Source organism: Andrographis paniculata, unplaced genomic scaffold (assembly GCF_009805555.1).
Source record: "Andrographis paniculata isolate CXL003 unplaced genomic scaffold, ASM980555v1 Contig53END, whole genome shotgun sequence".
In the NCBI taxonomy this organism is placed as follows: Eukaryota; Viridiplantae; Streptophyta; class Magnoliopsida; order Lamiales; family Acanthaceae; genus Andrographis; species Andrographis paniculata.
In genome coordinates, this window is record NW_026137588.1 from 3,572,332 (window position 1) to 3,644,420 (window position 72,089).

Consider the following 72,089-nt stretch of genomic DNA (forward strand, 5'->3'; position numbering starts at 1 on the left):
TACTACATTATGTTAAACACTTAGCATTACTAAAATGTAGGGGCAATGTTCAATGAAGATTCTTCTGCTACTTTGAAAAATTATTTTGGCAGGGTGATGAGGCATAAGCCTCATAGGGAATATTTAGGGGGAGAACATGATTATTTTGATTTTATTGATATGGATAAATTAAGTGTGTTGGCAATGTGGGGATATGCAGAGGAATTGTGATATAAAGAAGCGAATAGTGTTAGATTTTGGTTGAAGTACGGTAACAACTTTGATAGACAATGCAAGTGTTTGAAAAATGATAAAGATATATTGTGGATGACAAAACATATTCCAGATAATTATGAATTCGAAATATACTTAGAACATCTGGATATCAGGCTTAGCCAAGATCCTCAATCCAATCTAATTAGTGGAATAGAAGATTTAGGTGGTGAAGTTCCTCGGGCTAGTGATTGTGTAGAAGGTGAAATCAAAGAAAATGATCTGATTTTGATGACTCGGATAATGAAGTTGAGTTAGAGGGTGGGGTACTCGGGGTTGACATTGAAGGTAGGATGAAAGGAAAATCTATTGTGGATGATTCCACAGTTGCTGAAGACGTTTTGAACACTTTACAAAAAGAGGATGGTGAGGCAGATGTCATGGGTACTGATAGTGAGTTAAATAGTGGGATGGAAAGTGATGGAATGAAAATGAGGGGACAAACCAGTTTAAAATATATAATTGAAACACTGGTGGTGAAAATCCAGAGCTGAAATTGGGGTTGTTGTTTAAGTCGAGGGCCGAGGCTAAGTTTGGCATTGAAAGCCATTTCTTTAAGAGGGAAATGGGTGTGAAATTTCCAAAGATTGACAAGAGTAGGTTAAGAGCCATATGCAAGAAACAAGGGTGTGAGTGGTTCGTGCTCGTGTCCAAGGTGCAGGTGATGAAGCATGGCAGTTGCGTAGCATGAATGAAGTTCATAGCAAATGTGGATGGACTTATGACAACACAAGTATTAAGTCTTCCTGGATTGGGAAGACATTTATGAAAAAGTTGAAGGAGAATCCGAAGTTGGATCTTGGTGCTTTTAAGGATGAAATATATAGAATATTGAGGTGTAAGGTCTCGATGTCGAAGGCATATAGAGCTAGGAGGAAAGCTTTAGACTTGTTGCATGGGTCTAATGTGGAGCAATATGGCTTGTTGTGGGATTACTGTAATGAGATTGGGAGATGTAATCCATGCACTTCTTTGTCTGTGAAACTTATAGACGATGAAGAGTCTGGATTACAACAGTTTCAAAGGATATATGTTTGCTTTTCTGCATGCAAGAGAGGCTTTCTTGAAGGCTGTAGGCCGGTGGTAGGTATCAATGGCTGTTGGCTTAAGGATAGCTTTGGAGGACAGTTGTTAAGTGTTGTAGGTATTGATACGAACAACAATATTTTTCCTATAGCATACGTTGTGGTTGAGGTTGAGAACAAAGATAGTTGGTTGTGGTTCTTAGAGCGGTTGAAGAGGGATTTGGATATTGAAGATGGACATAATTGAATGTTCATGAGTGATAAGCAGAAGGACTGATTCCTGCTTTCGAATCCATTCTGCCCCGGGCTGAGAATCGGTTCTGTGTGAGACATTTACATACAAACATGAAGCGTGATGGGTATACAGGCATTGCAGTGAAGAGGCTGTTATGGGCAGCAGCTAAAGCTACCACAATTCCGGAGTTCAAACGAAGGATGGAGGAAATGAAAAAGGCTTCTGAAGATGTGTTTAATTGGTTAGCAAATAAGAGTCCAGATCATTGGTCTAGGTCACACTTTAGTGTGTATCCTAGATGCGACATGCTTCTTAACCATACATGTGAGTCTTTCAATAGTTTTATTATGGAAGTGAGAGATAAGCCAATTATTTCCATGTTAGAGAAGATAAGAAACTTGTTGATGGTGATGATGCAATTGAATCAGGAGAAAGCTGAAAAATTGGACGATCCACTTTGTCAGAAAATAATGAAGAAAATGATGGAAGAGGCTTCTGAATTCATTCCAATGAGAAGTGATGATTGAAATTTTCAGATTACTGGATCTTTTGACCAACATACAGTTAATGTGAGGGATAGAACATGTAATTGCAGAAAATGGGACTTAACAGGCATCCCATGTAAACATGCAGTATCTGCAATTTGGTGTAGAGGAGAAGATCCATTGGCTTATGTCCACAAATGCTATTTTTTGTCTACATACAAAATTCATATGCTTATCCAATCTTACCTTTGAGTGGACCTGATTTATAGGAAAAAACAGTCAACGAAGCACCTCTCCCACCAGTTGAAAAAGTGTTGGAACACCAGTAACCATGCGACGCAGAGAACCCAATGAATCCCCTCCAAAATTAAAAAATCCATATAGACTCAAGGGTGCACCTAGAAAAATTAGGTGCAAAACGTGTCAGAGTTTTGGGCACAACTCTATAACTTGCCCAAAACGAGCTTCTATTAATGAGCGACTGGAAAATGCTCTGAATGAGGATTTGGGAGGAGATGTCCAGAACACAAAGTGCTTTGACGCATCCTCGCAGCCTTCTATTAGGGAGTCGAATAATCTCACAATGGTATGCTTTGTAAAACTTCAATTCAATTCCATTTCACTTGATAACCGTCCTTTTTGGTTTCAATGTTTACAAGATATTGGTGATGCTCCATCAACAACAAGATCATGCACTAGGCCAAGGAAGAAAAAAACACCAACTCAGGTAACTGTATGGTCTGCTTATATGTACTTTCATTTCACAAGTTCACTGGCTAGTCTGTTGTTTGTGTTTCTAGGCTACCATTACTGCTCATTCAAAAGCAAAAATCCGCATCAGTCCAAGAAAAAAAATGGCTTCAATTAAAGTACAATAACATTTCTTGGGAATGTTACATACAATTTTTATTACAACTCTGGTACTAAATGAATCCACTTTATTTGTAGATGTCTTCGACGTCCAACACCATTCATACATCTGTTATTTGGTAAAGGAGGAAACACATTCATTACCTTATCCAGCCTTCAATCGTGTGTTTCCAATACAGTAGATGGTGGCAGGACGACAGTCGTGGCACCAATCGAAGCACACATCTAGCCAACATAAAAAAATAAGGGTAGGAGGTGCCTCAAATGATAAAAAGAGAGCCAATCCAAGAAAGCAAGATAAACCCACCAAAAAGAAGAAGTAGAAACTTCATGCGCCTAATAAAATTTCACTGCCCTTAATTTGCATTTGATCTTGTGAATCAATATGTTTGAAAACTCTTGGGAATTATGTTTTGATGGGGAACGTCATGGATTGTTGATATTTCAATATGATATGCAATTTGAAATATTTAGGGATTTAGGTATTGGCATTTGTTTATGTGATGTACTCTTAAGTAAATTTTATTTTTTCTTGGCAATGCACACAGGTTCATCAATTGTTGCCTAATTGTGGTTGTTCATTTTACGTTTTTGCATAGGTTGATTCATGCACTAAGTTGTATAATTACACACCATTGACATTCCATACAAACGAACACAGGTCCCCCTATACACAAGCTGCTCCAATTTGTAATCGCATTCCATACAAACGAATTGATCATGATCAAACTTAAAGATGCGAAATATATTACTACAACATTTCTTCATACAATAACAAGCAATGCTCCTTCCAACACGAGAATCCAAACCTGAGTTTCAAGCAAAAAATATTACAACAACACAATAGACCGACACAATACATCAACATTTCAACTTACGATATAACAACAACAATCCAACACCTGGATCACGCAACACATTATCACTAATATTACCCTTTTACGATAGCCAATTTCGGAGGTGAGGTGGTGTTGATTATCACCATAAAGCCGAATATCAGAAAAATGAGCGCAATACCCCCATATTAAGTAATATTAAATTGTTATGTTGTTTAACATAGCCAACGTGCACCGATGGATGTTTGTTGTTCTGGCGTTTCATCCTTTTAACTTCTTCTTCCAATGTATTTAGCTTCTTTATCAATTGGTTTTCTTGCACTTCAACTTCAACAACATCGTCATCCACGTCGATGATGTTCTTTCGCTTCTGAATATTTTCGAGCCGATGAATTTTAGACACCAATGCATTGATCACTTCCTTATATCTATCCGTGGGTTCCTCATCCCACCATTCAAACATACCACAGTAATTTCCACATTTCTACAAAATTAAAATAAATTAAATATTTTCATAATGAAGAAAAAAAATAATAATAATTTCTTTTAAAAAAAACACAAATGAAATTACCACATAGTTAGGACAAGCCCTGTATCGCCTACCCGGATTGCTTGTGCTCCATGAGGTAAGCAATGGGATCTCATATCCACATCTACACACCAACTTTGGAATATCCTCGATTGGGGACTCTACAATCCGCGGATTTCTTGAGAAACTGGTTCGGGATGAAAATGTCGAGCTCATTCTCTGAAATCCGGCAAGAATTGGAGGAATGATCTACTGAACTCTACCTTCAATCTAGCTCGTTTAAGGATGGCGATGCTCGAAGGACCTAGGGCTTCTCGCGACTGGACTGAGAAATTGGGGAATGAGATCGGTCTGGAGAAGATATGGAGTTGTTTGAACAAAATCGGGATTGAACCGAATCGGGATTGAACAGAACCGGTTCGGTGGAGAACCGGGTCTAATAAGAACCGGTTCGGTCTAACGCAGGGTCACGTGGGTGGCACGTGATTACTCCGTCAACGGCGTTCTTCAATTACTCTTAATATTCTTCTAATTAGTGTTTAGACTAGATTTTGCGCAGATTAGTAAAAAAGAGGGACATTTTTTACGAAATTAATGTTATAGGGACACAAATTGAAAAGACGGCTAAATATAGGGACAGAAATTGCGAATACCCCCAAAAATATATATAATATGAATACTATTTTGTAGATAATAAAATTTTATATAATACATATACATAGAAAAATTATTATTTATTTATAATTAACTTAAAACTAATTCTATAATAAAATGAGAAATTTTAAATATAGATAAAAATATTTGTTTATTGATGAGAGATAGAAATAAAAAAGTTTTGAATAGGTCTTAAGTAAATTTAATTTAATTGATTTATTTATGTTAAATGTGTTTAAAATTAATAAATTTACTTGAAATGAAAATGAAGTTGTAGTCTAATGCTGAAGCCTCGACCGTTGGCGGGTCAAACATTTTCAACTAAAATTTTATTTTGTTTAGTATAATTGGTTTTGTGTTTTAGTTTGAATGGATATTTTTATGTGAGGTATCGAAAAATATATAAGTAATATAAAAATAATAAATAAGTAAAATATATTAATTTTTTTAAGAAATATGTTAAAAATATTTTAGTTAAAATAACACACCAATGTTTCCTTTTTTTTTTTCTAGAAAAAAACAGAAAAACGAAAAATTATATTTTTATTTTTTCACTATAAAAAATTACACATCATATTAAACTCATAACGAATATATATATATATATAAACTTTGTTTTTAGTACGACGAATAATATTATTTTGTTAATCATAAATTAAATACCAATATTTACTCCCTTCGGTTCATGTCAAATGACCTTTAGGGTTTTTAGTAAATTAAGAAATAATACTCCCTTCGTTCCACTTAATTTGTTCATTTTTTTCTTTATATCCATACGTCTACCTAAAATTTCGTGCCTAAACTAAATTAGACAATTTAAGTGGGATGGAGGGAGTAGTATTTTATTTATTAGTGGAAGTGTGTAAGAGATTTTGACATTTTTATCGTTTGACTTTATATGTAAAGTAATTTTATGTGTAATAGTATTCCTGTAATTTATGTAAAAGCTAATGATATATTGATATTAATGTATGATTATTTTTTTTTAAATAGGAAATTGATACTTTAAAATGATATGGACGAAAGTGATAAAAATAATACTTTAAAACGAGACGGATGAATTATATTGTAATAAATATAAAATATTTTTATCCAACAAAATATTTTTAGCGTACTTCTTATTAATATTATAAAAATATATAATATTATATAAACGCATACAATATAATTGTTGAGCACAAAAAAATGATGGATAGGTTTTTAGGGAATGGGCCTACCAAGATTAGGCTAAAATTTATTCGAAACGTCTAGTGGGCTTTTTGAAAGTCCAAGTATGACTGCAATAACCGGGTCGGATGAGCTTAGGGTCAGATGTTAAGGTCAAAACCTGGTCGGGTTAATCCCAAAGGTCGGACGGATGATGAGATTGGACCTGGTCGGGACCAAATAGTTCGGATATTGAAGTCGGACCTAGTCAGGACAAATTCCAAGGATCGGTGTAAGAAAGTCGGACGGATGATGAGATTGGACCTGGTCGGGACTAAATAGTTCGGATAGTGAAGTCGGACCTGGTAGGGACTAAATAGTTCGGATAGTGAAGTCGGGACAAATTCCAAGGGTCGGGTGTAAGAAGGTCGGACATTGAAGTCGGACCAAGTTCAAAGGTCAGGTAGTAAAAGTAGCTATCCTGCAGATCAAGTGAAAAAGCAGTCTCTGATAGTGGAGGGTAGTTTCAACTGGCGAGCGGTTTTCAAAGGTCGGACGTGGTAGGACGATTCTCATACGTGTCGATAGAAGAGAACTTTTTGGGGGAATTAACAGCGGTTACGGTAACCGACCGGATAACGGTTCGAACCGTATCTTCAAAGGATTATTTAAGGATTCCGTACTGTACAGAGGAAGGATCTTCAATCGATATCAAATTCAAGAAAATTGCTTTTGGGGATCACCACTTTATTTTCCAGTCTTTATTGTTATTTTTCCTTATTTTATTTTATGTATTCTACAGTGTTTAGAGATCTCTAATCTCAGACACTCATCTATCAAATTCGGGGATATTTCTCTATTTTCGAATTTTACTTTTTATTGTTAAAAAAACGCATCAACAATTTGGCGACCACAGTAGGAGAAAGGCAAGATTACTGATTCTACGTCAACGGAGAGTTTCATACGATTGAGATCCGGCCGAATCGTCGGAAGGATCCACATGGCAGGTTCACAGCCTCAATCATCTTCGGCGCCAGTGGGCGAAACGGTTTCACCACCTGTCATGCCAAATACAGGAGAAATGCCACAAACACCTGCTGACTGGGTTTCTTATGTTCAGCAATTGAACAACCAGCATAATTTGGCCATGCAGAATATGTTGCGCGAGCAACAAATGTTGCGGGAGCAACAAAATCTTATGCAAAATACGTTAAATCAGGCGTTATCAAGGGTTACTTTGCAACCCATCCAGACGCCACCAGAACTATCACCATCCAGGTTACAGGCAAATTTTGCGGGGCCTTCATATGTGGACAGCACTTTTCCAAGTGTTACTGCCCCAAGGGTTGACAGAGGGAAGACTCCTCTTACATACCCGAATAATATTCCGTTGGGTGTTAGGACCGAGCCTACCGACTTCAGAGGGGAAAGATTGGGAGGCCAGGCTCACAATCCCATTCAGGTGTTGGATCATGTCCTACCCAGAGTAGACCCAGAGGACATTGCTCAGGTTTTGAGGGTACATTTTGGAATGAACCCCCAGACGATCAACAGACCTGCGTACCAGAGGCCATTTCCAGAAAGAATCATCAACGAGCATCCGCTTCCAAGGAATTATAGACCACCAGATTTTCATTCATTTTCTGGAGAAGATGGGGCTTCAACTATTGAGCATGTGGGACATTTTACGGCTCAATTAGGGGAAGTAGGCAATAATTCTTTCTATAAATTACAATTGTTCGGGTTATCACTTACAAGGACCGCTTTTTCATGGTTTGCAAATTTGCCACCCAGGCAGTTGCAAACCTGGGAGAGTCTGGAGGCAGCATTTCATGCAAGATTTTTTAATCCTCTCCTGAAAGCCTCACTCACAGATCTTTTGAAGATCCGACAGATGCCAGAAGAGACCGCGTATCAGTTTATTGAACGGATACGACTCATGAGAGGCAGATGCCCGACAATCATCGAGGAAAGTGAAATGACCAATTTGGTGGTCAGGAACATGCATTCCAGACTTCGGGAGGCATTGACAGCCCATGATGTTCAAGACTTGGCTAGTCTGGCCTCCAAAGCAGGGAGATTGGAGTCTTTGTTTAGAGAAAAAGATCACAACTTTCGTCGGAACAGGGTACAGCAAATGGCTAGTGTTGATACAGATATTTATTCGCCAGATGAAGGAAATATTCTTGAAGAGATGGCAACTGAAATTGTGAATGGCAAACCGTACGTATGTTCGAAACTAAGCCATTGCTAGGAACAGAGGAGAGGGAGCAGCCGACCTTCGATGTATCCAAGGCCGACGAGATCTTCGATATTCTATTGGCGGATGGGCAGATTCACATTCCTAAAGGGCAAAGTTTGGCAACGAAGGATGAAATAAAGGGAAGGCCATATTGTAAGTGGCATAATTCCTTTACCCATTACACTAATCAATGCACACATTTCCGAAAGGAAATACAAAAGGCTATCAAAGCAGGGAGATTCAAATATGTAACAATGGGAGTAGAGCATCAGCCCTTCCCAAAAGTAACTACTGCAATGATCTCTTTGCGGTCTTCACAAGTTGTGCAAAGCGATGATGAAGAAGACACCAGACGAAAAGAACGCAAGCCTAAAGAACGGGAATCCAATCAGGAAGTGAAATTCAAAGTTTGTGAAACTAGAGTGGCAGAGAAATGGGATAGAGAAGATGGGTCGTTCAAAGTAGAATTGAAAGATAAAGTCGTAGTACGGGACCGACCAACACGCAAACCACATCCAGTCCAAGAGAAATGGAGCCGAAACAGAAAGCCTCTGCCAATAGACATAGACCCTCGATTTCCAGGTATGAATTGCACACAAATTCGTAATGCTAAACGCAGGTATGCAGCGCGGCATGGAAAGCGAACATATAAGGGTAAGGAGAAGAATGAATCATCACCCAAAAGGAAGGACTTGAATGACGAACCAGAGGAGCAAGGGCAGAATAACAAGCCTATCAAGAAGGCCAGATGTTTTCGATGTCAATTTTGCAAACGGATCAATATTGATCCTGAAATAGAAAGTGCAGAGGAAGAGACCCCAAAGATTATTTTCGGATCATTTGCCCCAGAAGAGACAAAAGTTTTGCGCAGCAAGATAGTAAAACTTGATAAAGCAGGATTCGAAGTCAGGATGACGGATATGCGATGGTTCGTCGAAGAAGAACCCATTTGGGCAAAGTTCGAGGAGGATGAAGAACCAGAATGGGCAACAATGGTTGGCAGACCCCCACCTATGGTTTTTCCACCTATTCCAGAAGGAGCAATCCCGCATTTAAAACCACTCTATGTTAACGCTCACATATGTGGTAAGCCGGTTAACAAGGTTTTTATCGATAATGGAGTTGTTTTCAATGTCATGCCTCTCAAAAATTTAAGAAAATTGGGCAAAGAGGTTGGTGATTTGTCTCCAGTAGACATCGAGATGACGAGCTTCACAGGACAACCGACCAAACCAGAAGGGATGATGGTGGCACCCATTGAGGTCGGACCAAAGGTGATTTCGACCGTATTTTTTGTGGTGGATGCCAATACTACCTACTCAATTTTATTGGGGCGAGACTGGATTCACGCTTCCAAGTGTGTGCCTTCTTCTCTTCATCAACAAATTATGTTTTGGGAAGGAGATCAGATTTTCACCATGGAAGCCAGTACAAATCCGTTCGGCTCTACAGAAGGAGTGGAAGAATCGGTTCTTTATACGGAGTACGTACCACCGATTTCACAGACAACTATGGTAGATGAGTATCCCTGGAAGGGCTGTAAGCTCACTACGCAGGGTTGTATTTTTCATTAGAAACAATCTTCTGTTTTATGGCTCTGTTGTTAGCCAAAATAAACTTTTACTTGAAGTTTAATTTATGGAAGAAATAAATAAATGTGATAAACTGATTAGACAATTCTATTTAAACCAATTAATGGTTAGATTACATAATAATAAAATTTCCAACAATAATGTTGGCGAAGGGAAGGTTTTCCCTGGCCTGACCTCCTGGAAAAGACAGAAACTTCTCTGTCAAGTCAGGATCCTCTCATTGAATATAATGTGGGAACCAAACAGATACCCAAGATGGTCAGGGTAAGTGGTTTACTAACAAAAAATCAACAGGAGCGAATGGTAGCGTTAATTCGAGATCATAAGGACTGTCTGGTATGGGATTATTCCGAAATGCCCGGATTGGCGCGCAGTTTAATAGAACATAGGTTGCCTATTAAAAATGGGTTTAAGCCTTACAAGCAACCACCAAGGAAAGTGAGGCCAGAATTGATGCCCCAGATCAAAGAAGAAATTGAGAAGCTACTAAAGGTTGGTTTCATTCGTCCATGTCGATATGCGGAATGGTTAGCCAATATCGTTCAGGTAACCAAGAAAAATGGAAAGATCCGAATTTGCATCGACTTCAGAGATCTCAATCTCGCCACTCCAAAAGATGAATATGTCATGCCTATAGCAGACATGTTGATCGATTCTGCGGCGGGACACCGGATTTTGAGTTTAATGGATGGATACGCAGGGTATAACCAAATTTCATTAGCAGAAGAAGATATACCCAAAACTGCATTTAGGTGCCCATGAGCGTTGGGAATTTATGAATGGACAGTTATGCCATTCGGTTTAAAGAATGCATGAGCGACTTACCAACGAGCTATAAACACTATCTTTCATGATCTTATTAGGCGGTCAATTGAGGTATATATTGATGATGTGATCATTAAGTCTACCGACTTTGATTCACATTTGGTTGATTTAAAAAATGCTTTTATTCGGATGAAGCAGTACAACCTGAAAATGAACCCAACGAAATGTGCCTTTGGAGTTTCGGCAGGGAATTTCTTGGGATTTTTAGTACATGAAAAAGGGATAGAGATTGACACGAACAAAGCCAAAGATGTTCTAACAATGCGGTCGCCTCAGTCGGTCAAAGAAGTACAAAGTTTTTTGGGAAAGGTGAATTACCTAAGGCGTTTTATATCAAACACCGCAGGGAAATTAAAACCTATCACAAAATTATTACGGAATAAGGCCACCGATTTTTCTTGGGGTCGGGAGCAACATAAGGCATTGGAAGAAATCAAGGAGGCATTGATTAATCCGCCTGTGTTGGTTCCTCCAAGAGGCGACCGACCTCTTCGGTTATATTTGGCGAACAGTTTTGATGTGGTAAGCAGTCTTTTGGTGCAAGAATGGGAAGATGGTAAGGAAAGAGCCATTTATTATTTAAGTAAAACTTTAGCAGGACCTGAGTTGAATTACAGTATGCCCGAAAAAATGTGTTATTCTTTAGTCTTTGCTTGCACTCGGTTGGAACATTATATTCTGCCAAGAGAAACCGAAGTGGTTTCTAAAATGGATTTGGTCAGACTAATGTTGCACAGACCAACCATGCAAGGTAGATTTGGTTTCTAAGTTAGGTGATTTAGTAATAGGCAATAAACACGGATCTGTGTTTGCTTGTTAGACTTAGGAATTAATAGGAATTAATAATATACAAGTTAAGTCTGAAGCAATTTACATGATATTTGAATTACATGGAGAGAAAGGGCCCGTAAAGCAGTTTTAAGGTCGGTCCATTTTAATTCTGACTTGATGGCCCGTCATCGTTGGTAAGCTTCTTGATGTCTCTGGACGAGTCTCATTTGTAGCTGTTTGAAGTTGCTCGCAAAGACTGTTTTGGTTAAGGCAATGTGTTTCAACTAGACTGCTTCCTTCCTGTATGCTGTCATCTAGAGCTTCCAATCGTTCTTGAAGTCATCGAAGTTCTTCAGTCTTTTGGGAGATTTCCGTAGCTAATGTATGTCTTTCCTGTCGGAGCTCGTTCAGTCGGGCCCTAGCCATGTTGAGGTCTTGGTCGGCCTTCCTCAAATCTGCTTCAATGTTGGTAGGATCTGCAATCAGCCGAGATGAAGTCGCCTCAGATGATGGGGGTCGGATAAGAGGAAATTCAGCTTGAAGTTCGGTGATCCTAGCCATCATCTGATCGAGAACAGGTGAAGCTCCTGACTCCAAGGCGGGTTGAACCAATAGGGTTATTGCGACTTGGACTAGTGCCGAAAGGTCAGCCAGTTCTAAGTCAGCAAAATCCAAATTGGCGCAGCGTTCCACAATGGTTCTAACGGGAGTCGGGAGGTTTATTCGGGTCAAAATGTTCATCTCCTGGGTAGCCTAAAACAGGATGAGATTAGCAAGCTAAGAGACATGGTAAAATTCTTGAGAGATAAGGTTGGAAGTTTACTTGATTCAGGGCAGCCGTAGCCTCAAAAGGGGCCATGAGTTGGAAAATTGAGGGGTTGACTGGACAAATAGTTGGACCAGCAACTGATTCATCCCCTGGTGGAAGATGATGGGCAGCTGCTAATTCCATACCCTGAACAAAAGACAAAAAATTTCAGCACCGTTGGATGGGCGAAAATTAAATCAAAAATGGATAAGAAAGGGTACCAACCAGACCCAGCGGGGCAAAATTGACGGAGGCTTCACCCGACTTTGAAGAGGAAATTTCCTCTACATCGTGGGGTGGTAGGTCTGGTTGGACTGGTTCGGGAGCAGCAAGAGAAACCTCATCAACTTGTTGAACAAGTGGATCGGGTAAAGCCACGACCTGGTCAGGTCCGGGCAATACCATATTTTCAATGGGTGCCTGGTCGGAATAGGTTTTAGGTATCAAGAGTTTTATCAAAAGGACAACATTGAAAAAGGGTTTAGCGCTTACTTGTTATGGTTCTGCAATTTGGTCGGGGAGGACAACAGGTTGGTCGGGCATCACCGCGACCATATCCGACGCTGGGGGAGGAAGTAGCCTTCCCATCGATTCTTCTGGTCGGTGTGCCTACAGTGAAAGATTTGAAGTTTTTGTTTAAAATTAATATTTGTTTGTCTATGTCAAAAATCATTTTTACCTCTGATTGTCTGGGAGTTGGTTGTGTGGTGGTCGGGACCACATGTAGTTGTTCTGTGGTCCGGACCACAGATGGTTGTTCTTTGGTCGGGACGGCAGTTGATCGGGATGAGGATAAATTGATGGGAAGTTGTGCCTCGGGTGATTGATGATCGGTCGGTTGAGATATGGTCGGACCAGTGGTCGGTGGCAGTGAAGGATCTTCTGAAACAGATATATTGAAGTTAAAAAGGGACCGTACGAAAATGACATAGTAAAAGGAACAAAGCTTACCAAATTGTTGCCTTAAATACTTTGGCATCCCACTGGTGTCTATTGGCAGAGATGCCAAGTATTCCTCGATGGCCTGCCTGTCGATGGCAAGACTGGTCTTTGTTTTTTGCCTTTTTGCTCCCGACCCACCTGCAACAGGTACTTGCCTTTTTCTTCCTCTGGCTGCTAGTCGGGGAGAGCCAAGAGCCAGGGCTGGGGGCGGAGCAAGTTTCCCGACCAGTTGGTCAGTCGAAGGGGCAAGTAAAGACCAGGTGGCCGACCACCAGGCGGGGAAAGTTTCAGTTGTCGAGGTTTTTGGGCAGAAAGGTAAGTATGAATTAGAGGTAATATAGCTGGTGAGTTGAGAAATATAGGTCGGGATGAGTTCGGGAATTACCAGTCCCTCGGGGCTTTGAAATATGAGGTGGGGACTGGCTAATGGTCCTGGTATGCCTTGACAGCAACCAAATTGCCTCGACAAAAATTGAGGTTGGTAATTGTAAGTATAAAATGATCTACGATTTTTCTTATCCGACCTCCTACTAGAAAAAAAAGATCGGGGTTTCATCGCGGCGTCCCAGGAAAAAGTGTAGATCGGATGAGGAATAGGATCTGGGCGAGTTAAAGGATGAGTTGGGTCAGGATAAAGGAAGAAAAGATCAGTCAAATATTGCATTAAGGTTGTGTATACAAAAAAACGGGAATTGTTCCGATCTTCAGTCAAAATTTGGGTTATTATAGAATCAGAGGATTTTAGACAAGAAGAATTCGGGGTTAATCTGGCTAAGGCATAGCCAATAGACCTGTAAGGATTGGGAGAAATTGGGAGGCGACCAAAAAATGCAGAAGGGAAGTATAGACGGAGCCACAATTCCAGGAACCAAAATGGTCCTAAGGCTGCAGTGTCTGCCTTTTTAGTATCCGTAAGACGGGAACTTACTCGAGTTAAACCTTCAAAGAGGTTGGCTAAAAATAAGGTGCCTAATGAAGTAAAGTGGCCGCAGGCCAAATGGATGGCTAGGTCAATGTGAGTAGAAAGAACAAGTTTCGAAGGGGAAAGAATGATATATCTGTGAAAAAAGAAGAAAGAAATTTAAGCTCGAATATCCAAACTTTGGACATACAAAAGAAATTAAAAGGAAAAGATTTACCTGCAGAGCCAAAAGAGGAGGAAAGCAGTGTGTTCCAACTCGGAAACAGGGGTATCCTCCTTACCCTGATATTTGTTAACAAAGTGTGTCCATCCTCTTTCTCTTTCAGGAAGCTTGGCCAGGGCCCAACCTTGATGGTTGGGGGGAAGTTCTTGATTTCCGAGAGAGACTAGAGGGGTCCTCGCCTGTGATCGGCAAATGCGCGATCACTGCTACATCCATTAAGGTCGGTCCCATAGGATCTGAAGGGAAAAAGGCACCTGTTTGCGAATGCCAAAAGGCTGCCATGGCCATCAAGACTTTATTGTGTAGATAGAGGGGTTGGGTTGAAAGGAGGATAGCTTTATCGATCCCTTGGGTTTTCCATTGGTTTTCAAAATGGGGAAGGAGCCTTGCGTACCATTTCCGATAAGCATCTTTTGGATCAGTCAAGTGAGTCTTGATACTGTCCAGAAGGCGCTCTGGTTTGAACGCTTCATTGTTGACGATAATAGGAGAAACTTGCACAATAACAGAGCTCATACGCTCAGCATCTGCAGTGGTAGTGCAGTAAGGGCGTATTGTAGGAGTAAGAACCTTGGAAGTCACAAGGGGTACTGACGGTTCGGTTCCGTCGAAAGGAAGTGCAGGAACGTATTGGTTAGCCATTTACGCGAGGATGAGAAAGATAGAAAGGAAGTAAAATCAAAGGAGGAAGCTATATGGAGAACAGAAGGGGTTTTCAGAATTGTGAATGCGTGAGTTTGAGAAGATGAAGGTAGGGTTTAACATAAACCCTTTGGTTTGACGCAGCACAGTGTGATGATCACACTCTATAACCCTAAAACGTCACGTCTTCCGTAGTTCGAGGAGTGACGTTTCGGCGGGAGGAGGCAAGTTGTTGAGCACAAAAAAATGATGGATAGGTTTTTAGGGAATGGGCCTGCCAAGATTAGGTTAAAATTTATTCGAAACGTCTAGTAGGCTTTTTGAAAGTCCAAGTATGACTGCAATAACCGGGTCGGATGAGCTTAGGGTCAGATGTTAAGGTCAAAACCTGGTCGGGTTAATCCCAAAGGTCGGACGGATGATGAGATTGGACTTGGTCGGGACCAAATAGTTCGGATATTGAAGTCGGACCTAGTCAGGACAAATTCCAAGGGTCGGTGTAAGAAAGTCGGACGGATGATGAGATTGGACCTGGTCGGGACTAAATAGTTCGGATAGTGAAGTCGGACCTAGTCGGGACAAATTCCAAGGGTCGGGTGTAAGAAGGTCGGACATTGAAGTCGGACCAAGTTCAAAGGTCAGGTAGTAAAAGTAGCTATATTGCAGATCAAGTGAAAAAGCAGTCTCTGATAGTGGAGGGTAGTTTCAACTGGCGAGCGGTTTTCAAAGGTCGGACGTGGTAGGACGGTTCTCATACGTGTCGATAGAAGAGAAATTTTTGGGGGAATTAACAGCGGTTATGGTAACCGACCGGATAGCGGTTCGAACCGTATCTTCAAAGGGTTATTTAAGGATTCCGTACTGTACAGAGGAAGGATCTTCAATCGACATCAAATTCAAGAAAATTGCTTTTGGGGATCACCACTTTATTTTCCAGTCTTTATTGTTATTTTTCCTTATTTTATTTTATGTATTCTACAGTGTTTAGAGATCTCTAATCTCAGACACTCATCTATCAAATTCGGGGATATTTCTCTATTTTTGAATTTTACTTTTTATTGTTAAAAAAATGCATCAAAAATAATATAAAAATGCATTAATATTACATTAAATACAAATAAGATACGAGCACATTACTCCGATCAAAAAAAAAAAAAAAAGAAAGATACGAGTACATTATTTTATGAGATATATATTATAACTTTTAGTAATATTATTTGAAAATCATACTCCCTCTGTTCCACATAGTTTGTCCTTATTTTCTATTTTCGTTCGCCCTACATATTTTAAAATTTAAAATTTAAAATTTTTCTAATCTTAATTAAACTATTTAGTTATCTTAATTTTAATCTATAATTATTTTTACTAAATAATAATTATTTTTACTAATACACTTCTTAATTACTTATAAATTATATATTACCTAAATTTTCGTATCTACAGTAATGCGTCACATCTTATCTAGGACGGAAGGAGTATAAAATAAAGTTGTGATAACACAAATTTTTATTTTTAAACTATTATTAATATCATTCATTAGATTAATGATATATTAATCCAATTATTGGTGCAAATTCAATATTGTGTTAAATATAAAAAATAAAAACACCAACGCTATTTGATTATTTTTTTATTTATCTCATCTATATTATATTTATGTCAACATTTAAATTACTGCATTTTATCAGCCGATATAGTAAATTATATTCAACTCACTACCTTTAATAACATTTTTATATAAGATTATATTTTAATTTTTAAATGTTAACTTATATAAATTTTAATAATACGAAGTATATAATTTGCTATTTTAAAAAGGGAGAGTTGGATTAAAATTCATGTTAGAAAAATTCACTTTAAATTAAATTCCTATCAAAAATTAATTAGACTGCAATCCCTACTTTATGAATTAGGTTTGTTATAGTTCCTTAAATTTTTTTTTTCTCCAACGACTGTTGTATACGCAATAGGGACTCGAAATAGGTCGATCAATACTTTCAATATTTTAATATATACCTACATTACTTCCCGCTCTACCCCCATTATAACTTTGTATACTTCTACTTAAATATCCCGTACTTTTTTCGCCAATTAAAAAAAAAAAAAAACAAATAGACAATTACCCACGATTTATTAGGGGTTGAAGTAGGAAACATCTCATAACTTCCCTTATCCCTATTTAAACCCTACATCTTCCATCGTCAGGTGAACCCTGATGCCCTCCAACCCTCAGCGATCAAGTAGCGACCAATCGGTGTAAAAATGGTGAAAAAAAAATAGCTGACCCACTCTCATCCCTAAGAACAAGATTGAAGAAGTAAGTGTCTGGTCGAACCTTTTTTGATTGTTTATTTTGTTAACATTAGTATTTTATATCGTAGTTTGTTCGATTATTTGAGGTGTAAGCTTCATCCCGTATTTGTATGTATCCGTTCAATGTTGAGGAATCTTCGGTGATCGATGTAGTTGTGTTAGTTAACTGGGTTTGAAATCATTCGTATATTTGCCTACATAGACCGGCTTAGGTGTTTTATTTTGGCACCAATTTTGGATGATTTTATTTATTTAATTTGTAATTTTTGTTAATTTTGTAGATGTATATTTTGTTTAGTTACCTAGAGTTGCATATTTTAATTTTTTTTGTTTGATTATTTGGTAATTAGTAATATTTGTGGGTTGGCAAATGTGGTATTGTTGGACACCCTGAGTTGTATTTTTTAGGTTAGTTTTCTAAGTAATATACTTTAAGGGAACTAATGTATACTCAAAATGTTTTGTTACACACTCCTGATATATATTGATAAAATTTTAAATAAATTCGAGATTTGGGTAATGTAGACTGATGATATTTATTTACATACCGGAGAAGGAATATAAATTGGTTATCAGTAGATTCGGAGTACTATTTTTCCACAACGAGGCAGAGAAACTGAAGAAACACATGTTGGATGAACATATTAGAACCATTAAAATGACTTCGTTCAGTCATTTTCTGGATATCCCGAAGATGAGGATGTCGTGGCACCGCCTTCTTTTATTGGTTAATAACTTCAGCCCGGAGTCCACGCCATTCAACATTCGAACTGACATTGAGCTGCCCTTTGAAGTGGAGGAATATTCTATAGTCTTGGGAATACATTTGACAGAAGTTTACATCACGGACAACGCATCAGCAGATGATGAATGCTTTGTTAGGATATTTGGGGGTAAACCACGTTCTCTGGCTTGTGCCTAGGTGTTGCAGAAGCAGCAGGAAGCTCTAGCGCAGGGACTGGAGCCTTTATTTGTTGCTGATGTGACGCTTCTCTTTATTTTGCTTATTTTTGCAAATATTTTATTTGTACCACAAGTTATTCTGTACTTTTGTTTTTTGTTACCGTATGTGGATGACCTTACTGCAATTGATGACTATGCCTGGTGACGAAGCAATAAGATTAATTGGGTCTGCCTGAAATTTAACAATCACACCCATATTTGTATATGGAATTCATGATTATGTTTTTTTTATTCGAAATTATCTCGGTTGTTGGAATTAAATTTCTTAATGATTATGTAAATGGTTAGAATAATGCATGTAGTTTTAGCAAATCGAATTACTATGATCGAATTCCAGCGATATACTTTAAATAGCAATTTATATACTTGCATAATACTCGTAAAAACACCCTCAATAAAAATATATGCGCTCATACATGCTGTCAATGTACCCATAACATAAAGCTTGCATTTTTTTATGGTTGTTCGACAACCCAATTTTCAATGATGCATACTGCACTGAGATGAAAATTTAATATCCTTTACCATCCAACTACCTGAAGACAAGTTGGACGAGGCAGTGGACACAAAAGATAAGTATAAATAACTTTACAATGTCTACTACAATGTCATTGAATGTGTTGCATACCTTGTTGAATACATGCGTATAGTGGTTAAACTTTTTGTTAGGGTATCACACATGATAATATGAGATATGCTTTCACCGAGTTCCTTATTCCCCTCTTTTAGAGGATTGATTGTTGTTGTAAGAAATCAATTACATTTACGGATACCTGGTACTTTACACCTAATACCTTATCTATAAATATGCATACCTCTATTGTCAGTTTTTATGCCCGGTATGCACATTTATGTACCTACATACACTATACTTATATCGTAATTCACTAGTTATGTACCTATAATATAATATCAAATGCTCAGAGTTCACATACTTATGCCCGGGGAACCCCTACTTAAGAAACTTATAATTTTGGTTATCATATACCCACTTGTTAATGGTAAATAGGGATGCATTCAACATAACAGTATTCTCACCCATTGTTAGAGAGTATTAAAATGCAAATAGTAAACATTTACAAAAATTCAACGAAAAAAATACTATTACACATATGCAATAAATGTCTAAATATCTACTTGTGGATGGTAAACGAAGTCATAAAGAAATTTGTTAAAATATTTTTCATTACTAGGATACACTGTAATTGCTACGAGATTATTAAACAGTTTATGCAACATGAATTTGTAAAATTACTTTAAAATATGAGTTATAATATACTACTAGAACTTCCATTGTGTTTTCCATCAATATAACAAAAACTTATCTTTTAAAATATTTTGACTCATCACATAGTAATCTAAACCATAAGAACTCATTTAGAAAATTCTCCGCCATCGTAGGAACTCAACTAAATTCAAATATACCTACTACTTAACAGATAATAGCTTTCAAATGTATATATATACTTATAAACCCAGTGTTAATACCTGAGTACATACAATATATTTATATTTTGTTTCGTTTTTCACATACCCATATACATATTTCAAATATTCTGGATACACATACGTATGCCTGTGTAACCTCAACTCGAGAAACCGATTGTTTTAAGAACCATATAATTACTCGTGATATTTTTATCGGGGTGAATTATAAAGGATAGTATTGTCACCCATTCCTGAAGAGTATCTAAAGGAAAAACATACACATTTACAAAAATATAGTGGAGAACATTTTCACACATATACATTAACTATCCATTCTCACTTGTGGATGATAAACAAATTGAAAAAGGGAGTCTTGGTCTGCACTCCCTGTCAGATATAATAAGTTTTATTTCAGTCCTATTAAAAATAAATTGGTCTACACTCCCTCTTTACTTATTTTGATTTAATATTGGTCCTTACTTTATGTTTATTCTTCAATATGTTCCGTATAAATTTTATATACCCTTAAAGTATATTCAAACTAGCGGGAAGACCCTTGCTACGCACGGTGCCATTTATAGAATTTTTTTATTAATTTTATATTTATTTTTAAATTTTTTAATAAGTTTAAGAATCATAATATTTTACTATAATAAAATAGTAATAATAAAATAAATAATAATGAAATAATTTTTTTTAATAATATTATTTAAAATAAATTTAAAAAATTCAAATGAATATCTAATAATAAAAATTATGATTTGCTTTATATATTTGGAATAAAATATGTAATATAAATTAAGTTGTGTAAAAACAAAATTATACTTACTACAATATAATTATATATAATACCATAATTGTAAATGAATATAAAATATAAATATTATATCATTGATAATTACTAAAAAAAAATATTATATTTTTTTATTATAACTTGAGAACTGTATTTTTTTTTCTTGTGATAATATTAGTGTTTCTAAAGTAAAAATTAATATACTATATAATTTAAAAAATAAAATATGTATTTAAATATTTTAAATACTACTATCTTTTTTAATAAAATATATAATATGAATTCAATTTGGTAGAAAATAAAATTTTATATTTTAATACAATGAAAATGAAAAAAATATTTAAACTATCAATTTATAATTTGCAAAAAAAATTGGATAATCTATTGTAATATAAAATATATATATAATTATTCATATACATAATAAAAAAAAGTATCTTTTACAATGGTAAAATCAATCTCCTAATAATATAAAAATTTAATTACAATATCACTGCAACAAAATCTGTACTGTTAACATAAAAAAAATAATAATAAAAATAAAAATACAAATTAATTTATAATTGAATCTTTGTACTTTTTCTTTCCGTTTATGTGTTTTTTCTTCTTCTCGGTATTTTTCCTTTCAATTTGATGATAATGGATTATTTTTGTCGAATAATTTTTAGCATCCAAACAGAATCTTAACTACAATGAGTACAACATTGTGAAAAAAAAAAAGGGAAATAAATAAAAAATCTAAACAAAATTTAGAAGAATAATCAAACAAACAAAAAGTTCCAATCTATCACTCAGAACGGAAAAAAAGTAGCAACAAATCATTCGGCAAACAACTTTGATCACTACAAGAAAAAATCATTTTTGTAACAAAATTTTTTTTGTCTCTAAATTTACTTTTTCCGTTACTAATGACATTAGAGACGGAATTATGAATGAAATTACGATAGCTACGTGAACATTAGGGACGGAATTCCGTTACAAATATATTATTTTTTTTAGTGGATATTTAGACAGTCTCTTCGGATCCCAACTTTTTATTTGTTCTTTTTTTTTTTACCATGATGATCCTGTAAATAAATCAAAGAAGACAATATTAGATGTAGTGTGTAAGTGCATAAAATATAAAATAATAAATTTCAATCTACCTATAATCACATTTTAACACTTTAACTGTGGAAGCAAAAGATGAACGGCGATAACATGTATATATAGAAAAAAAAATTAGTTTTCCTCCGCTGACATTGAAAAGTTTAGAAGACAGCCTTTTCAAATCTCAACTTTATGCCGGCAAAAAAATGCAACAAAACAAACAATTTAGAAAATAAGAAAGAAAAATCTAAAAATTATTCAGTTGAAATTGACGGATATCTTCTTCGACTGCAATAAATATAACACCTTGAAAGAAAACATTAGACAATAGAAATAAGACCGACCGAACCCTCCAGCAAACAACTTCCATATTTAGAAGGCGGATGTTAAGGCAGTATTTTGAGATCCTAACTTTATGGTTGCGCACAAAAAAAAAATGAAAATAAATAATTTAGAAAAAAACCAAAAAAATCTAAAAATTATGAAAAAATATGTATATAAAAAATATTATCAATAAAGAAGAATAGCAAAACAACTCAATATTATCAATAAAAAAATATTATCAATAAAAAAAATTATCAAAAATGATAATAAATTTCAATATTTCAATATTTTTATTCTCATTACCCTTCCCGTCTTCTCTTCTTTCTTCTGCCACCAACAGATGAATGGTGTTGAACGGATTGTATATCTATATATATATATATATATATCTATATAAAAAAAATCAATTTTTATCCACTAACATTGAAACCACCATACCACTATTTCAAAACCGTCATTCACACCCTCTATCATTTATGTTGATAATAAATTCTAAATCTAAGAATAAAAATTAAAAATTTGTAATTAAAAAAACCAAAAAACTCTCAAAATTCTGAGATTGCAGAATTACGGAATTTTACAAAAAAGTGGGGTCCAGTTTTGAGCTCTTTTCTATATATATATATATATATGATATATGATGCTTCAAACATTATTTTATATACTTATACCGCATCTCACTCTACCTATAGTATGTTCTGCTCTACCAAGTTATTTTACAGATATACCTCTATTTATTTAATGTTTTGTGTATTTTAAAGTACTAATAATTATAATTATAAGCATTTATAAATGTGATTATTTATATTTAATTTTTTTGTATTAATAGTTAAAAAAATCATCTTATTTATCGATTAAAATCAACTCGCATAATTTTTTAAAAATATTAGTTCCTCTGTCCACTATAATTATATCACATTTCTTTATTTGGTTGTCCGTTAAACTTATATATAATAGATGAATTTATTCCCTCATAATTTTATTATCTTCACTTTAACAAATAACAACCAATTTGCTATTACTTTTTATGAACCAAATTTGAATATAATATATTTATTAATATGAATTTTAAAATTAATAATATAAATATATTTGGTTTGGTTAATCGAACAAAAAAATGTTAAAAGCTGAAATTAAATCGAATCGAACAAATATAAGTATGCAGTATTTGTATTCGAATTGAATTTGCTCAATTAACCGAAAATTTAGTTCGATTCAGTTCGGTTAAAAAGTTTAATGGTTCGATTCAGTTCGATTAAAAAGTTTAATGGTTCGATTCAGTTCAGTTGAAAAGTTTAATGGTTTGATTCAATTCGGTTAAAAAGTTTAATGGTTCGGTTCAGATATTTTTGTCATCCCTACTTATAACATCATATTTTTATCAATTCTTTAATAATTTTTTTACATAATAATTTTATTTTACTTTTTATCTACTTTAATTTTATATAAAATGTTATTATTTTTTAATTTTCATATCCAAGTGAAAATGCATAATTAGCTCAAACGAAGAGAGTATTTAATAAATCTAATGTGTAGAAAATATATAATTTTAATATTTAAATCAATTAAAAATTCTCAATAATTTTTCAATATTTAAATTATATTAAAATTAGTAATAATTATATAAATTATTTAATATTTATATTAAATTTATTATATATATATTTTTAAGAAATTATATATATATATATATAAAAAATTAGAACAATATTGATCAGTGACCATAAAAATGGCAACGATGACATTCTCTTATTTGGAGTATGAAAAACATAAATATAAAATATTTCTTTGAAATTATTTTATTAATTCAAAAAATATTTGTATGTAGTATTTAATTTAATATTAAATATTTTAAAATATAATATCATAATATCTAATTTAATTATCATATAATATTTTTAAATATATATATTTAAAATACATAATCGTATTTTTTATAATTATAGAAAATATTTATAGATAAAAAAATATATAAAATAGAAAGTGAGTATAGCGAATACTACATCTGCATACAAACCTTTTCACCGGAGCTAATAGATTAAGTGTTCTCACGGGATTCCTTAATTGCCTCCACCGTCAGAGATTGACTGAAATAGACCACACTTAAGATACTCGCTACTACACAGATAATACATACGTAACCATCATGCATACTTTGAATGTGGTGTTTGTACCCGGAGCACATACTATATACTTACATCAAATACTGACATACTCGGGTGCAGATCGTACGTACCTATAATAAGGTGTCATATGCGTTCATAATGAGTACATATGCCCGGGAAACTCTTACTTGAGAAATCGATTGTTTTTTGTATCAAATACCCCATTGTTAGTAGTAATCGATGATAAATTCAACATAATAGTATTCTTATTTATTCCTAAAGAGTATTAAACTGCAAAGAGTACATATTTACAAAAATTCAATGGAGAAGCTTTTAGACGTTAGAATGTATTAGACTAAATGTTCTATCTGTGGTTATCATTGTGCAAGAAGTTTTTAGCCATTAGAATGTATTAGCTAAATGCTCACAATATACTTTCAGTATGTATACCAACTTAATATTCATACTCATGCATATATGTTCAACTTAAAATATATACGCTCAGATGTGCTATCAATGTAGTCATGCAATGTTGTTTTGATCGATTATGGTTTTTACACATACCTATCATTCATCTGATACACATTGTTTTAAAGTGGAATTATTATTCATTCGCCTTAACAATTTAATGCAAAATCTAAAATGCAGGAGGGATGATACATATGACACATAAGAAAATTACGAATAGTGTTACATACATTATGCTCTTGCCATTGAAAAGTGTGGCATGAGTTGCTAAATGTAAATGTATTATGAACAAACCTTTCCAGCGGGGCTAATAGAAGAAATGTTCTCACCGAGTCTATTAACTACCTTCTCTAATAGGGGATTGACTGAAATCGACCACACTTAAGGATACCCGTTACTTCATAGATAATACCTAAGCAAACATCATTCATACCTTGAACGTCGGTGTTTGTACCCGGAGCACGTATTTACATACCTGCATCAAATACCGGCATACACTGACGCAGATCTTACGTACTTATAATAATAGTTTCATATGCTTCAGTAAAATGTACATATGCCCTAGTAACCTATGCTTGGAAAACCGACTATTTTCGGTTCGAAATATTCACTTGCTATCGGTAATCATGGATGAATTTATCATATAATAATGTTCCCGCGACTCCCTGAATTGTAACGGATAGGTAAACAACAATAGTAACATTTGTGGGGGAACACCATCATACATATTCAATAAATATTCAATATTTACATATGAATGTTAAAAAGTCATAAACAAATTAGCTAAAATATTTTTCATTATTAGGCTACATGAGTGATGCTACAAAATTAATTAAAATTGATGTAACTTAAATTCACTCTCACGAGTAACACAAGACAAATGTTAGTACTTACTTGAAAGAACTAGTTGTAATATACTACTAAGACTTTGAGTGCTTTCAACATAATAGAACAAATACTTCTCTTTCTTAAATATTTTGACTCATAACATAGTAATCCAAATTGTCGGACACTCACAGACTCAAGTAACAAGTCAAAAGCATTTTAAAAATAATAACTCAGTTGAATAGACAAGAACTCCAGCGCAGGTCTGATGTACCCCCTATTTATTTTAATGTACCAATGTTTACCGAATTATGTACTCAAGCTCCATTTTCATGTAAATAAAGAATGCAACCTTATGACATAGGTGGATAATTGTGTACTTACATACTTTAAATTCACAATGTGAATGTACTCAAGGACCTAGAGTAAACTTGATAGATTCCAAGAAGAACAAAAAAAATCATAATCTTCTATGTATGAATCTAACGGATGCAACATAAAATAACATTCACTTTATGTCATATGGTAAAATAATTAATTTAAGTTTATTGCAATTTTGATGTGAGTAATACGCTATGTACTCTCCTAAATAGATAAATTTACTAATCTACAATTCATATACTTCTCTTATGTTTCTAAAAATCTTTGTCGTCAACAAATCATATATAAGAACTCATTATCACATACTCGTAATTTTTGTTCATCTACCGCATTACATCAAATTTACAAAGGAACTTCAATGCAACAATGCTCTTACTGCAGACATTAACTTCCTGTATAAAACTAAAAATAAATTAAATAAAAAAACATTACTTGTTTTGTGTATGTATTTCATCGGTGAGTTTCAACTCCAATCAAGACATTAAATTGATTTGGTGAAAACGGAATCAACAACAACTCTAATCCAACAATCAATTATGGCGATTACAGACAACAATGAATTAAAAATGACTTCATTCGGCAAATTCGAGCGGCAACAACTACGGTACCTTCCGAATAAATACAAGAAAAATGCAAAAAACATAATTTTGTCTTCTTCTAATGCAACCAAAAACATTGTTTTTTTTTTTTTTTCAAGAAGACAATATCTCATATGTAAATACACATGTAACCATTGGATACAAGAAGAAGAGTTATATTCATCTTGTTAAGGTAAGAATTGGGACAACGAAGGATGAATCAGAAATAGAAGCAATTTATGCCCTCAAGCCAACGGCAGGAACAAAAACCCCAACTTAAAGAATCTGAAGGGTGAGAGGCCAAGGGGCCCATTGATGGTAGGCCAATCCGCTCGGTAAAATCTACTGCTCGTCGTCGAAGTTCGGTGGTGGCGTTCGACTGAAAAATGTTTGTGGCAGCAGCGGCAATGTTGTCGGGATCAGAGTAATTGCATCCATTCACAAAGGCAACCAACAACTTGACGGGAAAGAAGAAAAATATTTTCTGCGCTAAAGAAATTAGCTTCCAAAAAGAATGAGAAAGAATTAGCTTCCAGAAAGAATGAGAAAGAATGTTGGGTTCAGTAAATGATATAAAAAGAAAAATTAGAGATAGGGAGTTAACTGCACATATATATCAAAAAGTAGGTAGTGCAGAGTTAAATTTTTTTAATAGGGACTGAAACCCAATACATTTATGGGTATAGGAAGTTTTCTCCAATTCTCCGATTGAAAAATTAGTTGGTTAAAATATTAATTGCTATTAGGCTATCTGAGTGTTGCTACGAAATTTGATTTATCGATGCAACATGAACTTCTTCACACAAAGCAACACAAGGAAAATGTATTTCTTACTTGAAAAAGCGAGTTGTAATCTACTACTTGGACTTTGAGTGTTTTCTATGTATTAGGTCAATTAATCCTATTCAAAATTATTGAGACCATAAAATATAGCAAAACGACATGTCAGACACTCGTAGACTCAAGTAAAAAACGTTCAATAGCACTTTATAAAATAATAAGTCGGTTGAATAACTAAGTACTTCATCACGCCTCTTATATGCCTCATTTTTATTTTAATGTACCATTTTTTCCTAACATGTGTACCTGGACTCCGTTTTTAGATGTTTATAGAATTTAGCCTTACGACAAATGTGGGTAATCCTAGACCTACATCTTTTAGCTTAATACTCGTATGATGGAATTTATCGAGCAATGTGACTTGTACCTATGTTACCATTCAATAAATCTCTGTCGTCAACAATTAATTTATAATTGACCATAGTCGAATCCTGTACTTTCAGTTCACAAACCACAGTGCAACGAATTTACAAATAAGTTTCAATACAATTTTGGTTCTTATTATTGTATAGTTACATATAATATTACATTACACCCAACATGCCAAAAGTAATTACAAAGTAAATGATTGATGTACATCTTTTCAAAATTAAAAATTACAACTTTAAAAGATCTATAATACCCGGTCATTGCAACTACGTCGGTTGTGTTCGAATCTCAAATTACAGGTGTGTTGCAAATTGCAAATACGTATGGCAAATGTACAATCGAGAATATGATAGGATGTATAAATACACCAAACACATTTCTTGTCGATGCACAACGCAATAATTTATGTTGAATCAATCAAAGACAAAAAAAAGGTATGTACCAATTCATAGTTCCTGCATGATAAAGAAAAAAATTACCACAATACAATATTTAAATGATATTATCACAACATAAAAAAGAAAAAATTACCACGGCATAATATTTTACAACCGAACTATCTCGCCCCTGCATAACAAAGAAAAAATTACAAAGAAATATCCTCACAATTATTCAGAGTTCCAGTTCTAAATGGTAATAATATTTCTTTTATTAAAAAGATAAAAATGGTAGGTACTCATCCTACTTTACAAAGTATTTACAAATAGTGTAAAGTTAACTATCATGTTTTAATAGTACAACTGTATTTATTTACTACAGAAAATTAAATAATGCAGTAAAATATCGTAAGCTACAAATACTTAGGCCATGGATCATGGTACACCTACTTAAACAGATCATATCCAAACAAATAGGATATAATAATGATCATGATAAAATATTGTACGTTATACTAGTATTTGTTAAGAAAACAAAGAATTCAGATTTCTATTGATATAATAATCATGCCCGAATATATATATATATATATATATAAAGACACATTACATCAAAGCATTCGGATTATGATAGATTTATGTAAAGATTCTGGATTAGGGTTTCCTTTTCTAAAGTAATTTCATGAACCTTAATGAATCCCGCAAATAGAAATATACTACTTTGTTTCGAAAACAATCAATAAAAAATTTTCCAAATAAAATTATATTGCTTCATGTTGATTTTTGGTAAATTGCCACAATATACACATAAAAATCAGATCTATATTCAAAAGGAGAAGCAAACTGATCTTTAAAGTTGACAAGTAAACTATTACTTGATAAAGTTGACATTTACTATTAAAAACATAATATTTCCAATAAGCTTTACCCAACACAAGTTTGCCCCAACACAAGTTTGAAGCCTATCATTTATACTTTATTCCATGTACTACATACAATCAAATAATTTAACCTACACTGTACCTACAAAATATGAACTTCTATAAATCGATTGTTACCATGTGCCCAAACCTTCAAAATAAATAAATAAAACATAAAAGCAATTCCAACAAAACTTCAATCCCAACTTCTAAAAAAATTTCATTCAATATTTAGGAAACAATTGAATGCTTGAAAACTAATTATTTCACGTCTAAAACAAAATTTATCCATTTGAAATAGAGTTACTATTGTGAATTTATTCCCAAATCAATGACTTTTATCAAACAAATCTCATAAAACACGAATAAAAATATTAACGAAAGTGAATTTGAAATAAAATCCAAATTAATAATGTTGAAACAAAACTAAAGTTAACATAATTCTAAAGTTAAAAAGACATTAGGCGAGTCCGAAATCAAGAGCACAAGATATCCAAACAAACAATGCTCTTATATTGAAAAAATAAAACAAATCTTTCTTCTTTGAAGGATTCACGCACAGGACAAGATCATATTACAAAACTTGTTCGATATTCCACGAAATTCATCAACTGAAAACTTCAAGATCGATTTATCCAATGACGGATAGTGATGGTGGCTTCGAGCAGCAACTATTCTCCAACGATGAACAACATACCACAACGTCTTCTTTCACCAATGACGGAACGGTTGGGCTTCCTTCTCGAACAGCTCCGACAGAACAATGTCGACTTCGATCTACCTCTGAATGAGTATAAATTCACAACATATACTAATCTTTAAAAACCCTAACATCCGTCGCTTCTTGTTAAAGACGTTCCGTAGCCAGCGTGATGGCAACGACAATTTCGGAAGGGACAGATGCGTGTTCGAGATCGGCAACTGGAGATTAAGTATTGAAGATCAACAAATAATGGGTGTGCCGATGGTTGCTTCAATCTTTCAGTCACCAATTTCTTTACTTTCGATTTTGCGCGGAAAAAAAAAAGGGAATGAAAAAACAACGAAATGGAAAAAGGGGGGAGTGCACAGTAAATGTTTTGAAATGAGGACTGAATTGTAAGATATTTGTGCATATAGGGTTTTATATCCGCGTTTTAAAAATAAAATATGAAAAGACAGAATAAAAACAATAATTATCTAAAATGTAATAGATAAAGCGAGATAATTGATTAATAAATTTTAAATATATTTATAAATAATTTTTGTTAAATTTAAATTTTAAAATTTCAAAAGTTTTTGTAATAGTATTTAATTATTTTTATTGAAGATAACCAATTCTTACAAAATATAATAAATATATAATAATTTTAATTTTATTAAAAATAATAATTAAATTATAACAAAATTTTAAAAACAATGATTAAAATAATAAAAAAAATCGAATGTAACGAATGCTTATATCAGACATACACCATCAATGGACTGCATCATTTGATGAATTTCCAAAGTATCTCTACACAACTCTAATTTTAACACTAAAATAATATTGTGCACTGTAAAGTACCATTTTGAAATTTTGTAATAGATTAAAAAATAATATTCTCTCTATCCAATTTAAAAATTACATTTGTTTTTTTTTTTTATATTGATATTTGAATGCTAATTATCGTATCAAAATGTATTGCAAATTAAGAAAAAATTACACACTTCTATTAGTATTTTATAATACAAATATAATGATATATAAAAAATTATACAAATATAAAGATATTTTTAATGTTAACATAATAACGAAAAGGTAAATATAAATTTATTAAATGGATTGAATGAGTAATATTTTATTAATAAATAAAAACATGTAAAAAATTTTGATATTTTATTTTTATGACTTTTATCTTTTCACTTTAAGTATAAATAAATTATATCTAATATGAAAATTATAAGTACTTTTATTAAAATAAAAAATAGATATTTTTTAATATAAAAAAATATAGTAAAAAATATACTTAAAATGAAAATAAAGAGAACATATTTTATTGTTTTTCTTAGTGTTTGTACCCTGCCAAACAAACCCATTTTTGCCTGACGGAAGGAGTACCTAAGATTTGTCGATGCAATGTTAAAATTCAGTCCTTAATTTTTATAACAGCCATCTTTCTGTGGTGATCTAGCCAGGGCGTCCGTCCCCGACTTTTCTAGGCCTTTGAACAAAATTAAGTGATAGGCCTTATAAACAAATATTTTTTTTTTCAAAGTTCTATTCAGTAAGGATGGACTGTGGAACCTAATTTGTGATACATATTTGACTATTATAAAATTTTACAATATTTTGACTATATAAAACCAATAACTCAATAATATTTATTACAAATGCTAAATGCCACGAATATAAGATTAGAAAAAAAATTGTTAGAGTTTATTAGAATTAGAATTATAAAAGAAAAATATGATATAAATTTTAAAATAAATCTTAATATATCTAATAATAATTATAGACTTTATAAATATTTTTACTGGAATTCTAAAGTCGATGAAGATGAGATTATAGATAAATTCTTATTAAAATAATTTTAGAATTAAAATTAGATTAAATTTTAATATACTCCCTCCGTCCCAAAAGATTTGTTTTGTTTTTCCATTTTCGTCCGTCCCAAAACAATTGTCTTGTTTCCTTATTTAATTTAGTAACCGTAGTCCCCATTTTATAATAAAATTATTTCTACTTTTCTATACTATCCCTAATTATTACTCTAACATACTCTTCAAAATATTTCAAAGGCATTTTAGTCATTTACATTCTACTTTATACCCGCTTTCAATTAAATACTATTATTCCTTAATTCCCGTGTCAACTCTCAATAAGAGAGGTCTTTTGGGACAGAGGGAGTATCTAATAATAGCTAAAATTAAAAATCAATTGCTAAGGTTGCTCCTACTAAGAGCAGACTCTAGATCTAGCCCTAACAAGTTTCCTTAATTACCAAATCCGAGAGGTTTTGCATAAATACAATAAATAAGGGGATTGTAGCTCAAGTAGTCCTCTATAGGGTTGAGTTCCATCCCATTGAGTAGAAGTAGTGTGCGGGAAAAAACATAACAATACATAAATAACAATAATAATAATAATAAATAATCAAGCTCAACCCTTGGCTCCCATGTTTTATAAGTATTATCTTTCTTACAAACAGCTCCAAGGAACAATTAATGTAGTATGTAATCTCCATTTTCCTTACCTTGAATGCAAATTTGTTCTACCAAGCTAGAAGGTGATTTTGCCATTTTATCTAGAGTCCCAACCATCAATTGGATGTTCCCATAAAGTCTACATGCATTTCTGCACCTACAATGGCAAAAATATTGTCCATCCTGTAAAAATGAAATGGAATGGAGCATCCGTAAGAACTTTGCATCTTAATGTGGTATTTTGTTTGCTATTCATATAGTTCCGGCGCAATGCAGCTTAAACATATGCAATGTAGTAGGCAGAGCTTCACAATCAAAGTACATTGGAAATATTTGAAAGGGTAATTTTACCTGCTTCGATCAATGTTCACCTCTACCATCCACGTTGCAATGTAAACCTGCAGACCACATAGAATAAGTAAACTAAGAATGAAGTTGTTTCATAGATGCCATGTAAGCTCTTAACAACTTACTAACACATACAAATAAAATTATTTGAAAGGTGAACAAAGCATTTTTATATATGCTAAAGCCCAGCCTAATTACTGAAACCTAACCATAGATAATACTTCAGTTGTATGGAGTAAATGGTAACAAGATTAGGTTTGTCTTCAGCAAATATTTCTTCCAAATGTCATGCATTGAAATACTCACTGGTGTATTCATAGATATTATTCATAACAACAGAAATACATATATGCACATTAAGCAACTGAAATAAAACTACAGGGATGATGAAATGTCCATGTTTAGTGGCAAAGATGGATGTCGGTTGCATATTGATATCATTTAGGTTTTAATTAAATCCATATACCTGTAAACCATTGCTATCTGGCACCTTTTTAGATTGCACAAGCGTACCAGAGTTGCCATTTCTGAGGCACGGAACTACTGGTTCAGAAGTTACCTTGGAGTACAGGTTAAGTATACTTAGATCATTAAGTTCTCCATCATAGAATTCATCATACCACTGCAATCCAGTGTAATCATCAACTTTATCAGAGGAGATGGACGACAATTCCAGAACAAGCAACCGCTGCAGCAGGTTATTTGAAACGACAAGTTAAGAACATAAAATCTAAAGGGAATTAACAGAATATAATTCTAAGTGAATGATATGACCTTCAAATTTAATTCTGACGTAAACATCCGAACAATTTCCCATGCTAGTTCTTCTGGAACATTTGAAATAAATAGACTTGTCATAAGGGATAAATAGGAAATAATCTGAGCAAGACTCCCCAACATGCTAAATATTTCAAGGTAGTGTTTCCATTAGTGTTGAAAGATATTTGTGGATGAAAAAACTTATCGAGGGAGGATTAACTAACAAAAGATATTAGAAAAATGCCAACTACAGAACACAGTAGTTTCTGTGTATATTGATATCTCAGACATTAAATATAAAGTATCTAGCATTGGGGAAAGAAAGCAATGGCAAAATAAACAGAAGGGCCGGCGATCAAGAAGTGAAAAAATAGAAAATCAAAATATAGGCACAATTTGTTGGAATCGAAGTTTTCTAACTTTTGTTGTTGATTGTGCTTCTCATGCACAAGACATTAAGATTAGTTACATTTGTTATAACCAGTTACACTATAACTGGAACATAGGAGGAAAGATATCATTTTAATTTTGATAACATATGTTTAACAAGTAATTTATTAGCAGCACAATTGTAGCCTTTTTAAGCAATCATAAATTTCCTTTTAACAGTTTTACTCCTGTGAAAAAGTAATTTCATAGATGTCAGCATTGAAAGAAAAAGTGCAAATGTTTTTGTATCATGATTAGTAAGACCAACAACAATATAGAGATCACTGTCAATACTTAAATCTCTGGTGCAAGAAAATTACTATACACATACCAAAGGAAGCAATGGTGTGGAACACAAAAACAGGAATTCCTCCACAATCTCCACTGTCGCCATCATCCTCCAAGGATAATGAGAATTGAGTTAACTGACTATTGCTCGTTTTTCTGAGATAGCACCTCATAGATTTACAAACATCGACCATACGAGTCACAACAACAACCTGTAAATTGAGTCTCCATTAAATGCGGATACATGCCACTCTTCCAACTAATAAAGGAACCGGTTAAGGAAAGCAACCTATAATAAATTCATTTTCAAAGAACAAGATTTAAGGTAGATCACATACATACACAGTGTGGCATGACTATCTGGTACATGACATTGAATGATAGGTAATGGTACTTTCCTTATACCTAGCTGATGCATTCACGTCATATGATCCATTTGGGGAATTAGAACTACTTAATCTTCCAAACTGTTTTTGAAATTCATTATTAATGTTTAAGAACTAATGCGTTTTGAACTATTTCCAACTTATGCTTTTGACTCAAACCTTATTTATTTAAATGATTAACTAGTGCGCTTTAATTTTAAATCCCTATTTAGTTGTTTGTATTTATTGTTTTAGCCTTAGCGCCATAACGTAGGACTCGTTGGTTGATGGACAAGCCTTCTGGTGTGGCGTGGCAGTGACACTCCGGTTTGATCCGGCCGGGGTGTTACAACAGCTACAAGTTATCATAACATAGAATGTACTTATTCCACAAGTAATGATGCAGAAATTTATTCACTAAACATTTCGTATTTGACCAATCATGACTAAAATTTCATTATAGGATCAATATTTTCTATCTTGCTGTACTAATTAGATATAAGAATGAAAAACTTTTGACATAACACATAGTGTGTGTAGCAGAAAAACAATCATATTGTTTCAACCGAAGAAACACAATAAAAATTTATATGCTTGTACCATGTCTCTGTAAGATGACAAGAGATTCCCCTTATGATGTTCCTGAGGAGAGAAATAAAATATTTAAAACATAAATGCAGACATAGAATGCTGATAGAACAAGTCTTTCGTCTTAGCCTAACTCCTCTTTCATACAACAGTATATATAATTTTCAGAAAAGCACTACCTTTTCTGATGTTCACTCCCAACAAAGTAAAATCCCATTGTACATTTAGTTAATTTTAATAACAAACAAAGGGCTACAAAAGCAAACAAATGGTTATTGCTGCAAATGGCATCTAATGTGGCACAAAATCCTTATGGAGCCCTGGTGGTGGACGGTGCACAATACACTTTTAAAAATGTAAACATTAAGCAGGAGAAAGTGTAGAATGTTGGAGGACTTTGGAAATCGATAACATTCATTGATGAAATGGTGAGGGGTATTAAGATGGAACAATGGAAATGAAGCATGCAATGAGCTGATGTAGACTAGCATAGTAAATAAAGAAGTGTGATGTCAAATTAAATGATACAATCCTGAAAAGGGAAAATAGAGGAAAGGGTAATATTGTTTATCAACTGTCTTAATCTTAAACTCTTCCTTTTTGATTGCATGTTCTCGATGTTATGTAATGACACTACATTAGGGTGATTCAGGCAATAACTTCGAGATGTACAGTCACTATTAATAACGATGTGATGATCACCTGCTGCTTGAACAATTTGGAGCATGCTTTCTTTCGAATATTAGGCAGGTCACTCAAAGCACCAAAATCCGTACTGTCCATATACCTGTATACAATCCAACAGCAAAATTCGATCAAACAATATGTGGAAATTATGACAAATAGCAAATGAAAAAAGTAATATTAGTCTATGATTGATCACACGTTAAGCCCTAAGAAAGGTTTTAAAGTCCATCACATTTAAGCCAAGCCCAAATTAGCTGCTGATGATCTCATCCCCAATGTAACTTTTAAATTTCTAAACCAGTGAAAGTGGGAAACACCAATAGAACTCAATAGCGCCAAATCCAAGCTACAATATTTACACAGAATCTCAATTCACCACTTCCCAATGATGCTTGTAACAATGTCTGCTTACTACATAACCTCCAATCAAAGCATAATTATACAAGTGTACATCACGCTGCCAAATTTGTACCTTCTATGACTTTCGATTAAATACAAGCATTAGAATTCACCAAAAATATCATTCCAGAAACTCATCCGAATAGAAATCCATCATGGAAAACTTACTTCTGTGAGAGATAGGCGTTAACGATTGCGGTGGCATAAGAACGGCCGGCGGAAGCGGCGGAATTCCAGTCCTGACGGAGAGAATTGAGCTTTGACCACTGATTCCTTAGATTCTTTTGAGCAGCAGGTCGCCAAAGACGCGCCGCTGATGACGACGGCGGGGCCGGCGGCGTATAGCTCTGGCTTTGTCCGCGGGATTCATTAGGGGGAGGAGTCGTGGGTTCCATTCTCTAGCAACTGCGTCGTTGTCGTTGGTTTAGATATTTTGTTTATTGCTGTTTACTTTTGCAGGTGGATGCTGGCGTGCTCTGTATTTGAAGATGAACCATTAACTCACCGCACCAAATCGACTCTCTATCTTCTTCTTCTACTCTTCAAGGCGGGAAGATATCACAATGACTACTTGGAAGAAGAAGAAGAAGAAGGATAAGAAAGAGGGGAAGGAGAAGAAGAAACAGAAAAAAACAAAGAAAACAAGGAAAAACCAGAAAAGGTAGGGGATGAGGATGGAGATGGGGACGGGGACGGGGACGGGGACGGCGGAATGGTTTGGGAGTAGGGTTTATTAATTTATTTATTTATAATTAATAATTTTTTAATTTAAAATATTATTTTTATCATTGTGAAAATATTTACTTTTTATTTTAATAAAGATTATATATATTAATACCAAAATAATATTTAAATTTTATCTAAATTACTAATATATTATTACATATACGATTATTTTTTTAAAAAAAAATCAAAATATTTTACACATTTTCATTAATCAATAATCAATAAAATTGTATTATGATAAATTATATAAACATTCCTTGTGTTTTGGTAGAAATGAATGAGTGTGTTTACTTTTTAGGTTTTACTTCTAATTTTACTATTTCAATTTCTTTTCTAATTAAAAATATCAAATCAAACACTAAATTTTTATTTATTTTATTACAGTAAAATCTAATTTTACATTCAAAATATCACAACTATTTCAATTCAAAATTTTATTATTCAAAATAAAAATCCAAAAATAAAACCTCACAAGTAAACATACTATATGTTTTATTTATTATGTAAAACATCATTTTGTTAATGTAAAATTTACACGCAATATTCTCCTTGTCAAAAAATGATATTTGGTTCTAAATAAATAGCTAAATTACGCAGATTTTATATTAATAAAAAATGTAAAATATCTTAAATAATTTTTTTAATAAAATAAATAAATAAATGATCAATTATTTGTTTTTATAGTTTTTGTAAAAATCAAATTACAATCTGTCCAAAAAATTTTAAAATGAAGAATCGGTCAATTATTTTATTTATTTATTTCATTTAAAAACTTATTTAAGATATTTTTTATTTGTATAAATTTGCGTAGGTCTTTATTTAGAACCAAATATTATTTTTATTTACATTAACACAAGAGAATTTCCTTCAATAAGTAAAACATATGATGTTTATGTAGGAACACGCCGGTGAGGGCTGTTCATTCCCACGGATCGTTGTTGGATGCCAACGCGTACATACATGGTATTAAACGATCCTAAGCATGCTCCTATAAGAATGAACTAGAGATGTACCCTTTTTGGAACCACCAACAGCAATCACGAACAGGTTGATTCCGCTAGAGACCTTCCAGACTGTTCCCAAACCCCGCTCGAACACCGGATGGGCGGCGATCTATCAAACGGAGGGAGACGAATTTTGCTCTTCGTGAAACCCTAGAGCTGACGGCTTGCACCTGTGGTTTTCGCCTCTTTTTAAAAAAAAACGTCACTAGGGTTTGACAAAGACCGCATATTAATAAGTCTCCCAACAGGTAATTGGGCCAGACCGGGGATCTTTAGAAGGTGTTGGGCTCGGGCTCCCTTATAGATCCAAATCTCTATATTCAGCCCTGAATATAATTCGAATCATAAAATATTAATTCATTCCATTAAAGAATTAATATTGCACTCCCAGCCCAACCCAAATTGAATCTGGGCTTCTATTAAACTTAATTAATTCCCCATGTTTAAGATGTTCCACATCCATTAATTAATTAAATCTTCTGACAATTTAATTAATTAATATCTTTTAATTCCTTAAGTAATACCACTCAAAACTTATTATTGTACGGATTAAATCCACCTGCAGGGTTTATACAATAATCCTTATTGAGTTCCTTAAGGGGATGTCATCAACCTGGATGTCCAGGACATGGTGCCTTAATGATAATAAATTAATTACTATGCGAATAATGTAGTTGCCCAAAATACGAAGCATGTTGAATCACTAAGGATTCTCACTTATGGTAAATTAAAGCAACGAACATTTATTCCATATATTTAATTTATTTCATCTAAGGTTAAGAATTAACAGAGTTACCGAGATCTTGGTTCTTCAATGTCAGAATAGAAGAACATATCTCAACTGTGATCCTTTCAATGTGACGCAGCACATTAGTGTAAACTAATAGTCAAGACAAACTAATTCCAAGTTTACACTACAACTTAAACCGATGGTTTTGTCCATAACCATCTCAGTTGTGAAACCCATTTATATTTAATAAAGAACTGACAACAAGATCTTCTGTGTGATCTCCACACACCATGTTGTCTACAATATTAAATAAGTGGACATGCTAATATATATAAAACATAAATAAAAGCAACACAATGTGAAATAACAATTTATTTATTCCAGTTAATAAGGAAATTGAATAATACAAAAGCGTACTAAAAGTTTGCTTTACAGTATAATCCAACAATTTATGCATTTTTATGAAAGTATAAGAGGATATTATATAATTTATCCTATTATTTTTTGCAGTGGAACGGATAGAGTATTATATTTCTTTAATCTCACTCTAATGTATGCATTGGAATATGTTATAGTAGATTGAGAAATAATACTCTTGTCCCTTAATAATTTATTCATTTTTCTATTTTGGTCCGTCTCATAACAAAGTATTCATTTCTTCTTTTTTTTCTTAGTAATTGTATTATCTACCTAACATTACAAATACCCTTTCAATTTACAATATATTACACAAATATCATTACTTTTATATCATACAATACTAATAGGATTAATTTAGTCTTTTTAGCTTTATTTTTACTTGATTCCAATATAATACTAATATTCCTAAAACTCCATATAAAAAGAAAATGGATATATAGATATGGGATAGAGAGAGTATTATTTTGTAGCGATGATCCGATAGTTAAGGGTGGACTTTTTGACCATATCATAAATTTAAACATGTGACTCGTCGAGTAGCGATAAGAAAAATAATGCTACTATTATTTTAATTATAAAATTTAAATCATATTAAAGTATATTATTATTTTAATATATATAAAAAAACAAATAATATGATACATATCGCTTATTTATTTGCATTTAATTTTATAAATTTATTTTTCTTTGTAAAAAAATTGTTTATATTTAATTCTAAATTTCATTATTGTTTAATACTAGTATAACAATCAGTCTGCTCAGTCTGTTAGTTCAAATGAAGAAAGGGAGAAAGAGATATTTTAATGGAAAGGAGGACGGACGAAATGAGGAAAGAAAATATTATAATTGTAAATATTTTGTTTGGTTCATACAGAGAGGAAGAAAAAGAAAGGAGGAGAAAGAAAATAATATATTTGTGTTTGGTTAACACAAAGAAAAGAAAGGAAAATGAAATAATTTTACTATTTTTGTCCTTATATTATATAAATAAATAGAAATAAAATATTTAATAAAATTTAATTAATTTATTCAAAAGAATGACACAAAATTTATTTGTCTAATATAATAAACAAAATAGTATTTGAAGAACCAGTATACTTAATGACCAATTTACATATTTTGGGTGGAAATTGAATAACAGTTTGAAATTGGCCTAGATTATTCATAAAAGCCAATTATATATATATATATAAACCCACATGTTGTTTTAATTCTACATTATTTACTCAAATTTCAAGTTTTTTTCACCTGAATTGCACATTAAACTAAATCAAATCATTTAAATTGAATTAATTAAAACATTTTTATTATAAATATAACTATATACTACATTCGTCTTATTATACCTTTTAAATATTTTATTAAAATTTTTATAATAATTTAAATTTAAATATTTATTTATTTTATTAAAATATTAAATAAAATCTTTTTTCAATTTAAATTTACTTTCATTTTAAATATCTCATTATTCTTTTTACCATTTTAGAACATCGGTCCCAAAGAAATTTACAAACAAGTAACTCCAACTTTTTTTTATCTTTCACGTCATTTTTTCTATGCGTACATTATTGGAAATATTATTTCTATTTTATACTCCCGACAAAAAAATTCGATCTTATTTTATTTTTTCCACATCATTATGTGTATCTCATTTTCTACTCAAAATATTTTTTTTAATTTATATTTAATCAATAATAAAATTAATATTTTGCCATAATTACACTACAAGAAAAAATCATTTTTGTAACAAAATTTTTTTGTCTCTAAATCTACTTTTTCCGTTACTATTACATCAGAGACATAATTAGGAATGGAATTACGTTAGCTACGTGAACTTTAGGGACGGAATTCCGTTACAAATATATTATTTTTTTTAGTGTTAGTTTTCTAAAATAATATTCAATATTTCTATATTATTTATTAGTTAGTTTCATTTAATTTAATTTTTGATTAATTTTTATTATTGAAATATTTTTTTTAATATTGTATTTTTATTATTTATTTTATTATTTATTAATTAGTAAAATAAAATATAGAAATAATAATTAATATATTCAAAACTAACAATATATTATAAATACAATAAAATATTTAAAACTAAAATAAAAAAATAAATAAATAAATAAGTTATTATTTATCTAATTAAACTTTTATCATATATGCTCAATCAAATATATTTTGAATTGTTGATTTGCTCCAAAAACCCCTAATACTCAACAACATCAACAAATACTCAAATTCATGAAAATAATATGTAGCAATCCCCAATTTATGGAATTCATTACAAATTAACATAACAAAGCCCCCGTTAATTCTGATACGACAGAGGGATCAAGTTGTGATCCATTCGGAGGACCATTAGCTCAAGATCCATTTGATATGTAACATATTAAAAATATATGTATAAAATAAAATATATATATATATAAATATAAGATATACATATAAATATATATTATCTATACATCTTATTCAAACTTAAAATAATATATTCTAGATCTAGAAAATAAAAAATCATATCCTAGATCTAGCTTTGCTATTTTTAGCTATTCCTCACCTATAAATAGCGAGAATAATTTTATTGTAAACACAATTGCTAGACTTAAAGCATAGATCTTGAAAGAATTATCTTGTTGTGTACTTGTTCACCTTGCAATCTCAAGAATTAATAAAAAAATTTTTATTGAAGTAAGTTTGTTCTTTACTTTGTTCTTACTATTATTTTTATTCTTAATTTTATTCTTCTAAAATATATATATATAAATATAATTATGGTTAATATATACAACATGGTCGGTTCCGCCACCTATTTCTAACTTTTGGGTCGGCTCCGCCGCCTATTGATCTAACTTTTGGTCGATTTCGCCACCTATTTTTAACTTTTGGGACAGCTCCGCCGCCTATGTCTAATTAATTTGGTCATTTGAAATCCTATTAAAGTATATTATTTTTTTATATATATATAAAAAAAAACAAATAATATGATACATAACGCTTATTTATTTGCATTTAATTTTATAAATTTATTTTTCTTTGTAAAAAAATTGTTTATATTTAATTTTAAATTTTATTATTGTTTAATACTAGTATAACAATCAGTCTGCTCATTCTGTTGGTTCAAACGAGGAAATGGAGAAAGAAAGATTTTAATGGAAGGAGGGTAGGCGAAATGAGAAAAGAAAATATTATAAGTGTAAATATTTTGTTTGGTTCATACAGAGAGGAAGAAAAACGAGGAGAGAGAAAATAATACATTTGTGTTTGATTAAATAGAAAAAAAAAAAAAAAAGAAAATAATTTTATTATTTTTGTCCTTATATTATATAAATAAATAGAAATAAAATATTTAATAAAGTTTAATTAATTTATTCATAAAGAATGACAGAAAATTTATTTGTATAATATAATAAACAAAATAGTATTTGAAGAACCCGTATACATAATGACCAATTTGCATATTTTTGGTGGATATTGAATAACCGTTTGAAATTGGCCTAGATTATAATAAAAGCCAATTATATATATATATATAAACCCACTTGTTGTTTCAATTCTACATTCATTACTCAAATTTCAAGTTTCTTTCACCAGAAATGCACATTAAACTAAATCAAATCATTTAAATTAAATTAATTAAAATATTATGATTATAAATATAACTATATACTCCATTCGTCTTATTATACCTTTTAAATATTTTATTACAATTTTTATAATAATTTAAATTTAAATATTTATTTATTTTATAAAATATTAAATAAATTCTTTTTTACAATTTAAATTTACTTTTATTTTAAATATCTCATTATTCTTTTTACCATTTTAGAACATCGATCCAAAGAAATTTACAGACAAGTAACTCCATTTTTTTTTTCATCTTTCACGTCATTTTTTCCATGCCTACATTATTGAAAATATTATTTCTATTTTATACTCCCGACAAAAAAATTCAATCTTATTTTATTTTTTCCACATCATTATATAGATCTCATTTTTTAAGCAAAAAATATTTTTTTAAACTTATAATTAATCAATAATAAAATTTATATTTTGCCATAATTAGTTTTCTAAAATAATATTCAATATTTCTATATTATTTATTATTTAGTTTCATTTAATTTAATTTATTTTTGATTATTTTTTATTATTGAAATATTTTTTTAATATTGTATTTTTATTATTAATTTTATTATTTATTAATTAGTAAAATAAAATATAGAATAATAATTAATATATTCAAAACTAACAATATATTATAAATACAATAAAATATTTAAAACTAAAATAAATAAAAAAAAAAAAGTTATTATTTATCTAATTAAACTTTTATCATATATGCTCAATCAAATATATTTTGAATTGTTGATTTGTTTCATTGTCTCGAAGTCGCATTCAATTTTTTAAAAATTCAATCATTTCAACATGTCTATCGATAGAATATGGCTTACTCGAGCGGCTAATATTATCCATCTTCACTTGTTCAAATTGGAATATTTCATAATAATACATATATGTATGTTTTTCATCTTCAACGATCATATTATGCAATATGATGTACACCTTCATTATCTTATCAACAAAACCAATATCCCAAATAAGTGATGAGCGTCGAATAATAAAAAATCGAGTTTGTAAAATACCAAAAGCACGTTCTACATTTTTTTGAGCAGTTTCTTGACGTTACGTAGATAATTGCATCTTAGGTCTTTACCTTGAGGTAGACAAATAGATTAGATACGCATCACCCATAGATATATTTCATCCGTAAGACAGTAACTCTAAATTATACTGATGACCACTGATAATAAAATTAACTGTTGGACTTTTGTCATTCAAAAGATCATTAACAATCGGAGATTGATCAAGCACGTTATCATCGCATGTACTTGGTGCACCGAAAAAAAAAGGTTAAATCCATAGATCATACAATGTCACGACTTCTAATACAATCATTGGTTTGCCATGTTCTATTCGTGAAAATTGTCATTTTCAAGTAGTTGGACAATTTTTCCACTCTCAATGCACATAATCAATACTTTCCACCATTCCAGGAAAATCACGTTCCTATGCAACATACAAAAACCGTTGTAGGTCTGTTTTATTTGGTTTTCTAAAATATTATTCACCAAATATAGAATTGACTTCTTCAACAAAATTTTTTACACACGTTCTTGTTGTATTTTCTCCAATATGAATGTAGTTGACAAACGATTTTTGTATATGTTCAATTACAGGGAATTTTTGGTCGAAATGAAAATGTAGTGGATTATTGTGAATGGTAAATCATGTAGTTGTAGACCCTGAATCATTTATCATAATTATTTATACTCTTCAACTGGTGAGTTTTCAGGTCGAACATAGGGATTTTAAGTCGCAAAATTTTAATCACGAATCAATCTAGCGAAAAACGGCAGAAAAAGCATAAGAGAGGCTCGCTTACAAGTGAGCCCAGACTGTAACACCCCGGCTCAAACCGGAGTGTCACCGCCATGCCACACCGTAAGGCTTGTTCATCAACCAATGAGCCCTATGCTGTGGCGCTAGGCTAAAATAATAAATACGAACAACTAATATAGACTTAGAAATAAAGTGCACCGGCTTATCAATTAAATAAGTAAATTTCGAACCAAAAACATAAATTAGAAATAGTTCAAAAAGCATTAGTCTTTAAACATGATTAATGAATTTCAAAAGTATTTTAGAAGGTAAAGTAGTTCTAATTTCCCCGATGGGCCATATGACATAAATGCATCATTTAGGTAAAATGGAAGCACGATCACCTACAAAAAGATTGTAAGAAGAGGGTCAACACAACGGTTGAGTAAGTGCAATTAATCGAAGATAAATTAATACGGTATAATGTCACAAAATCATTGAAGAAGATAATTGAATAAAATGACATGTATTACATAAGGGGAACTCACACACACGAGTCTTTTAGCGCCTCCCTTATATCTCCTTTTCATTCTCAAATAATAGTGATGAGCACATCACGAAGAAAACTCCCCTAGGCCTTAATCAGGGCCGGCTCGACCCGGTTTTCCGACCTTATTACTTCGTATGACACGTCACATAATTTCACATAACAAACATAGGGTCACAACCCTTAAAGGAAACTCCATAATGCGTACATAAGGGTTTGAAACCCAAAGTACATGTAAATCAATTTATTATTAGTTTGCGAGGGGCGCCATACGGCCCACAACCCTCTAGTCTCCAATATAACATACCAAGAGGGGATTGTACGCAATCCAACCCTCCATCACGGATGACGGTCCAAAGACCTTTTTCATCGTGAATGATGGGCACCTCGGAATCACCGAAAAAGGGAACCCGCCATCTCGATCCCTCGACCTAGCCCATTCGGGATCTAGTTCAAGGTTAGCTAGTTATCCTAAAATATTAGTATACCCTCATGTGTTTGCAAGCCACAGAGGTGGAAGGCTATGCCTTATCATCCAAACGATCGACGAGTTGATCGGACTCGACGGGTAGTTTCAATTACCAATTTGACCAAAATACTCAACATGCTCTTAGGCAAATTTCAAAAGGAGTATTTTAAACTCAAAATATTCCAATTGTCAACATTTAACCATGCAAAAGTAGGATATTAAACCCAACAAGTTCGTTATAATCTCACTTTATTTCGTCAAATAAACCTTCGAAAAATATGTCAATCACAATAGGCATGGTCTAACTCCAAAAATCGTAATATTTAAATATAATCGTAAATTTTTTTCCAAAAACTATAACTAGGTTAGGGAAAAACTAGGGTTTCAAACCCATCCCATAATTTCCATGATTTTCAATTTAAAATTTCAACTTTCTAGAAGAAATTGGCAAAATCTAACACTTTTAGGGCAAACCCATTTGATAATAATTTTTAAAAAAATATCAATAGGAGGGGTCTATGGATTAAAACATATCATCTATCTAAGATTAATCCACTTACCTCAAGAGAAGATACCAAAATGAAGAGTTTTTGAGAAGAAGAACTCCAAGGAAGAACAGGCACTACGAAAAAATATCAATTTTGTAACAAGATTTTTTCGTTTTTAAATCCATTTTTTTCGTTACTAATGATATTAGAGACGGAATTAGAGACGACATTACGTTAACTACATGAACTTTAGGAACGGAATTCCGTTACAAATATACTACTCCCTCCGTCCCACATACCATGTCTACGTTGCCGTTTCTGTCCGTCCCATATACCATGTCACTTTCCTTTTTTGGAAAATGATTATACACTTTAATCTTATTTTAAATTTTTAATTTTTTTTAAATTTTAATTAAACTAATTAGTTATCTTAATCTTAATTTAAATTATTTATATTATAGGATAATTATTTTCACTAATATATTCTTAATTATCTACTAATTACACCCCTCCTAAAATACCGTGTCACAGTGTAGCAGACACGGTATGTGGGACAGAGGAGTATTTTTTTGTAGTGAGGGGAGGGGCTGGCGGCCTGTAGGCGTGTCTGCTGGCTGCTCCTTCCCTTTTTTATTTTATTTTTTTATTTTTATTAAACATAAAATACTTAGGCCTTTTTTTACCCTACTTGGGTCCAAATTCAATTTTTTTTACTCCTAATTTAAACCCAATTATTTAATTTCTTACATTAAAAGTTCAAAATAAACTAGGTCCAAAATAAAATTTGTCCGACTCCGGAAAACTTCCGACGATTATTTTACGGGGTATTACATAGACATAAAGCTAAATAAGAACAGAAATTAAAGAAAGCGATAAAGGTGAGCGGAGGTGAGTGAAGCGGAACTGATGGGTGATGAAAATAGTGAAAATGGTTTGTAAACCGGAGGTGAGCGAGGGCGATGAGTGTGAAATATATATATTGAGCGATAGAGGGCGACCAAGAGGTGTTGTGTCTGATCTGTGCGTTCCTTAATTGCTAGATTATCCTGAATGAAATGAACGAATGGCGGTGATGCTTAAGCGGATAATATATATACATATTACGAGAGCGATAGGAGGTATGAATGTAATTATATAAACAAAGTTATATAGAAATTAAATCGCTAATACTTGACCTTAAGGAATTTACAACAAGACTTCAACGACGCCCAAAATTAGAACATTATAAGTAAGAAACTCTACTATCACTAGAAATTTATGTGACCCAATAGACAAGCGCCTATGCCCCTTTAATTATTCCAATTTTTGTCTCATTAGTGGCTTTACCATTCTGTTACCTATTTTTAATCAAAATCGAATTCAGATAAGTAATTAAGCAGGTCGACAAGGCTCTCGCATACTTAACTACATTGAACCACCCTGAATCTGTTAATGAATACGACGTGAAACAGGGCTTAGATAGTCGATTCTTCTCTGTTCTATCTCAGCGACTCAAGATTCTTTATGACTTAGACTTATACAAATGTAAAAATGGGGAAGAAGTGACTATGAAGGAAGATTGATACTTCATTACTTATTATGGAAAATAGTAAAACTCTAAAAAGAAACATTACAAAAACGGTAAACCAAAGCTGTAAACTAAAACTAGAAAGTAGTACAGTAGCGGCCAGAGGAGGAGAAAAATCTCAACTCCTCTGACCATTCCTGCTGAGAACTCCCTTACAGGATTAGACCACTCGGGAGGTAGGAAGACAGCTATGATGAATGCGAAAATTACAAGTATATACTCATGTTCTCAAGTATTTTACAAGGTATATCTGGCCCTATTTTTAGCTAGATGGGACAATAGTTGTGAGCAGTTGAGAAGTTGTTTCAACTGTTGAGCAGTTAGGTAGTTGGTGACGGTTATTTTGGTGGAGCAGTTGCATTGGCCATAACTCCCAAGGCGCTCGATTCGCTTGCTTTGGCCTATAAGGGCGCAGATCTTCCTCACTTGCCCAGATAGCTGGAGGGCAAGATCCGGACCGAATTTGACCTATTGACAGGCCTAGGTGGAATGACCCATACTATACTAATTTTTTAAATTTTTATTTTTGAAATTTTTTATTTGTAAGAATGTTATTTGGATCCCATCCCTACACATATTAATATATACCTATACATATTAATATAATGAATTAGACTATGGGCAAGTATATATCATATAAATAGTATATTGTATCATATCATATATATACTTGACAAAGATATTTTGAATTCCCATAATTACATATTTTAAGAATTTATTTTTAATATTTATTTGGGCAAATATATATCATATAAATAGTATATTGTATCATGTATATATATATATTTGACAAAGGTATTTTGAATTCCCACAATTACATAATAAGAATTTATTTTTAATATTTTAATAGGGATAGATAATTTAGGAAACTATTTTAGATAACTAATAAGATTTATTGAAAACAACTAATCTGATAGAATTAAGGTCAATTACAAAATTTTTGAACTTTATTTTTAATATTTTAATAGGTATGGATAATTAATTAAACTATATTAAATAACTAAAATTTGTTGAAAAAAAAAGCCGATAGAATTAGGGTTTGTTAGACAAGACATAACTAGATTTGACTCATTTTTACGTGGATAGTAAGTCCAAATTATAGAAAGTTCATCTTAATCAAATTTTAGAGTTGTGGTCGTTGAAATTGAAAATATTAAGCCAAATAATAAAGCTAAAACCCCACCCAACAAAAGTGAGAAAGAAATTTTCGCACAAGACAACACAAATTCATAAAAAATTCAATTCCTCCTTTGTTAACCGTCGGATCAAGTTGAAATTTTTAGTGAGTGTCCGTGATTTGTTCATCTTTCAATCCAACGTTGGGATTTTCGATCAGATATTTGTAATTCAACCACAATTTTACAGAACGTATGAGAGTTTTTATGTTTGCTTTATTGATCTTGATTGGTTTTTATTGGTTAATTGAGTGGCCATTAGGGCGTGTTTACACACATTTTTTAAGGACTCTTTCAATCAATTTGATCGTAATGGTTTCTCCCTCTCTTTTTTATTGGTTTTTATTGGTTAATTGAGTGGCCATTAGGGCGTGTCTACACACATTTTTTAAGGACTCTTTCACTCAATTTGATCATAATGGTTTCTCCCTCTCTTTTTTTCTTTGATGACCTCAGGTGTTTTTTTTTTTTTTTTAAATTTTCAAGAATTTTCTACACTAAAAATTATCGTATCTCTTTCATATTTTAATTTTGAATATAATTCACTATCATTTCTCATGTTCTTGCTAATTTGCATTTTTAATCAGTATATATAGTATAAGTCTTATACTAAAATTCTTATGACAATAGTAACTATCCTATTCTATTTATCACTACTCTAAAAAGTGTTAGATGACACGGATAAAAGAGGCACGATGTGAAGCGTATGAGTAACGTAAATTCGTATCAAAATAATAATAATAAAAAAAGAAATTGACGCAGAATACCGCGCCTTGCGTGTCCATAATGTTTTAAAAAAGTTAAGGCGCCGAAGACAATGACAGAACCAGCCTCTGAATATTGGGGGTGGGACTATTTAGTCAATCGATTTTTATAGTTTGATTTTAGTTTTCAAATTTTTGAACTGTTATTTTTTTATTTGAACTGACAATTTAATTTTTTAAAAAATCATAAAGTACAAAATTATAGAAACATAGAAATAAAATAAAATTTTATACTTAAAAAATAAAAATTCCGTTGAAACTTTGGGGACAATTTATTTAATTTGTATATAAAAGTAATATTTTATACTTAAAAAAAAATAAAATAAAATTGGGGGGCTTGGGGGCTCACCTGCCCCAAGCCCCCTAGTAGATCCGTCCGTGGCCGAAGGCAACGCCAATCATTTAAATATTAAAAAATACTATTATTTTATTATATTATTAATAATTATTTATTATTTGTTAATATTAGTACTAAGGGACACTTGGATTTAAATCCCTGTGATATTAAAAATATTTAGATTCAGTCCATCTTAGTTTTGTACTTTGACTGCATTCCCTACTTTTATTTTCATATACACTTCACTCCCTAATACCCATTTTACCCTTCAAATTATCATATAATATAACGGATATTGTACGTACTCTCATTATTTCTACATAAACCTACATTATTTATTCACGTACTCTAAAATTATCTCGTTGTACCAAAAAATGTGAAAGTTATGCGTCTAAAATTTTTATTTATGTACTAAAATCAGTTACAGAAATTTAAACTAAAAAAAAATAAAACCCTTATAAAACCCACCATCCGAGTCGTTGATGTTATATCTCTTCCAAACACTTCTCCTCGCTCACTTTCCCTCGTTGTCGAAGCCCCTGCCGAAGTAATCGCCGTCGAGCCTTCCCGAAAGAACTTTATCCGTCGTCGGAAGTCTCCATTCACTGTCTAAAGCTCTGTTTCCGCTCGAGATGTCGAAAAAGACCTCATCTCCAAAGCGAAGTTCGAAAAAGTAAGTTAAAGTTTATATTTTTGGTAGGATCAAAAATTTAAATTCATGGTGTGCCTGGATCTATTGTATTTGCGGGTCGGTTGGGTTTATAGAAGCCTCGGTGGCGGGTTATTTTACTTTGACATCGCATCGCACCATCGGGTTGAATATGAGTTATTTTATGTGTTCGAAATTATAAATAATCTTGTTGTCTATAGAAGTACCTTCATTTTTATTTTTATAAGTTTACATTTATAGTAAAATGACAGAGATGTAAAGCAGACGGTGCTCCTTATTTTACTAATGTGTTGGACGATGTCTCTGTTATGGGGTGGGTTAATAGATGTATCTATTTTTTCAATTAGTAAAAAATTTATTTGTTCTTTGTATTTTTTGCAAGTGTCCCCCGTTGCTTTTGGTGTGCCTTGATTGTTAATTTATATGTCTCGAATAGAAAATCACTTACCTTCGTAGTTATGTCATAAACATGTGTTTATGTTGAGTGTACTCACCAAACGTTCCGAAGGTACTAATAGATACATTTTGGGTGTGTTCGGTTGAGAGATTTGGTCCAAATCTCACTATTCATCCAAAATTTCCCCCCCCAAAAACATCAAATCAAACACCTATATTTTATTTATTATATTATACTAAAAATCAATTTTACATTCAAAACATCACATCATCACCTATTTATATCACATCATACAACTATTCAAATTCAAAAATTTTACTATTCAAATCCCAACTCAAAATCCAAACCCCCAAACAAACACATCCTTAACTTCAAAATATCTACTATTATGGTTCACCACATGATATATTATATCATATCTATCTTAAGGGACATTCTTGTTCACCCAAGAATATATTAATAAGTAATCTCATAAGTTATTTTAGAAATATCTGCTAATGCACGCTAACTTTCAAGAACATGAATGTGATGTAATCTATTAGTAATTGTTTGATCCAATTACAAAATTCTGAATGTGATTGTAATGCCCTGATTTTGGAGTGTAGAAAATAATAATATTATAACAAATAAATATTTTTATAATATTTTGGGATCAAAAAATTAATATTTTGGAATAAATCTTATTCTTATTTTATATATTGATTATGATTAAAAATACTGTTAAATGAATAAATATCAATGAGGATAAATATAAAATATAATATATAATTTAATAATATAATATAATAAATAAATAAAGAAGATAAAAGATGTTTATAATAATAATAATAATGTTAATAATAATATAATATATATATATATATGTATATAATATATATATATTTACACACATATAAACAAGCAAGCAAGCCCATGTTCGAAGGCAACAGAAGAACCAAAAGCAGGGAGGAAGAAAGAAGGAAAAGAAGAAAAGAAGAAAGAAAAAGATTTAGCCGTTTGATTTCGATTTCGACTTCGGTATTGTATTTCTTGTTATACATAGAATTTAATTATGGATTTTAATATGAATTTAGATATTTAAGATATTAAATTAGAAATTCTTCAAAAATTCATAACCGGCTATTTGGCTATTTAATCGACTAAGTTCTTTAGCTAATAGCCTATTCGTAGTCCTAACATTATATTTTGAGAATTTCGTATCGATCCGAGTCGAATTGAAAACGGCAGTGTATTGCACCTGCCTGTTTATTCATATCTTGAAGTATTTTTATTTAATAATCGGTTGATATAAATAGTAGGAGGTATAAGAGTTTTATAGCTAGAATATCGTATTCTACTAAATATAAAAGTTTGAAACCCCACGAGCTAATTATATAAATTAGCTTTTGAATAATCAGGTAGCTCCTATGAATAAGTATATAGCTCAGTTGATTTGAGTAAATAATGGGGTAGGTGTACGTTGGAAGAGATTCGGGTGAGATTGCAAAAGTTAAGGAGTGTTGATAAGAGGTAAGCAGTAATAAATTAAATCTAATTTTAAGAAATTAGGTATGCATGTTGCATGCGATTTTGATTAATATGTTAATGTAATATTATGTGAATCATTATGTCAGTGCATGTATATATTTATATATATATATGTGTGGTATGCATGTGAGAGACTTCACGGTTCATGATATTTGATATACATATTTGATCGCGTAGGTGAATTTATGAAAAGGAGGATAGGTGAGCTGTCTCACCAGCCATTTTCGGTAAATTCACTTATTTGACATGATGCAAACATATTGCATAGTTTATCGGATATGTTTTATGGATCTATCGTCTAGTCGCCGTGTGCGGTAGTGCTAGGTGAGGGCATCATCTAGGATTAGGATATTTGACCCCGATGTACTAACACTTTGGCAATAGTGGACGATAGTAGTCGGACAACTGGGTGACTTAGTCGCACGGTCATTCAGGGATTAGATCCATTGTAGTTGAGACGTATTCGGTCTAATCATTCGTGTTCGGTGTTGTTCCACTCATTGGAGTAGCTACTAGTGAGGTCTACCGATAGTTTAGGATCATATGCCAAACTCTAAATGTGATCCCATTAGGGTGCGCGAAGAGGAGTAGAGTTTCCGGGTTTTCCTTGGGTAATTCTAGGTTGCACGGATTCTACCATATTATACGGGATAGGGCAAGTCTAGGGGTCCTATCTTCGCTATCACTGACTATGGGGCGTCTTGTGGTTAATGGCGACAACATTTGGCTATCAATGTATTGATTGTGGGAGTCGTATGGTGGGTATATGAAAGTGACCGGATGACCGTTATATTATTATGGGTTTATCGTGTCCTTCCTTGAGCCGAGGATTTTCCGGCTATTTATTGATGATAGTCTAGTGAGCTTGTTATTACGGGGCCGAGGTTATTCCGGCTGTTCACTTAGACAGATGCAGTGAGCCTATTATTATGGAGCCGAGGGTATTCCGGCTGCTCACTTCGGCGGATATATATATATATGGATGTGCATTATTTTCGAGTTTGATATATTTGTTGCTTCATTTCACTATTGGCATGGCATGACACGTATTTTAGGATTGATGGGAATTAGACTTTATTTTAAAAAGGTATGATATGGCATATTTCATGTTAGTTCTTAAAAAGGATATAATTCTAGACTGCTTTTTAGAAAATATTTGTTTCAAGTATGCATGCACATCCGAGACAGGGGAGGTCTCGGGATATAGAAAGACGGGCTGAGTGAGTGAACTTACGTCTATTGTATTATATGTAAATTTTTAACCGGAAAAACCTCTTGTTAAGGGGTGTGTTTTGTAAATATTAATAAATAAGATTTTGTTATATAATAATGCGCGTTTATGGTTAATGTTAGCCTTAACATTGTATTGTGGGGCCCAAAGTAGGAGATGAAGACCTCATGATGCAGTGTGGCGGTAGCATTTCCAGTATGAGCCAACTGGGGGTGTTACAAGTTGGTATCAGAGCATATGTTTGGTAGATTTTTGCTCTTTGGATTAAAAAGATTTTGAAAATAATGATGATATTGAATTGGTTTGGCGAGGTTTGGGTTTTGTGGGTGCATTCATGTTAATGTGGTTTATGTTTTAATGTTATACCTGGTTTAGTTGTGTTGCTGAGTTAATATTGAATCAAGGAAGTCAGGGGGCTGTATGTTGAATTCTCGAGGTGATGGTTTACGTAGGGTTATTGGAGGCCTAGAGCTAGATCCTTCGTCTGATGAGTCACATTATCCTGTGCCAAAGCATGTACCAATAGAGGCACCTAGTCAGGATTTCTTCCGGCAGTTTATGGCTGCGATGATGCCTCAACAGAGGAGTTTTATTGATGCTGTGATGCAACATAACCCACCAACATATTTTGATTCCGTAGAGCCTGGAGTTCTTGAGTTCTGGGTTGAGAAGATGGAAAAGATATTTCGTGTTATTCAGGTTCCATCAGATCAATGAGCCAATATCGTGGCTTATTTCTTGGAAGGTCGAGCAAATCGGTGGTGGTTAGGTGAGGAAGCTGCGGGAGTGGACCAAGTGGATATGACTTGGGATGAGTTCAAAGCAAAATTAAAAGCTAGGTTTATACCGTCACATGTTCGAAAAGCAAAGAAGCAAGAGCTGCTGGACTTGAAGCAGGGTTCAATGTCAGTCGAGGACTATTTTGTAAAATTTAATGAGCTGGAGATGTATGTTCCTGACTACTTTTCCTGTGAGCGAGATAGAGTTGATTATTTTGTAGATGGGTTGCAGCAGAGGATTCAAGAAGCTTTAGCTGTGTTGGATATCAGTTCGTTGTATGAGGCTTACGAGCGTGCTGCTCGATTCTATCAAAAGCAGGAAGTCAAACAGAAGGGCAGTGAGAAGGAAATGGGGTATCAACATCAGTTTCGAGATAAAGGAAAAGCAAAGGAGGAGGAAGAACCAAAGGGTAAAAATAAATGGTGGCAAATATTCAGGACTGGGCCATCGTATAAGGGGATTTCGATTAAAGAACCGAGTCAAGAGAGGTTTCAACAATCGGGGGTTGTTTGTCGACGTTGTGGAACAAGTCATTCAGGTACCCGTTGTGATAAAATTCCATTAACATGTTTTAAGTGTGGTGGTAGTGGTCATATTGCCAGGCTATGCCCAAGTGTGGTAACTGCAAGGGAGTTTCCAGAACCGAGATTTAGGCCATGGCAGCAGCCGTCTTTGCAGTCACAGGGGAGAAGCTTAGGATCACCATGGAAGTCAGTCACCTCCGTCATCTAGGCAGCCAGGCAGAGGACCTGACCAGCGTGGCAGAATAAATGTTGTTACCCAAACAGAGGCTGATCATCACCCAGGTGAGGTTCTAACGGGTAGATTTCTTGTTTGCGGTTTGTCAGCTCTTGTGTTATTTGATTCGGGTGCAACATTCTCGTTCATATCTAAACATTTGGTTAAAAGATTGGGTTTGAATTCATTGGTAGAAGCGGTAGTGGAAGTTTTAATTCCATCAGGAGAAGTACTGGAGTGCCGAGAACTTTATATGCAAATTCCGATTAGTATTGGGGGAGTTGATTTTGCTACTAACTTGTTGAGTATGAAGTTATCCGAGTTCAATGTGATACTGGGGATGGATTGGTTAATGGCATATCAAGCTCAATTTGATTGTCGAAAAAGATCAATTTCGTTGGTTGGAGCGATGGGTGAACAAGTGAATTATGCAGGATCTGCAAGACAACCTTCTATGAAGGTAATTTCATCCCTATCATTTCAATCACTTATTCGTAAGGGGTATCCGGTGTATCTGTGTGAGGTAAGAGATTTGAAGCAAGGGGAGCAGCGATTGCAAAATATTCTTGTGGTTCGTGATTTTCTTGATGTATTTCCTGATGATATTCCTGGTATGCCACCAGCTCGTGAGGTGGATTTTACTATTGATATTGTGTCAAGCGCCGAGCCAGTATCAAGAGCCCCATAGCGCATGGCACCGTTAGAACTCGCTGAACTTAAATTGCAACGACAGGAATTACTGGATAAAGGTTACATTCGTCCTAGTACGTCGCCTTTGGGGTGCTCCAGTTTTATTTGTGAAAAATAAAAATGGAAGCTTGAGGTTGTGTATTGACTACCGTGGGCTGAATAAAGTAACGGTAAAGAACAAATATCCTCTTCCCAGAATTGATGATCTATTTGATCAACTGAGAAGTGCACGTATATTCTCCAAGATTGACTTGTGATCTGGATATTATCAACTAAGGGTTGCAGAGCATGATATTCCTAAGACAGCTTTTCGCACTAGATACGGTCATTATGAATTTATGGTTATGTCCTTTGGGTTGACCAATGCCCCGACTGCGTTTATGGAATTAATGAATCAAATTTTTCAACCATACCTCGATCAGTTTGTGGTGATATTTATCGATAATATCTTGGTATATTCTCCAGATAAAAAGACACATGCAAAAACATTTGCGTGTGACACTAAATATACTACGTGCGAGGAAGTTATATGCCAAGTTATCCAAATGTGAGTTTTGGTTGAAAAAGGTTGCTTTCTTGGGGCATGTAGTTTCTGGTAAGGGTATCTCAGTAGATCCTTCTAAAGTTGTGGCAATCTCGGATTGGCCAAGACCTACCAATCAATAAGAAGTAAGAAGCTTTTTGGGTTTGGCAGGATATTACCGAAGATTCGTTCTTGATTTTTCGAAGGTTGCGAAGCCATTAACTAATTTGCTGAAGAAGAACACAATGATTAATTGGGATCGTGAGTGTGAGTCCTCTTTCATAGAATTGAAACATCGATTAACTTCAGCACTAGTCTTTGCTTTACCAGTAGAGGGTGAGGATTTTGGAGTTTATAGTGATGCTTTAAAAAGAGGAATGGGATGTGTCTTAATGTAGAATCAAAGAGTTATTGCTTATGCGTTACGACAACTAAAACCTCACGAAGAGAATTATCCTACACATTACTTGGAGATGGCACCAGTTGTGTTTGCTTTGAAGATTTGGAGGCACTATCTTTATGGTGCCCATTGTAGAATGTTTATTGACCATCAGAGTCTGAAATATATCTTCACCCAAAGAGAATTAAATTTAAGACAAAGAAGATGGTTAGAATTGGTGAAGGATTATGATCTCGAAATTGTATATCATAAAGGCAAAGCAAATGTTGTAGCTGATGCCTTGAGTCGAAAACCAAGGCATAAGTTAGGTTCTATGTCAGTTGCCGATGAACTGTGTCAACATTTAGCACGGATGGAAATTGAAGTACTTGGACGGGGCATGACGCAGGGATATTTGCAAATGATGCAAGTTGAGCCTGAAATTTATGATCACATTAGAGCGGCTCAAATGGAAGATAATAAGATGGTCGAGCTGGCTATAAAAGTTCAGTGCGGTCAGACTCAAAACTTTAATATTGTTTTAGATGGGAGTCTTCGATTCCATGGGAGGTGGTGTATCCCAAAGGACCGAAGCAATTTGAAGGAGAAAATTATGAGTGAGGCACATAATACACCATATTCAGTACATCCAGGAGGGATTAAAATGTATCAAGACTTACGTCAACATTTTTGGTGGAAGGGTATGAAGAAGGATGTGGCCAAATTTGTTGCACAATGCTTAAACTGCCAAAAGGTGAAAGCAGAACATCATAGATCGATGGGGTTGCTACAGCCTTTAGAAGTTCCGCTCTGGAAATGAGATTCTATTGCAATGGATTTTGTGACAGGACTTCCAAGGGCAAAGCCGAGAACAGATGCAATTTGGGTGATTATAGATAGATTGCAGAAGTTGGCCAAATTATATGTTCATCATATGGTTAAACAACACGGTATTCCTGAGGTAATCATGTCGGATCATGATCCACGTTTTCAATCTCGATTTTGGCAAAAATTGCAAGAAGCCTTTGGTACTCAGTTGCATATGAGTACTGCATTCCATCCAATGACTGATGGTCAATCAGAGCGAACTATCCGTATTCTGGAAGATATGCTAAGAGCTTGTGCAATAGAATTTCAAGGAAGTTGGGAAGATAACTTGGATTTAGTGGAATTCTCATATAATAATAGTTATCAAACGAGTATTGGAATGGCTCCTTTTGAAGCCCTTTATGGACGAATATGCAGGACTCCTTTAAGTTGGGATGACATGAGTGATCAATTAATATTAGGTCCAGAAATGATCGAAGAATCAAAAAATAAGATTCGAGTTATCAGGGAGAAGATGAAGATAGCTCAAAATTGCCAAAAAAGTTATGCCAATAAAGCCCGACGTGAAGGTCAATTTCAAAGAGGAGATTTCGTCCTGGTGGAAGTATCTCCAATGAAGGTATTAGAAGGTTTAGAATTAAAGGAACATTGAGTCTGCGTTATGTTGGACACAATGAAATCATCGATCGAGTTGGGGATTGAGTTTATCGGTTATCACTTCCAAATTCCATGGAACGAATTCATAATGTGTTCCATGTATCATAGCTTCGTAGGTATGTCGCAAATCCTTCTCATATTTTATCTCTGGATGAGTTAGAGCTAAATGAGGATCTTTCGTATGAGGAAATGCCTCTTTGGATCATGGACACAAAGGTTCGAACTACGAGAAACCGAGATATTCGTATGTTTTTTTTTTTTTCCTCCGAGATATTCGTATGGTTAAGGTAATATGGTCCCGGCATGGAGCAGAAGAGGCCACGTGGGAAGTAGAACAAGAGATGTTCAAAGCATACCCACATCTGTTTAATTAAGTAGTGTTGTTATGCATTTGAGTTTAGATTTCGGGGCGAAATCTTTTAAGGGGGAGTGATTGTAATGCCCTGATTTTGAAGTGTATAAAATAATAATATTATAGCAAATAAATATTTTTATAATATTTTGGGATCAAAAAATTAATATTCTAGAATAAATCTTATTCCTATTTTATATATTGATTATGATTGAAAAGACTGTTAAACGGATAAATATCAATAAGGATAAATATAAAATATAATATATAATTTAATAATATAGTATAATAAATAACTAAAGAAGATAAAGATGTTTATAATAATAATAATAATGTTAATAATAATATAATATAATAATAATAATATAATATATATATATATAAACAAGCAAGCAAACCCATGTTTGAAGGCAACAGAAGAACCTAAAGCTATGGAGGAAGAAAGAAGGAAAAGAAGAAAAGAAGAAAAAAAAAAGATTTAGCCGTTCGATTTCGATTCCGACTTCGGTATTGTATTTCTTGTTATACATAGAATTTAATTATGGATTTTAATATGAATTTAGATATTTAAGATATTAAATTAGAAATTCTTCAAAAATTCATAACCGGCTATTTGGCTATTTAATCGACTAAGTTCTTTAGCTAATAGCCTATTCGTAGTCCTAGCATTATATTCTGAGAATTTCATATCGATCCGAGTCGAATTGAAAACGGCAGTGTATTGCACCTGCTTGTTATTCATATCTTTAAGTATTTTTATTTAATAATCGGGTGATATAAATAGTAGGAGGTATAAGAGTTTTATAGCTAGAATATCGTATTCTACTAAATATAAAAGTTTGAAACCCAACGAGTTAATTATATAAATTAGTTTTTGAATAAGCAGGTAGCTCCTATGAATAAGTATATAGCTCAGCTGATTTGAGTAAATAATAGGGTAGGTGTACGTTGGAGGAGATTCGGGTGAGATTGCAAAAGCTAAGGAGTGTTGATAAGAAGTAAGCAGTAAGGAATTAAATCTAATTTTAAGAAATTAGGTATGCATGTTGCATGCGATTTTGATTAATATGTTAATGTGATATTATGTGAATCATTTTGTCAGTGCATGTATATATTTATATATATGTGTGTGGTATGCATGTGGGAGACTTCACGATTCATGATATTTGATATATGTGTTTGATCGCGTAGGTGAATTTATGAAAAGGAGGATAGGTGAGCTGTCTCACCAGCCCTTTTCGGTAAATTCACTTATTTGACATGATGCAAACATATTGCATAGTTTATCGGATATGTTTTATGGATCTATCGTCTAGTCGCCGTGTGCGGTAGTGCTAGGTGAGGGCATCATCTAGGATTAGGATATTTGACCCCGATGTACCGTAACACTTTGGCAATAGTGGACGATAGTAGTCGGACAACTAGGTGATTTAGTCGCACGGTCATTCAGGGATTAGATCCATTGTAGTTGAGACGTATTCGGTCTAATCATTCGTGTTCGGTGTTGTTCCACTCATTGGAGTAGCTACTAGTGAGGTCTACCGGTAGTTTAGGATCATATGCCAAACTCTAAACGTGATCCCGTTAGGGTGCGCGAAGAGGAGTAGAGTTTCCGGGTTTCTCTTGGGTGATTTCAGGTTGCACGGATTCTACTACATTACACGGGATATGGCTAGTCTGGGGATCCTATCTTCGCTATCACAGACTATGGAGCGTCTTGTGGTTAATGTCGACAACGTTCGGCTATCCATATATTGATTGTGGGACACGTATGGTGGGTATATGGAAGTGACCGGATGACCGTTATATTATTATGGGTTTATTAGTTCCTTCCTTGAGCCGAGGATTTTCCGACTATTTATTGATGATAGTCTAGTGAGCTTGTTATTACGGGGCCGAGGTTATTCCGGGTGCTCACTTAGACATATGCAGTGAGCCTATTATTATGGAGCCGAGGTTATTCCGGTTGCTCACTTCGGCGGATGTATATATATGGATGTGCATTGTTGTCGAGTTTGATATCTTTGTTGCATCATTTCACTATTGGCATGGCATGACACGTATTTTAGGATTGACGGGAATTAGACTTTATTTTAAAAAGGTATGATATGGCATATTTCATGTTAGTTCTTAAAATAGATTTAATTCCAGACTGCTTTTAAAAAGATATTTGTTTTAGGTATGCATGGCACATCCGAGACAGGGGACGTCTCGAGATATAGAAAGACGGGCTGAGTGAGTGAACTTACGTCTATTGTATTATATGTAAATTTTTAACCGGAAAAACCTCTTGTTAAGGGGTGTGTTTTGTAAATATTTATAAATCAGATTTTTTTATATAATAATGCACTTTTATGGTTAATTTTAGCCTTAACACTGTATTGTGGGGCTCGAAGTAGGAGATGACGACCTCATGATGCAGTGTGGCGGTAGCATTTCCAGTATAAGCCAACTGGGGGTGCTACAGTGATGCTCGTACGGTCTTTCATTGAGCAGCTCATGATATTGGCTCCGGCTGGCCAGGCTTACCAGCGCTGGCTTCACCTCATAGTTCCCAGAGCCTTTGGGCGAAGAACTGGTTATCAAAGTGCTATCCAAAAGGGACTGATAATGAACGTCCATCGGGACTTCGGCAAGTGGGTGATCAGAAGCCCTTTGACCCTGTTGCCTCTGGTTAGGTGGAGGGGGAGTGATGGTAGCGGGTCGTAACGACATGAGCGTTTTGAGCCTGCTCAACCTGAGCGAGGTGTGCTTGTAGTCCAACCATCCCTTGTTCAATGCTATTCAACGTCCTAAAAAGCTGCTTTTCGGTAGCTGTCAGGACATGGGGGACGACAGTAGGCTGGACTATAGTGGGGACCTAGAGCGGCACCTCAGGTGACGATGCAGATGTGGAAGAATTAGAGGAAGTCCCAGCGGCAGTCGGGAAAGCTATGACGACAGTTGAGGGGGCAGCGGCATTTCCTTGGTTGGCCATGATCCTGTCTCTTGTCAGTTCTCTAAACAGACGTCTTTGTGTGCGAGAAGAAGGAGTGAGACTGGTTGAACGCTGAAAACGCTTTGGACCCCTGAATTAAGATTGCCACACCAGATAAAAAGTTAGAAATATAGTAGAAAAATTATAAAAAACAGCGAAACAAGATTACAGAATATAAATGTAAATTATGGCGCATCACTAGATTTCTCCAATATTATATTTCTTGAGTTTAAAATCCCCGGAAACGGTGCCAAATTATGACAAATGATTTTTGTATTTATTCAATTACAGGGAATTTTTGGTCGATATGAAAATGTAGTGGATTATTGTGAATGATTAGATATAAATTAAATCATGTAGTTGTAGACCCTAAATCATTTATCATAATTATTTATACTATTTAACTGGTGAGTTTTCAGGTCGAACACAAGGATTTTAACTCGCAAAATTTTAATCACGAATCAATCTAGTGAAAAGCGGCGGAATAAGCATAAGAGAGGCTCACTTACGAGCGAGCCCAGACATAAAGCTAGATAAGAACAGAAATTAAAGAAAGCGATAAAGGTGGGCGGAGGTGAGCAAAACGGAACTGATGGGTGATGAAGGCAGTGAAAGTGGTTTGTGAGCAGAGGTGAGCGAGGGCGATGAGTGTGAAATATATATATATATATATATTGAGCGATAGAGGGTGACCAAGAGGTGTTGTGTTTGATCTGTGCGTTCCTTAATGGCTAGATTATCCTAGAAGAAATGAGCGAATGGTGGTGGTGCTTAAGCGGATAATATATATATTACGAGAATGAATGTAATCATATAAACAAAGTTCAATAAAACTTAAATCGCTAATACTTGACTTTAAGGGATTTACAACAAGACTTCAACGACGCCCAGAATTAGAACATTATAATTAAAAAACTCCACTATCACTAGAAATTTATGTGACCCAATAGACAAGCACCTATGCCCCTTTAATTATTCCAATTTTTGTCTCATTAGTGGCTTTACCCTCCTGTTACCTATTTTTAATCAAAACCGAATTCAGATCAGTAATTAAGCAGGTCAACAAGGCTCCCGCATACTTAAATACATTGAACCACCCTGAATCGGTTAATGAATACGACGCAAAACAGGGCTTAAATAGTCGATTCTTTTTTGTTCTATCTCAGCGACTCAAGATTCTTTATGACTCAGACTTATACAAATGTGAAAATGGGGAAGAAGTGATGATGAAGAAAGATTGATACTTCATTACATATTATGGAAAACAATAAAACTCTAAAAAGAAACACTACAAAAGCGGTAAACCAAAGTTGTAAACTAAAACTAGAAAGTAGTAAAGTAGCGGCCAGAGGAGGAAAAAAATTTCAATCCCTCTGGCCATTCCTCCTGAGAAACTCTCTTACAAGGTTGGAACTCTCGGGAGGCAAGAATATAGCTATGATGAATGCAAAAAGTACAAATATATACTCATGTTTTCAAGTATTTTACAAGGTATCTTGCCCTATTTATAACTAGATGGGACAGCAGTTGCGAGCAATTGAGAAGTTGTTTCAACCGCTGAGCAATTAGGCAGTTGGCGGTGGTTATTCTGGTGGAGCAGTTGCACTGGCCATAACTCCCAGAGCGCTCGCTTCACTTGCTTTGGCCTGTAGGGGCGCAGATCTTCCTCGCTTGCCCAAATGGCTGGAGGGCATCAGCGGAGCTATCCTTGCTGGCTGGCAGTGGAATGGCTTCACCGTTGCAGGTTGGACACTTAGGTTTTTTCCTGGAGTGACTCATTGTCGCTTCGCTGCGGTGGATGTTTGGTCACTGGCTTGAGCGAGGAAGGCGTCGCTTGTTGAGCAATCAAGGACGTTGCTCACTTTTCATGCCTTAGCTTTTCTGGACCAGAATCATCGCTTAAAAAGGCAAAATTTTTCAATAATCTTAACAAACCAATTCTGGATCATGCCAAGCGGAATAGATCAATAAAGTATGCCATAAATCAGATGTTGTAATGGTTTTTACACTGAAATTCAAGTAATACATAGTTTTGTTAAGCAAAGAATATGCTAATATTTTGAGTTATCAGTAGTCATCTACAATATCAACAACGGTACCAATGCCAATATTCGTCAAGCAGCCAGACATTTTTGTAATAGTGATAAACCAAACCTCCCTATCGTATCTCAACGTTGTTGAAAGACATGCCTCCTCATTCAAAATATATGGCGAAATCGAAAATTTGTATACACATGATTTTCAGAAAAAAATAATCGTTGAACAAATGATTTTGACATTTTTCATGATTCCCCTTGATGTACATTCTTTGACGAGATCGATGTTCCTTTTCGCTGTTTATGATAACTTTTTGAAGTCATTATCCATATTCTCGAAGTCTAATTTACGAGATGATGAAGATTTATTCATCTCTAATTTATCAAATTTCATATCATGTAATAAATAAATAACCATATATGTATATTAGATTAACAAGCATATAGATAAAGATTAAAGTGAATCAAAATGAAATCAAGAATTAACTACTAGATCAAATAATTTATAAAAATTCTAAGTAAAACCATAAATCTCCAAGTAAAACAAGCAAAAGAATATATGTTTTATTACTGCGAACATTCCTAAATTTAGATAGATTAAAAGATAATTAATGCAATGTATGCACTAAATTTCACTAGCTAAACCACTAGTCCCTTGCCATAGCTAAACAACAAAACCTTTGAAACAATATAAACCCTAAATCAACAAAACCTATTGAAGGTGGAAAAAAAAAAAAGAGTTCAAAATATAACAATACTAAATCAATAGCATTAAAAAAAGTAAAATGAAAAAAAAAATCAAAACTTAAATTCCAAATCACCAAAATTTTACTGATATTGACAACTTTTCAAATAAATAACAACTGTATACCTAGGGAAAAAATAAGGATGCCAACGATGCTGTTGCAACGGGGTTGGCTGGCCGGCAACGAAGAGTATGTATTTTTTACACTTCTCTAATGACAAAATAAACTTAGGTCTCATAGAAATGAGAAAATGCTGCCAACCACGGGGAGCTTCTGGGCAAGCAAGGGTGGAGGAGGGGGCCGGCGATGACGTGGGCGTTGGGCAGAGACGATAAAAAGCTGGACTTAACAGAGAATGAACGGAAAGGGCGAGAAAAAGAAATTGAAAAACAATGGAGAAGAGAGCAATTTGCAAAAGTAGAAACTTCTAATTTTATGGCGGGCTGTTGGAGAGCTCAACGACGATAGGGCGGGGCAGCAACGAGAAGCTTTGCAAGGGCTGGACATTGAGAATGAAAGCATAAAAAGAGGGGAAAGAAATTGAATCGCTAGGGATTGATTTGCAAAAATGTAAAATTTTGTAGTTTTATTTACGAAAAGATAAAATAAATATTAGACGCTCACTTGTCGTCCACTCCCCTCCTATTGGTGACGATGGGGCTAAGAGCCTTTTTTATGCCGAGGATCTGATGCCATATTGATGGAATCAGGACACCTGCCCCTTGCTCCTGGTATTGTATGTATATATCACAATGTGAGAGGTGGCAAGGGCAGGGAGGTCCAAGGAGGCAAGTGATCTAGTGCCATGTTTTTTTATTTTTTATTTTTATAAAGCAGGAATTCGTAGCTGTTATATTTTTTAATGTGCTCTGGATAAGTTTCAGTCGAACCTAATAAATGTAAATTAAGCTTGAAAAATCATATATGACAGAAAAATTTGAAAATTTTGCCGAGTTTGCTGATATAATGTGTATTTTACTTTATACTATACTAAATTGATAGCAATCATCATAGTAGTTTTGCAATTAAAATAGTTTAAGAATAAATAATATTTGAATCAATGACATTTTAATGAGATAAGTTAATAATTATTGTTAATATGCTATATTTAAAATAAAAATATATCCCATATATATTATTTAATTAAATTCTATCTAAAACTTTTATATAATATTCGTCCATTGCTCTAATAAAATTATGTAAGTTTGCTTTAAGTAGAAAATCAAAAAATAATAATATTTCAATTTAATTCTATCTAAAACTTTTATATAATATTCGTCCATTGATCTAATAAAATTATGTAAGTTTGCTTAAGTAAAAAATCAAAAAATAATAATATTTTAATATTAAAATTGTGTAACTAAAAAGTAAATTAAGTATTATAGAAAATTTATCAAAATATTAATCAAAAACATTGGATAAGTAGAACAATTAGTCCCAAATTGATTATTATATTATACTTATATCATATATATATATATAGTTGAAGGTGGAATTAGGCCTCTCAATTGGATCGTTTCGGACCGGAATCCGGTATATTTTTCCTGAAACCTCATATGGATACCGGGTCCGGGTCCGGATCCGGGTCTGTATCCGAATTCGAATCCATTTTATATGATTCTGAATCTGGTATTTCTAGTTCCGATCCGAATCCGACTCATTATATATACTATTATTTATTTATGTACTTGTATAATTTTATTATCTATATACAATGTTAGATAGTTTAAATTATTTCTTTGGTATCCTAATCATATTGTTAATTAGATATTCTTTTATATTTAAATTGAAAATATATGTTAATTTAATCTAAATTTTGATTTATTTTTTTTTTTTTTGTAAATATTAATAAATTTTATGTATTGATCCGAACTTGAATTCAAACCTAATTTATTGAATATTATTAGACCCGGATCCGGAACCGATGGGAGTGAATCCAATCACCATTTTTTAAGTTCCGACCGATCCGATTCCAGATTCGAGAACCGTAATTAGTGGTCCGATCCGGAACTGGAATTTCAAGATCCGGACCGAATTTGACCTGTTAACAGGCCTAGGTGGAATGACCCTGCTATACTAATTTTCTAAATTTTTATTTTTGAAATTTTTTATTTGTTAGAATGGTAGGTGGATCCCGTCCCTATACATATTAATGTACCTATACATATTAATATAATGAATTAGACTATGGGCAAGTATACATATTAATATACCTATACATATTAATATAATGAATTAGACTATGGGCAAGTATATATCATATAAATAGTACTGTATCATATCATATACACTTGACAAAGATATTTTGAATTCCCATAATTACATATTTTAAGAATTTTTTTTTGATATTTATTTGGGCAAGTATATATCATATTAATAGTATATTGTATCATGTATATATATATATATATATTTGACAAAGATATTTTGAATTCCCACAATTACATATTTTAAGAATTTATTTTTAATATTTTAATAGGGATAGATGATTTAGGAAACTATTTTAGATAACTAAGATTTATTGAAAAAACCTAATCGGATAGAATTAAGGTCAATTACAACTTTTTTAAATTTATTTTTAATATTTTAATAGGTATGAATAATTAATTAAACCATATTAAATAACTAAAATTTGTTGAAAAAAAAAAAAGCTGATAGAATTAGGGTTTGTTAGACAAGACATAACTAGATTTGACTCATTTTTACATGGATAGTAAGTCGAAATTATAGAAAGTTCATCTTAATCAAATTTTAGAGTTGTGGTCATTGAAATTGAAAATATTAAGCCAAATAATAAAGCTAAAACCCCACCCAACAAAAGTGAAAGAAATTTTCGCACAGGACAACACAAATTCATAAAAAATTCAATTCCTCCTTTATTAACCGTCGGATCAAGTTGAAATTTTTAGTGAGTGTCCATGATTTGTTTATCTTTCAATCCAACGTTGGGATTTTCGATCAAATATTTGTAATTCGACCAAAATTTTATAGAACGTATGAGAGTTTTTATGTTTGCTTTATTGATCTTGATTGGTTTTTATTGGTTAATTGAGTGGCCATTAGGGCGTGTTTACACACATTCTTTAAGGACTCTTTCAATCAATTTGATCATAATGGTTTCTCTCTTTATTTTTTTGTTTGATGACTTCAGGTGTTTTTTCTTTCTTTTTAAATTTTTAAGAATTTTCTACACTAAAAATTATCGTATCTCTTTCATATTTTATTTTTGAATATAATTCATTATCATTTCTCATATTCTTGCAATAGGATTGCATTTTTAATCAATATATATAGTATAAGTCTTATACTAAAATTCTTATGACAATATTAACTATCCTATTCTATTTATCACTACTCTAAAAAGTGCTAGATGACATGGATAAAGAGGCGCGATGTGAAGCACGTGAGTAACGTAAATTCGTATCAAAATAAAATAATAATAAAAGAATTTGACGCAGAATACCGCGCCTTATTATTTTTTTATGTAAAAAACTAATTAATTTTTCATGATTAACCGTCTTTTTACATGTTTTTAATTTTTTTAAAAAAAAATTAAGGCGCCGAAGGCAATGACGGAACCAGCCTCCGAATATTGGGGGTGGGACTATTTAGTCAATCGATTTTTATAGTTTGATTTTAGTTTTCAAAATTTTGAACTGTCATTTTTTTATTTGAGCTGACAATTTAATTTTTTAAAAAATCATAAAGTACAAAATTATAGAAACATATAAATAAAATAAAATTTTATACTTAAAAAATAAAAATTCCGTAGAAACTTGGGGGACAATTTATTTAATTTGTATATAAAAGTAATATTTTATACTTAAACAAAAAATAAAATTGGGGGGCTTGGGGCTCACCTGCCCCAAGCCCCGTAGTAGATTCGTCCGTGGCCGAAGGCAGCGCCTATCGCTTAAAAAAAAAATTGTAGGTGTCACTGTTGGCGCCAATCATTTAAATATTAAAAAATACTATTATTTTATTATATTATTAATAATTATTTATTATTTGTTAATATTAGTATGAAGGAACATTTGGATTTAAATTCCTGTGATATTAAAAACATTTAGATTCAGTCCCTCTTAGTTTTGTACTTTGACTGCACTCCCTACTTTTATTTTCATATACACTTCACTCTCTAATACCTATTTTACCCTTCAAATTATCATATAATATAACGGATATTGTACGTACTCCCATTATTTTTATATAAACCTACATTATTTATTTACGTACTCTAAAATTATCTCGTTGTACCAAAAAATGTGAAAGTTATGCGTCTAAAATTTTTATTTATGTACTAAAATTAGTTACAAAAATTTAAACTAAAAAAAAATAAAACCCTTATAAAACCCATCATCCGAGTCGTTGATGTTATATCTCTTCCAAACACTTCTCCTCGCACGCTTTCCCTCGTTGTCGAAACCCCTGCCGAAGTAATCACTGTCGAGCCTTCCCGAAAGAAATTTATCTGCCGTCAGAAGTCTCCATTCATTGTCTAAAGCTCTGTTTCCGCTCGAGATGTCGAAAAAGACCTCATCTCCAATGCGAAGTTTGAAAAAGTAAGTTAAAGTTTATATTTTAGGTAGGATCAAAATTTTAAATTCATGGTGTGCCTGGATATATTTTATTTGCGGTTCGGTTGGGTTTATAGAAGCCTCGGTGGCGGGTTATTTTACTTTGACATCGTATTGCACCATCGGGTCGAATATGAGTTATTTTATGTGTTCGAAATTATAAATAATCTTGTTGTCTATAGAAGTACCTTCATTTGTATTTTTATAAGTTTACATTTATAGTAAAATGATTGAGATGTAAAGCAGACGGTGCTCCTTGTTTTCTTCGAATACCGTAGATAACTTGTTCTTGTCGGGTGTTTTTATAAATACTAATGTGTTGGACAATGTCTCTGTTATGGGGTGGGTTATAGATGTATCTATTTTTTCAATTAGTAAAAAAATTATTTGTTCTTTGTATTGTTTGCAAGTGTCCCTCATTGCTTTTGGTGTGCCTTGATTGTTAATTTATATGACTCGAATAGAAAATTACTTACCATCGTAGTTATGTCATAAACATGTGTTTATGTTGAGTGTACTCACCAAATGTTCCGAAGGTACTAATGGATACATTTTATGTACCCATCAATGACTAATACGTTCCTCAATATGATGAGAGGGTTCAATATGTCTAATATGTAACATTTATTTACTATACCTTCTAATATATTTCTTCTTGTTGAGAGTTTCATTCTACTTCCACAAATGCTAGCACGGACAATCACAATACAAAGAACATCACGCATCGTCAGATATGCACTAACTTCAAAATATCTATTATTATGGTTCACCACATGATATATTATATCATATCTATCTTAAGGGACATTCTTGTTCACCCTAGAATATATTTGTTAATGCCGATTTTTAACAATAAAAAGTAAAATCCGAAAATAGAAATTATCTTCGAATTTGATAAAATAAAATGCCTGAGATTAAGAATGCCTAGACACCGTACGATACATAAGTAAAATAAGAAAATAAATACTACAGACTGTAAAAGTAAAATGGTGATCCCCAAAAGAAATTCACTGAATTTAATGTCGATTGAAGATGGTTTCTTTAGGTTATGAACAGACCTATTTAAAACCTATGTCAACCGTCACGACCAGGTCGTGCCCTTATATCCGCTCGCCGGTTGTAACTTCTCTCAACCGTCTCAGAACCGTTTTTTGTCCGACCAGCACACCTGCTGCTACATCTCCTCTTGCCCGCCTTCCACCTGTTCGATTCGCTCGCCGGTTGTAACTTTCCTTAACCGTATTTTTAGATTGATCATAAATCACCATCCGACTGAGAAACCGTTTGGACCATCCACCGACTGAACCTACCGAATAACCCAACGATTGACCAACCGACCAATCCAGATACTAACTGATCGCTAGGCCAAACGACTAATTAGTTGCCCACTCGAGCGATCACCATCCAGTCCCTTCAAACGGCTGAACAACCATTCGTCCAGACGATTCATCGTTCGCCCAATCAAGCGACCACCATCCAGTCCCTTCAAACGGTTGAATAACCATTCGTCCAGACGATTCATCGATCGCCAATCAAGCGACCAACTAACCGCCCTTTCAAGCGACTGAACTACTGTTTGACCAAATGACCGGCCAATCGATCAGTTGATTAACAAGTCGCTTAATTAAGCAACCAATTAACAGACCTTTCTTCGCCCGACCAATTAACAGACCCTTCCTCTTGTCCGACCTCCGTGTCTACCATCTCATCTTTCTTCGCTCGACCTCCTTTTGACCGACCTCCATATCGGCCATCTCATCTTTTTTCCCCCGACTTTCTTTTGTCCGATCTCCGTGTCTGCCCTCTCATCTTTCTTCGCTTGACCTCCTTTTGTCCGACCTCCGTGTCTGCCATCTCATCTTTCTTCGCCCGACCTCCTTTTGACCGACCTCCGTATCGGCCGTCTTATCTTTCTTCTCCCGACTTCTTTTTTTGACCAACCTCCATATCGGCCGTCTCATCTAAATCACAGGTTTCTCCCGAAAAAACCCATTTCTTAATAACACTTGGGTCGTTTGGCTTATATTCAGACCCATTTAGGATCCCACTGCCATTAACAGACCCATTGAACTATACACCAGTCCACAGCCCTAGGCCCATTCTCGAAAATCCTGCACGTTGGTTTTTTCTTACTCAACAACTTGCCTACTCCCGCCCGACTCCTAAGCGTCACTTCTCGTGACGTTTAGGAGTTTGCAGTACAGTGCTATCATTACACTGTTTCATGTCACATCGTGGGGTTTATGTAAAACCTTTCTCTCACCCTTCCATATTTACGCACTCAAAATTTTAAAATTCTTCTTTTTATAGGACAATCCCGGGACTCCATCAGCTGTCCCTTAACCGACGTCCATCATCCGAGGCCACGTCAGCCTCAGATCTGACCTCCATCGTCTGAGGCCACGTCATCTCAACCGACCGCTGACCCAGCTAGTTTTGAGGCATCCTTGAAGAATGTCAACCAAGACCTTAACCTTGCCAAGATGACGTTGGATGAACTCCGACAAGCGCGACAAACGCTGGCGGCTGAGATCTCCTGAAAGACGGAAGAACTCAAACGTCTTCAAGAACAGTTGGAGTCCCTGGATGACCACATTCAGGAAGGGAGTCGCTTGGTGGAGCCACATTGCCAGACCCAGATGGGTCTCTGCGAGTAACTTCAAAGCAGCATACGAATGAGACTCGTCCGGAGACACTAGGAGGCTTATCAGCGTTGGCGGGCCGCACGGTCGGAGTTTAAGTGGGCCGACCTCCGGACCGCCGTTAGGGCCCTATCTTCTTTGCAATCCTGATGTATATAACTCCGAGACTTTGTCTATACATGCATCCTACTTTTCAGAACACAGATCCCTGTTCTTTGCACTTTTACTAAGTCAGGAATTAAACACCACAAAACCTATATATACTCTATTTTTTCTTACTGAAAACATCATCAGCTTCCACCACATTACACTCAAAAAATGGTTTCTCCTCGCATTCACGTCCCTAGTTCCAACTGGGAAGGTTCTTTGCAACCATTCCTTGTGGGAAAACATCTCATAGGTCATCACGCCGAGGACATGATACAGGTGCTCAAAAAACTAGATTTTAAATTTAAATTTTCTGGCAGAGGAAGAAGAACCATACATCGTACAATCCATTTAATGGAACGCGTATCCACCAGTTATGAACCCTTTACTGATATACTTACCCGCATTTCCGATCTCGACCATCATCTAGATATGATAGACCATCATGTCTCGGCCATTCTCCCAGACCTTAGCTGGAACAACATTCTCCATCAACGAAGATCAACACTCTCCAAGCTGCGTATTCTTGTTGAACGAGAAAGCCAATCTCTACAAGACATGAAAGTCCGCACCAAACAAGACCTTCAAGAAATGCAAGATTAATGGGATCGTTATCGGCTTGATTTAGACGACCTCCTGGATGAAGAACCTGAAATGGTTTCTGCGAGTTGGGATGAAACCTCTGAACCAGAAGACGATCACCCTTGTTTCACCCTTTCGGATAATGATTAAAGAACCCTTTCCTATAGGTTCAAACCCTTTAAAGGGGTTCCTAGATTTTGTAATAAG

The 72,089-nt window shown here is 33.6% G+C and overlaps 2 protein-coding genes across 9 annotated transcripts; one reads left to right on the top strand and one right to left on the bottom strand.

The window, feature by feature from the left end:
• Window positions 1-7,032: 7,032 nt before the first annotated feature.
• Window positions 7,033-8,286, top strand: LOC127255268 (uncharacterized). The gene has a single exon (XM_051280740.1). It carries the CDS (start codon window positions 7,033-7,035, stop codon window positions 8,284-8,286), a length of 1,254 nt encoding a protein of 417 aa, XP_051136697.1.
• A 19,730-nt stretch (window positions 8,287-28,016) lies between these two features.
• On the bottom strand, window positions 28,017-36,504 carry LOC127255246 (uncharacterized). Of its 8 annotated transcripts, none has more exons than XM_051280712.1 (9): window positions 35,969-36,504; window positions 35,417-35,501; window positions 34,727-34,768; window positions 33,805-33,973; window positions 33,060-33,112; window positions 32,752-32,973; window positions 32,289-32,335; window positions 31,988-32,094; window positions 28,017-28,042 (listed from the first exon to the last, which is right to left on the bottom strand). In XM_051280712.1, the coding sequence occupies exons 1-9, from the start codon at window positions 36,193-36,195 to the stop codon at window positions 28,032-28,034; spliced, it is 963 nt and encodes a 320-aa protein (XP_051136669.1). In that variant the 5' UTR covers window positions 36,196-36,504; the 3' UTR covers window positions 28,017-28,031. The 8 variants fall into 8 exon arrangements, 6 of the variants coding, with proteins under 6 accessions (XP_051136669.1, XP_051136666.1, XP_051136665.1 ...); XM_051280708.1 differs by lacking the exon at window positions 28,017-28,042 and adding an exon at window positions 29,294-29,772; XM_051280710.1 differs by lacking the exon at window positions 28,017-28,042 and adding an exon at window positions 29,299-29,693.
• Between the last annotated feature and the right edge of the window lie 35,585 nt (window positions 36,505-72,089).

Coding starts and splice junctions, on each gene's coding strand:
- LOC127255268 (XM_051280740.1), top strand. CDS start 7,033: ATGGCAGGTTCACAGCCTCAATCATCTTCGGCGCCAGTGGGCGAAACG.
- LOC127255246 (XM_051280708.1), bottom strand. CDS start 36,195: ATGGAACCCACGACTCCTCCCCCTAATGAATCCCGCGGACAAAGCCAG. Junction 32,974..33,059: donor CGTCAGAATTAAATTTGAAG/GTCATATCATTC, acceptor AACCTGCTGCAG/CGGTTGCTTGTTCTGGAATT. Junction 32,095..32,288: donor GTGAACATTGATCGAAGCAG/GTAAAATTACCC, acceptor TTGCCATTGTAG/GTGCAGAAATGCATGTAGAC.